Here is a 71,511-nt window from a genome sequence, read left to right on the forward strand (position 1 = left end):
AGGCTCCTTGGAGATCCACAGATGAGAAGAGACTGTCTTAGCCTTTGCTGGATGCGAGCTGTGTACAATCGCATATTACGGAAGACAGACAACTTTGGGAATGGGAAAAGGGTGTAAGAGCACAAAGCAGGCAGAAAGTGTGTTGGTTAGGGTTCTCCAGAGAAATAGAACCACTAGATTTTAAGACATGGGCTCACATGACTGTGGGGCTGGCCAGTCTGAAATCTGCAGGGTAGATTTTGTGAGGAGGGAACACTGTGAACAAAGGATCAGAGGCAGGGTTAGTGCTGAGTATGTTCAAAGAATAATGAGCGGTGCAGTGGAGGAGCGTAAAGCATGATAGTGCTGGGGGTGGTGACATGGTGGACGAGAGGGGTGAGGGAATGGTGGGGGACTGGAGAAAATGGGATCAGACCTTGAATGCAGTCAGCTGGGGGGAGGTGTCAAAGTGTTTTGAACAGGGAAGTGGCACAGTAGGACTGTTTTAAGAAAACCTTGGGCCGGGGTGCCAGGGTGGCTCTGTCGGTTAAGTGTCTGACTTGGGCTCAGGCCATCATCTCGCGAATTGTGAGTTTGAGCCCTGGGTCGGGCTCGCTGCTCTCAACACAGAGCCCCCTTCAGTTCCTCTGTCCTGCTCTCTCTCCCCCTCCCCCACTTGCGTGTGCTCTGTCTTTTTCTTCCCCTCCCCCACTTGCGTGTGCTCTTTTTCTTTCAAACTTAAAAAAAAAAGAAGAAGAAAATCTTGACCTGTATAAAGGGTTGGGCAGAGGGGAAAGAGTGAGGCAGGAAGGGCAGTGAGGAACTTTCTGGGATAATCAAAAGCAAGCTTGAGCAAAGCTTGAACTATCAGGGAGAATTCTTATAAACGTGTATATTGTTCTTAAACTGACACGCGCGCGCGCGAGAAATTGCTCACTACTGATGTAAAAGTAAATAAAAGCCTGAACTAGGCAATGAGACAAGGAGACCAGTTTGAGAGGCATAAGGTGGGAAGGAGGAAGGGTCTGTTTATGGACAGCAGGTAGGCTCAGAAGAGAAATGGAGTCCAAAATATCACTGGGGTTTTAAGTCTGCGTGGGAGAAATGATGATTCTACTATCTGAGATAAACGCCAGAGGCACAAGTTGTTTGGGAGGTAATGGGGAATCCTGTTTAGACCTTGCGGAGTTTGAAGTGTAGGAGGGGCCCTGGCTTCATGGGCGTGGCTTGATCCCCAGCGGTGTCCACCCATCCCCCCTGCCCCCCACCCCGCCTGTGAATGACAGCGTGTCCTTGGGCCCTCCGTCTGTATCCTGGGTTGGGGCACGTACCTCCCTTCTAGGGCTGCTGTGAGGATTCGATGAGCTAACCACACATGTGAAGAATTTAGAACAATGCTTCTAAACAGGCACAGAAAAACAGACCGTTGAAAATGCAGCCCCATCTTCCCAGAAAAAGGAAAAGAGTTCCAAAGCACTTTCCCTGCTGGTCTCCACATTCCAGGAGGGCTCATCTGCCCTGTGTGGGTGGTGACACTCACAGACTGTAATTAAACTGAATTTCCATGATGAATCTTTCCTGCTTTTTGGTTCATAACCTTAGGATGGCCAACATGAAGGAAAACTTCGCAGAAAAGGGTCCGGGGTTCTGCCTAAGCACACAATTCTGCATTAATAGAGTACAGTGGGCTGGACAGTAGGATTCTGACTCCAATTACAATGTGTATTTTTTTTTTTTTTTACACCATCAAAGAATCCCGTGACACAGCTGGGAGCCCTACATTCAGATCCTTTCTGACACTATCTACCTGGAAGACAGCGTCAGACCCCACAGTCCTACAAGATTGCCCCCTTCCCCCAGTTCAGATGCCATAAATCCAGATTATCACCTGTGCTTCTGACTAATCAGCTATAGATTGGAGGTTCCAACAACCCCCACCTTCGGTTTGATTAATTTGCTAGAGCGACTCACAGAACTCAGAGAAATATGTCACTTGATAGGTCACTGGTTTATTATCAAAGGATAACTCGGAACAGCCAGATGGAAGAAACGCGTAGGGCAAGGTAGGGGAGAAAGGGCAGAGAGCTCCATGCCCTTTCCAGGCCCTCCAATCCCCCCACATCTCCATATGCTCACGAACCGGGCTCTCCAAACCAGTCTTCTTGGGTGTTTATGCAGGCTTATGAAGTAGGCACGATTACATCACTGGCCATTGGGGATTGAATTTAACCTCCAGCTCCCCACCCCCTCTCACGTCAGTGGGGTGGGACTGAAGCGTCCGACCCGCCAACCAGCCCCCTTCCTTTGGCACTTTCCAGATGTCACCTCGTTAACATAACAAAAGCCCTTTATCGCTCACTCTCCTCACAGGAAATTCCAAGGGTTTTAGGAGCTCTGTGCCAGGAATGGGGGTTGAAGACCAAATATGTATTTTTTTATTCTAAATCACAATATCGTTGACAGTCATAACCAGAGGTCTTTAAAGAAACAAAAATTCAAAAGTTGAAAAGGTCTAAAAATCTTTAAAAACGATTAAACCTAATAGCAACCAAGGTCTGTAAGATAACGACAGCAATACTCGCTAAGTAGGAAGGTGTAGGGAAAAGAATTAATTCCTGTTACGAAGCACAGAGTGTATAAGTCCAACACAGGACCGCTGTGAGATTATGGCCAAGTTCTGCATCACCCGCCTCGAGAGAGAGAAACTGCTAAAAATGCCGTCACCTAAGATGCAGCATGGAATCTTGAAGGCATGTGGCCCTTTTCGTTGTATTTCCCAGGGTCCCCCCCTTCTCTCTCAAGGCAAGGCAGTCTCACTGCCCTTGTTCCCTCTGGTTCAGAGCCTCTACGCACGACTTCCCTATTTATCCCTTGTATCGCTTAGTCGCTTTACATGAATGAAGGCAGAGGTACACTGGATTTTTCTGTTTCAAAATATTTTTAGCAACGTTAGTGGTAGAGAAGAATCCCTCCGATATAATTTTGTTTTTCATCTTAACGTCTTTGTGGGAGGAAAGCGGATTCCAGGCCAGATTTGCTATCTGGGGATAAATAATTGTCTAAAACATGCCCAGTTTTGAATGTATCGGCTCTCACCCTTAGAGAATAAGGGTGTACAGCAATATCTCAAAGACTAAGACTCCTCTTTTCCCTTTAGAACTTTTATCAGCCTTCACAGTAACATTTTCCTAATCACAGTTGACCCTGACCAGTTGAAAATCCCTGTGTAACTCCGGACTCCCCCAAAACTTAACTACTAATAGCTTACTGTTGACCAGAAGCCTTTCTGATAGCATAAACAGTTGATTAACACATTTTATATGTTATATGTATGACATATTGTATTTTTACAATAAAGTAAGTTAGAGAAAAGAAAATATTATTAAGAAAATCATAAGGAAGGGACGTCTGGCTGGCTCAGTCGGTAGAGCATGCGACTCCTGATCTCGGGGTTGTGAGGTCAAGCCCCATGTTGGGCGTAGAGGTTACTTTAAAAAAAAATCACAAGGAAAAGAAAATACATTTACGGTATTGTAAAAAAAAAAAAAATGAATAAATAGACCGCGCAGTTCAATGGTTAACTGTACTGTAAACTACCTGGCTTTGGAAGCTGATCTGCTTTATTGGGAGCCCGAAACAAAAACTCAAAAAGGCTATTACACTTTAAAACATAAAAGGAGACTCAGTGGGCATTGCTTTTACCTCCACACCTGTAATTATCCTTCTGATTACAAGGGAGTTCCGCCCTCCTTGAACTTTATTCTACACTAAAGGGAGTATGGGTCAGTTAGACCCAGGAGACCTTTCCTCTGGACCTTGCAGGAAAATGACTGGTAATCATGAGGTTCACTAAAGGCTCTGAGGTTTCTATCTCTTAGAATCCCTTTTCCTACTGCTTTTCTTCAAGCTGCCTAATAGTCTGATTATTTTTCTGCAAGGTTTTAAATTACTTGGGCACATTATTTGCATCACGACAATGTGATTTTGGTTTATCTCAGTCTCACAGAATAGTGATGAAATTTACTTAAAACCATTTGCGGAAGCAAAATAATGGTTTTAGACCCCTTAACATGCCCTACCTTACAACTTGCCCAAGGCGGGCATTTGCACTATTTACTCATCATCACTATTGGGCTGTCCTGGGGTGTGACAAGTGCCCTCTCCTCCGTGGGCTCACACACAACCGCAGTACAACACGGTGAATGTAACAGTGGCTTGAGCAGTGGGTGCTTCGGGAGTCCTGTGCCAGAGCAACTCACTCTGCTGGGTGTGTGCTTGGCCGGGGGGGGGGGGGGCGGTGGTTTGAGACAATCGGGAGGAAGACAAGTATATATGTACATGTATCTATCATGTACTAATCTCTTACTCCTTGCAAAGCACTTTCAGGCACTAGCCCTTGAATTCCAACTACCTTTTGAGACAGAAACGATTTTTTTTTAAGTTTAGTTATTTATTTATTTATTTTAGTAATCATGGGCTCAAACCCATGACCCCAAGATCAAGAGTTGCACGCTGTTCCGGCTAAGCCGTCCAGGTGCTGCGAGACAGAAACTATTTTTCTTCTAACTTGATAGAGAAGGAAACTGAGGTACTGAGATGTCAAGTAAGTGCCCCCAGTCACACAGCTTGTAAGCAGTAGAGCAGGAATCTGATCTGCTGGTTCCAGGATCTGCAGTTTCTAGGCTTTTGTCTGCTCACCTGCCTCAAAGGATTGGGGGTGGGTGTGGTGCAAATCGTATATTTGCCTCAATTATGGGCCATCAACTTAACATTGTCTGGGAGTGTAAGGAAGTGAGAATGCAAAAAAAGTTTCCCTGGTTTCAGCTTTTCCTAACCCTTTTTAGGTCACTTCAAATGAAATTTGCAAATGACGGCTGGGTGGAGAAGATATGCAAATGACTGCTTAGTGGAAAAGTCCTTTGGAGTGCTATGAAAGTTGGCTCATTTAGCTACCTCAAGTGCGCACATCATTCTTTTTCAGAGTGAATGTGTTTGGAGACAAAGCTTTGTATGTTTCCCTGCTTCCTTTCCAATTTGATATTCCAGTGATAACATATCGATTAACAAAACACCCTGGTGGTTTGAACTGAGTATGCCTATGAGCAGGGGTTAATTGAAAATAGGAAACTGCTGTATATTTTAATTCTTTTTAAGTATTCCCATGGCAGTACCCTGTATGTTGGCTGTACTGAAAAGTAAAAGAAAGTCCAGGACCAGGGATATCAGTACATCCCATTGTTGCTAGATGCAGTTTGAACTGTCAGAACCATTACCTTTTGAATCCGTTTACCCTGGTCTATATGAAAAGGAAGCTGAAGCCAAACCAAACAGAAACACCTAATTCTCCGTGAGAATTCACGAATTTCAGGGCCGAAAGGGAACTTAATGATCACTAAGCTTAATGGTTCTCAAGGGGGCATTGTGGAAATCTGCATTTTTGGTTGTCACCATGACTAGCATGGCTACTGGCAGTTAGAGTCAGGGACCAGGCATGCTAGTTGTTCTACAATGCTGGTCAGTCTTTGCTGGTCATACTGCAAAGAATCGAAAGTGAAAAACTAGTTCATCATGATTTAAAGCCTGGAACACTATTTTACATATAAACAAAAATATTTTTGCTCAGTTTTCGATACACCCCGAATTCTCTAGTATTGTAAATACCGTAACAATGGAGAAAAGATTGTATTGTTTTGTTTCAAACAGAGTTCATCATTTTGGAAAAGCGGGGCACCAACGGCAACGCTGCTCCTGGTACTTGAGTTGCGAAAACACTTTCAGTTTGCATTTGTGACTATGCTGGGCAGGTGTCTATCACGTTAGTGTCCTTGTGCGGGAGCATTGTTTATCATCGTTTTGTTTCTGTTCTACAGTGAGATAACGTTTTTTGAAATTGTGTGTTGTTAGGTTTAGGTTATATTAGATAGGATTTATTTCGGCACGGTTAAGGGGGGGCTGTAACAAACAGTAGACATAAAAAGGAACTGAGTCTTTTACAGGGTTATGTAGTCCAGCCAACTCCTTATATAGATGAGGAAACGGAGACCCAAAGCAGTTAAGCAACTTGCCTCAGGACACAAGTGTTAATATTATCTCCCGATCTCGTCAGAATTTCAGTTTCAACTTTAAAAATTGGAAAGGGAGAAAAGTTATGTGGTAATTTATGTGACGAGCCCGAGCTATTTGAATTCTGGCAGAAGACCCTTTGAGGGATGGTGAAAAAACCGCGTATTATTTGTCAGTCCGAGGGTTAGAAGAGAGGGGAACAGCGTTTAAAAGAACCACGTATACGCGGCTTCTCACTTAAAGCCAGGGATCTACTAGTCAAGACATTTTCTTCTATTTAAGGGCCTGTGGCACTCAAGCAAGACTAGGGGTGGCTTGCTTCGGAGGGGGCTAAAGAAGGGGTTCCTCCTACGGCAGAAACCCATTTCCTCCCATTCCTCATCCACCGCAGTGGCCTGAGGGTCATCCCCACCCCAAGCTGATAACGCCTTAGCATTTCCTCCCGCAGGCCTTGACTGAGCCCAGCCACAGACAGTGCCCACTCCCTAGGAAAGCCGTTTGCAAGTCTCAGGGTCCCCTAGCTTTGGGGGAAGCAGCGCACCGGAGGCCACTGGCCCTGAGCCGCTGAACGCCCTGCGGGAGGAAGCTAAGGGCTTAATGTAGCCGTTGTTCCCACGGAGGGCCGGGGACTCGGGGTCCCGGGAGGGTACGCTAGCGACGGCTCAAGTTCAGCGCTTGATTGTCTCATTGTTTCCTCACCGCGGGTGGGGAGGGGGGGGTGGAGCGCGAGGAGCGCGCTCGCGTCGGGAGGGTGGATCAGGAGGGGCTACTGCGTTCCTAGGCGGCGCCCCTGCTGCCTAGGCAACCGCGCAGTTAAGTGTCCCGCCACCAGCACAGGTCCCCCAGATCCCGACCACAGCTCCGGTCACCATTCCGCCCGCCTTCCTCCTCCTCCTCCTCCTCCTCCTCCTCCTCCTCCTCCTCCTCCTCCCCCTTTTCCGCTTCTTCCCTCCTCCTTTGCCCCTCTTTCCCCTTAGGTCCTCTCTCCCCCCTCCTCCCCCCGCACTCCGTGCACTCAATTCAGGCCAAGGTTTGCTCCACAAAATGGCCACCGAGAGCGACACCTGCGGCCACGTGACCCGCCGTCCTCCCGGCTTCGGGGTTTTTTTCGCCTAACTCCCGATTTCAAGGAGGCCGCCCATGGAAGAACGAGGGCTGACTACTTCCGAGAAATCTCCCGACATCTCCAAGTCCAAGAACTGAGAGAGAAATGAGCGAGTGCGCAGTTGAAAGGAACAGCCAAAACTAGGGGCATAAGGAGATAAAAGGGAAAGAAGCCTAGGTTAAATCTTAAGACCTCCTAGCAGGCGCAAAAGGGGACACGACGAGTTATCGCGAGATCTCAAGAACTCAAAGACTTAGTCTAGGGTATTAGCGGAGGACAGGAGAATTGAAGCTCAGGCGAACTAGGGCAGCATTTGGCGCTCTGAGCTCCAAGGTAGGACGAAGAGCCAGGGACGGGACTGCTTAGGAAATCACGCGAGGTTTGGACTAAACCAACGCGCAGTAGCTAGGCAGAAGTCACAGCAGCAGGAGGGGTTCGGGTGTGAGAGGGAGGGGCTACGTCTTACGTGCTGACGTAGCGGCCCTTCGAGTGGGTATATTAGATCGGTGGCCGCGCCGTGCGTTCCAGAGCCGCAGTTCTCCCGTGAGAGGGCCATCGCGGTGAACCAAACACACTCGCTTAGCAGCGGAAGACTCCGAGTTCTCGGTACTCTTCAGGGATGAGTCATGTGGCGGTGGAAAATGCGCTCGGGCTGGACCAGCAGGTGAGGTGCAAGGAGCCTACCGGGGTGGTTGCTGGACCTAACTTGGCTTATGGCGCAGCGCTAACTGGCACGCTTAGTTCCCATCTCCTGCATACTTCGGGCTGGCCAGTGTCAGTGATTTGGGGCTATGGAGGAAGGGGGAGGTGGTAGGAATGCTGGTTATGGCTATCGCTCGGGCCGGGGCCCCGGCTTGGCCCGCGGTATTGTCCCCGGGCCGAGCACAATGGCGGCTTTTGTGTGTGCGTGCGCAGGCGGGCGGAGGGGGAGGGGGTGCGCGCGCTCTCGCGGAGACGCGCACGCGCGAACCTAGACTGGTTTGTGACCCATGGGTGGTGGGGGGGAGGTGAGTGGCGCGGCAGTGCGCGAATGGGGACCCTTTTGGCCTCGAGGGCTTTCGATTCTCTTTGCGCTCGCAGCCTGGATTCCTGTCCCAGAGGCCCTGCGGCGTTCGTGTGTGTGTGTGTGTGTGTGTGTGTGTGCGCGCGCGCGTGTGTCCGCGCGCGGCAGCAGCGGTGTGTGTGTGCGCCCGTGTGAGCAGGAGGGACGCAGCCCTGGAATGTGGAAGGGGGCGGCGCGGGGGGTGGCCTTCTCTGGGGGTAATGGCGGCGGCCTTCTTTGTGTGGGGCTGGGTGGCTGGGCGGCGCTGCGGCCCACTAGCGGGAGAGAGCGGGTCCCGGGCCGGCGTGGGCCTGGAAAGAAGGATGGAATGGGCATCTTGTTCCTCCCGGGCTTCCTTCTGCAGGCATTTTTGCTTGAGCCCGGTTTCCGCAGGGGCCATCGCACGCTGGGTGCCGCGGCCGCTGAGGCCGCGTTTCCGGAGTGGAAAGTTTTGTGACGCAGAAGATTCGGGGAGGAGTGGGGGGAAGGGGGGGGAGTGGGTCTCTGCGTGCGCGGTAGCGCTGGGCTCTAGATAGAGGTTGAACGCGGCGGGGAGACATCCGGGAGGTTAGAGACCTGGAGTGGCCCCTTTTCCTTACATGCTCCACATAGTGAGTGGCGCTTTAGCCGAGGGCCGCGGTTGTTTTGGGTGGTACCACGGGTTGTATGACTGTTCCCGTGTTAGTGACGTTTGATCCAGGAATCGGCCGCAGGAAAAATACCCGGAATGTAGCTTGGGGGAAATAAACAGTTTTGTTGTTGACTTGTTGCTGCCTGTGGAGTGAGATTGTGAAATAGGTTAGAGCTCCGGGTCTGTCATCTTAACCGGAATCCCCTCTTCTAAGGGTTTGGGGGTAGATTAACGGAGGATGGGCTTCGGTGGCAGGAAGTCTGGATCCCTCTGCAGTAGAGGCACCATGCTACAGATAAGCTTTTCGGTGGGATGTTTGGAGACCTTTAAGTAAACTTCTGCTTACCCCAAACTCCAGAACAATCCTGAAACGAAGTTTAGTGACACAAATTGATAGATTTTTAACGTAGTCGTGTATAATATATTTTTGCAGATTTAACGATCTGTTTTTTGTTCCTGGTCAATAAATGGAGCGTTTTTTTCTCCCATTAATGAATTGTATTAAATCCTTCAAATTGCTGATACGTCATATGTTGAATGAAGCACATAGAAAACCTGTTGTCAACAGCACAGGCTATCCCCATTTTTAACGTTTTGTATATAGGTGGTGCCAATTTAAAAAGATTATAGGCAGGAATGAGTCTTATTTAAATTTGTGATATAATTCAAAAAGTACGTAGACTGGTTAGAATTAAGCAGCAAGCAAATTGATAACAAAATTGCAACAATGTAATCCTAACAGTTTACAGTATCCTGCTTTATGGTTCATGTTGCCAAGTGTAAAATTAATAACAAAACTTACACTGTAACAAGTGCAAAAAGAGTTTTTGTTCCTCTTGTGCTTTAAAGTATCAGTCTCTTGAATAACAAAGCATGGCTGTGTTTTTGCTAATACAAATTATGGAAGCGAGGTGTCTAAAAGTCTTATACTTTCTTTTTTTTATTAAGATTTAGCATCTCCTTCCAATTTTCAGTGACTCCATTGATGATGCTTACAATTTGACAGTATCAGTTTTGAGCTTTTAACAGAAGATTTATACCACTTTTGCAAACAGGTGGCATCAGTACTGTGTGATGTCTTTTGTGGCTTTCTTAGAAGTTTTTTGACAGCTGTAGTTTTTTCCCCGGATATTGCTTGCAAGTACTTCCTGGCCACTACAGAATGTGATGAACATAGCAGGGCTTTTTGTGGAATGTTGAGGCTTTGACCTTCTAGTGTAAGGGGATGAGTAGAAATCGAGATTAAAGACAGTAAAATGTGTCCTACTGTTTAAAAGCATTCAATGCCAGTTGTGCCATTTATGTCCAAAGTCTTCTGAGCTTAATCTCAATCTTAAAAATGGGAGAATAAATAGGTGGTACCTACTTCACAGAGGGGTTTTTTTTTTTTTTTTAAGTTTGTTTGTTTATTTTGAGAGAGAGTGTGGGAGGGGCAGAGAGGGGGAGAAAGAATCCCAAGCCAACTCGGCACTGTCAGTGCACAGTCCGATGCAGGGCTTGAACCTTGAGATCATGACCATCCAGGTGCCCCCACAGAGTTGTTCATCAGAGTGCTACCCTAATTAAAAATACTTGTGCAATACTTAGAGGGATAAAAGAACTAAGAAATGGTCAATTAAAATTTTGTTCTGTTTTTCAGGTGTGCTCTATAGGTTCAAAGTAATTCCAAGTAGAAAGTTGGTGGTATTAGGAACATTTATCACATATGATGGGAGTAAAAATAAATCGTTTTCCTATTTGACATTTTAAAATAATTTTAATTTCTTGGGGCTTTTACTTTGGAAAATGTTACAGGGTAAATTCACTTTGAATTGAATCACTTAAATTTTGACCCAGTTTCTACTGGATAACACCAGCATGTTAGTGTGCTGCTTTCCATAGTATAAGCAGTTTGTGCTATTTTCTGTTTGCTTAGAATTTTACAGTCTTCAAAACGCATTCTTCGTTAACATTCTTATTAAGAGTTTCACATCAGCTCCATGAAGCAGGCAGGGCAACTAGTGCTAGTCAATGCTACAGAGAAGGACTAGTTTTTTCTTCATAATATTTCAGCACACAGGCGGCTAACCATTTAACTCTGTTCTCCTAGTTTGCTGGCCTAGACCTGAACTCTTCAGATAATCAGAGTGGAGGAAGTACAGCAAGCAGTAAGTAAACCATTTTATGGATTTCTTGAATATTAGAGCTTTAATAACTTAATGTTCCATTGGACTTATTTTAAAGCTTAAGAGTTTCCCTTCCAGTTTTTACTGTGTAGAGTTACTACGTAGTCAGTGTTAAGTAAAATTATGTAGTGTACTTAGTGATCACTCTTAAAGCATTGTGGCCTTTGGGTAATAATAAAAGGGACTCATTTTCTGAATAAAAATAATCATTAAAAAGAACTTGATACAACACAAATTACCTTTGGAAGAATTTGATTATGTCCATTATGAATCTTGAGCCCAGCTTAGAGGTAGTGGGCATGTGTTTATCCCTATTAGAGTGAATCTACCAGAATTAAATTCAATAAAAGAAACATTCTTTTTTTTTTTTAAGTTTATTTTGAGAGAGAAAAGCACAAGTGGGGGAGGGGCAGAGAGAGAGCTAGAATCAATCCCTAGCAGGCTCCTCACTGTCAGCACAGAGCCGGATATGGGGCTCAACTCCCGAGCCGGAGTTGGACGCTTAACTGACTGAGCCCCAATAAAGAGAACATTCTTGTTCATCAGCTATAGCTAACCCTTTCCTGTGAGGAACATGAGACTTACTGATAGAACAAAGCTATACCGAATCTTGAAGTGGTGGTTAGGATTTTAAACGCTGAATTGTATCATTCTCTGGGAAAGAAGTTAGATATAAAAGTTTTATTTCATTTTATTTTTTCAGAGAGTTGTTTTGTTTTGTTTGAAACTTGTTAGAGATTAGTATTAAGGTGTAGGGATTTATTATTTGGCAGTAGACCTGCTTTGGGTCCCTTCAGGATCGATCTCTTCCTATTAACTCCCACCAAAAAAAGAGGGAGGGGGCAAATGGGTACAGGCTGTAGGGTCTGAAAGCGTTTTTTCATTGTGTTGCGTGGTAAAGGATGTGACCTCATTTTTAGGGAAGAAAGGCCTCTTTGGGCACAAAGTTGCCTGGTATTTTTTAGATTTGACTTTATTTGTCATGCTAAAGATCTCTTATGAGTTGATCATCCTAATAGAGATCTTTAATACTTAGTTCAACCCAAAAGTAGAAGAGACAGTTAAGCAGATTTATTAGTAATAAAGCAGGTTGACTTTCTTTTACTTGGTGGATATACATTATTTGCTTTTGCTTCTCATCCATTATCTAGGCTGTATTTCTTGGCTACAGAGTTCTGTAAGCAACAACAGTTGACTGTAGACTCTGGCAAGCCCCAAATTAAAATTCTCAGTTCCTTGAAATCATTTCCCCATCGCAACTTACCAGGTTAGAAACAAAAAAGCCTCTTAGTGGCTAATTGCAGGATTTATTACATAGCAGTTTTAGGTTGTTACAGTTATACTTTCCTTGTAACTATTGCTGACAGATCTCAAATAGTAGCAGGCCTTTAAAAAAATTGTGTTGTATTAACCACTAGTAGCAAGTTATATTTGTGGATTTCAGTGATTAGGTTCCACGTCAAATTTTTATTTACCAAACTTTTTTCCTCCTCCCCTCCCCTTTTAAAGTTCTTAAAAGGCAATAACCCATTTAAAATAAAAGTAGACTCATCCCCCTCCCCCATTTGCAAGTAAGTCAGACTGGTAGGCTAGATATTAAATTTTTTTCTAGGACCTTTTTTTACATTTTTTAAAAAAGCTTTATTTCTTTATTTAGAGAAAGTGTGAGGAGGGGAGGGGCAGAGAGAGACAGACAATCCCAAACAGGCTCTGCACCATGAGTGCAGAGCCCCACACAAGGCTTGAACCCATGAACCATGAGATCATGACCTCAGCGGAAACCAAGAGTTGGATACATAACCAACCGAGCCACTCAGGTGCCCCCAGGACCGTTTTTTTAATAGTGCAAATTTTGGTAAAAAGCTTTAAGTTTTGGCATTTAATTTTATATTCTTTCTTTTAGAAGGACGCTATATTCCTCCTCACTTAAGGAACAGAGAAGCTACTAAAGGTAAGTCTTTTGAGCAACTTGGTAGACCTAATTCTTATTGTTTAGAAGTCAGAGCCTAGGGAAAAATGAGGCACTTTGGGAAGTCTGTGAGCATTGTGCTCTCCTGTGCCTCTGTCAGAATTGGTTCAAATTATTAGGACTTACTCTGAAAAAACTCCTCTAAAGTCACACAGTGGAAAATTCTCTATTTCCTATGTCAGAATTCTCTGGCCAAGGGCATGGTTTTGTACAGTTTACTAGTGTTGTACTTTGTAATCTGTGTTTGTAATCATTGATACCATGATTTCAATTTGAAAAAGGTGAGTGGGTATCCTACTGTGTAAACCAAACTGCACAGTAATAACCCAGTTATTTCTGTTTTGCAGAGCTGTCAAAAGAAAGATGTGTTATTGCAGATTAGGTAACAGATTATAGCATTGGGCATGCTCCCAGTAAGTTGGGAGTGATTCTCTGGTTTCATCTCCTTGCCCTTAAGTGCTTCATTTGAAAAGTTTTGTCTAAAATGTATCACAATGCCTGGTCTTTTCTGGTTGTGTTTGTAATGTGATAACTAGTAGATACCTCATTATGGGACAATTGTTTGGGTGCTGTATATTCTGTAAAATAGGTGATCTGAGATTTGGAGGAAAAGTGAAGGTTTGGAAAACTATTTAAAGGTCAAGAAGAAGGAAGATAAAGAAGGCAGAATTGGAAGGGTGCAGAAGTCCACAGGAGCATGTGATTTGCTATCATTCCTCCATGTGCATATGCAGTCTATATATATTAGCTTCACTGTCCCCGGCAATACATATATATAAAATCTGATTATAATTTCGTAACTATCATATCATTTTTCTTAGTTACCTGCAGAGTTTGTCTTTATTGTCATGGGTTCTCATTCTAGTGTTCTAGCTGAAACTGACCCCCATGTATCTTTAGTGCTTTTCCCTCTTCATTGCAGTGACAGATCAAAGGGAAGGGGCAGTATCACAGACCTTTCAGAACTGAAAGGGCTGTTAGAAATCGAATTCAACTCTATTGCTTGCTGAGGTGTTGATCACCTGGCTGGCGGCTAATGGTAGAGGCTTAAGGCTGAAGGAAAGTAACTTAACTTCTAAACGTTTAATCTGTTTAATTTATTCGTCTTTAAACTCTCTACCTCTTGGGCTAATTTACACCTTTCTCATTCCCTCTTACTGAATGTTTATAGTTGTACCCTAGGAATCTGTCCACACTAACAGTGTAGGGATGAAGATTTTCCTTGTATTCCTGATTCTTGTCTGTATTTCATGAGAATGGAGCATTGTACTACTTTTTACTATTGAAATTGGAAAATAATGTATTAAATCAGGTAATCTGACACCTTTAGGAATGTCTTAAATATCACCTCTGAGAAACACTGAAACAATAACTGTTTCCCAGTAAACTTGTTCATACCTATAAAACGAATGGATTTAATTGTGGTGGTCATATAACTATAGTATAATCATTGTTTATAGACAAAGCTATTGACCTTTTTAGAGGTGGTATTCATTTAGAACATTTTTAGACTGTTAAGTTGCTTGGTTTAGTGCACAGTATTTTCCAGTGGAGAAAATCTAAAAAATTCTGTGTGCCATTGTAAACCAGCTCTAAATCTTGGTTCTCTTCTAGTACCATGATAGGAATATTTCCATTGTCCTTTTAGTTCACAGAGATAAGATAAAATTATTGGAGGGCTTCAAATTCAGAAACCTAGGTATTGTAAATTTCTATTTAATATAATAAAATGGGTTTGCTTTTTTTTATTGAAGGATTCTACGATAAAGACAGTTCAGGGTGGAGTTCTAGTAAAGATAAGGATGCATACAGCAGTTTTGGATCTCGTAGTGATTCAAGAGGGAAGTCTAGTTTCTTTAGTGATCGTGGAAGTGGATCAAGGGGAAGGTATGTGATTTTTATTGATCTTTTCACCTTATGTATATGAAATTTAGGAATTGGTCTTTATTTTGGTAAATACTTGTTCTTGTACTCTTACTATGAAGCATGATGCTTTTTTTCCACCTTAACAGACCCCCTATTTGGATGTGTTAATAAGCATTATATCTGTGTAATCGTATTTTCTTAGCTGTAAGAGGTCTTAGAACTAAGTTGAATTTGTTCCATAGAAATTAGAGGAGAATAAGAACATGCCCCTGGACATAATGAAATCGGTTATTTTTGTAATTAATCTAGCTTTATTTATATTTAAAGCAGTAAGTTTATTTAGTGAATGGCCTAATTTGGTTGAGATTTTTGTGGGTATTCTTTATGACAATTTTAAACACCTTATATTTTTGATTACACAAGTGGTGAACTGACCTCATGCGCCTAATAGCTGTGGTTAGTCCTGTGTGTCCTGATTTTTCGCAAACAGGCCTAAAACTAAAAACATCTTAATTCAGGTAAGGATTATTTTCTACCTTTTATCCACAGTCTGTCACACAGGTGAATTGATTGTCCTTTTAAATGTCATCCTAGTTCTAACTGGGACAATTGATATTTGGTGTGCTATTTTTCCTACCACTGAAATGTATTTGGATGAGAACTTTAAATGAAAGTACAAGTTATGTGCTGATACCAAATATTTAAGACTTGGTTCTTAATTTCAGCATGTATGAGGCCTGTGTAGGCTGTATAATTTTATAGAAATCAAGAAGGATACTTACTTTAGAAGGTAAAGCTATGTAAATGGTACATTTGATGTGATTAATTAGAGGGCCTTATTTGTCAAATAAAAGTGAGCCGTGATGAGTCATTCAGCTTCTCTCCAGGTACGGTTCTAGAGTAGTGACAGTAATCTGATAATGGTTAAATGATTCTGATTAGTTTCTTATGCTGTTCAGGTTTGATGATCGTGGACGGAGTGACTATGACGGCATTGGCAGCCGTGGTGACAGAAGTGGCTTTGGCAAATTTGAACGTGGTGGAAATAGTCGCTGGTGTGACAAATCAGATGAAGATGATTGGTCAAAACCACTCCCACCAAGTGAACGCTTGGAACAGTAAGTTTTTGAAACGTATGTTAATTGTGATAAAGCCTCATTAGCTAATATAACAAATAAACTTAACCAATCTTGATTTCAGGGAACTCTTTTCTGGAGGAAACACTGGGATTAACTTTGAGAAATATGATGACATTCCAGTTGAGGCAACAGGCAACAACTGTCCTCCACACATTGAAAGTGTAAGTATTTTTGCTTGACTTTTTAAGAAGTGTAAATCTTCTCACAGCACATCAAAATAAGGTGGGCTTTCAAAAAGCAAATATAGATCATATCTACTTGAATAATTCTTTAGTTACATTAAAAACCTGCCTGATTTGTGGAACGTTAAGTGTCACCATTACTAATAATTAGAAATAGAAAATGCGTCAAATGTAGGAGGACCCCAGACTTCTTCAGTGTAGATTAAGCCTGGAGGACTGGTTTTCTTCAAAATATAATGTAGTTTTATTTAAAGCAGCTATAAAGTACAAATCAGGTGTTAGGGTTTTTCCTCCCTGTTATTGTATTAGTGTAAAACAAAAATGGCTCCAGGATAGCATTTCTAGCAATTTAACCCCATTGAATTTCTTGACAGTTCAGTGATGTTGAGATGGGAGAAATTATTATGGGAAACATTGAGCTTACTCGTTATACTCGCCCAACTCCAGTACAAAAGCATGCTATTCCTATTATCAAAGAGAAAAGAGACTTGATGGCTTGTGCCCAAACAGGTAAGTCTACTTAATGAAAGTAAAAAGTTATAAAGAATAACTTAATTGGGATTACCCTTGTACAACTAGTACCAAAAAAAAAAAAAAAACACATGGGATATCTGAGTTTCATGGGGAAGCTTGAGTCCTAGACATAGCCTAACTGGTATATTTTGATACAGGTATGGAGTAGTTGGCTGGTATTTCTTGTCTTACAGACCTTTGGATTTTGTTATCTTTGGTGTTCTCATTAGGGCATCTTGGGGAGGCCTATAGAAAGCCCTCAGCCTGTTAACTGCTGCAACAGGGTTAGATTATTGTCATTGCAATGGTGGGAAATTAGCACTATAACATTTTTTTTTTTAAAGTTTATTTATTAATTTAGAGAGGGAGAGGACACGAACAGGGGAGGGTTGGAGAGAGAGGGAGAGAGAGAATCCCAAGCAGTCTCCTCACTGTCAGTGCAGAGCTCGACGCGGGGCTCGAACTCCCAAATCGTGAGATCAGTAAGAATTGTAAGATCAGAATAGTCTGTGATCCATAGGAATGTGGCCAAGGGAAAGAAAGGTGCCTTCATGGTAAAGAAGCACTTCCCACCTTTTGGGAATGGGATGGTTTATAGCCTCTAAATTGAGCACAAGTTTTTCTGTGTCTGTAAGTTTGACCAATTTGAAGGAGGGTGGCAACTGCCCCCCCCATTAAAAATAAATATAATTATCTGATATCTTTGCTTCCTTATGGAAGAGTGAAAATTTCATCCTTTGTACACCAGAATATGTACAGTATGTCTGTATATATGTGTTACAAATTGAAATTGACATCATTTTTGAGGGAAAATTTCTGTTCTCTTTACAAACGCAAATAAGTTGAACACTACATTGTTATTGATCAGAGTTTGGTATACTTTATCTGTAAGGAAGCAAAATAAACATTTTTGGTTTTTATGGGCCACGTAGTCTCTGTTTCCAATCTACTCGTTTCTGTTGTCATAGTGTGAAAGCACCTGTAGATCGCGTGTAAATTATTGGGCGTGGTTGTATTCCAATAAAGCTTTATTTACAAAGATACATAGGACCTTAGTTTGCTGACTTCTGTTACAGATGGGTCAAAGAAGTCATTTCTTGGTATTTTTAACTTAGCTGTTAGTTTTTAGAAAATTTATTGGGGTATAAAGTAAAACCACTAATTAGTAATAGGGCAGTTAAAAAACTGTCCTCTACCAATATTTATTCAAAAATAATAAGCAGTCCTTCTCTGAATATGCTTTCTCTTAAACAGGGTCTGGAAAAACTGCAGCATTTCTTTTGCCCATCTTGAGTCAGATTTATTCAGATGGTCCAGGCGAAGCTTTGAGGGCCATGAAGGTAAATATTTGTTATGTGGGACATTTATACTTTTAAGTTTTATGGCCAACTTGGGGCTTGACCTCACTACCCCGAAATCAAGAGCTGTACACTGTACTAACTGAACCTGCCAGGCTCCCCGAAATGCACCATTATTGTAGAACTTTGTAGATAGCTGTTGAGAACCTTCTAAATGGCACATCTACTTATTCCAAATTATTTAATGAAAAACAGTTTTCAAGTGTAATCTGTAAACTACAGAAGGGAATTATGACGTAATGGACCTTTAAAAGAGGATGTTAAGAGTTGAACTTTTAATTTATTTTTTAGGAAAATGGAAGGTATGGGCGTCGCAAACAGTACCCAATCTCCTTGGTATTAGCACCAACCAGAGAATTGGCAGTACAGATCTATGAGGAAGCTAGAAAAGTAAGTACACATTTCAGGGATTTTTAGCTTTCTCGTTGATTCTATTGAACTGTTTTAGGACTATGAAAAAGTGTTGGCCTTGAAATTGTAAAAATTTCTTTGCTTGTAGTTTTCATACCGATCTAGAGTTCGACCTTGCGTGGTTTATGGTGGTGCTGATATTGGTCAGCAGATTCGAGACTTAGAGCGTGGATGCCACTTGTTAGTAGCTACTCCAGGACGTCTAGTAGATATGATGGAAAGAGGAAAGATTGGATTGGACTTCTGCAAGTATGTTAATTTTTAAATGCATAAAATGTAATATTTTTTAAATTACTGGCCATTCATTTTGTAGTACTTACCAGCATTGTTTAAATTTTAAGATCCAGAAGTGATTCATTTTAGCGCTCTTTTATGAGATGCTGATTGTAGTTTTAATGTTGATAAATTGGTGACCTTTTAGTAGAGGCTGAGAATGATTGGACTGGGACGGAGTCAGAAGTAGTAAGAGCTAGTTTTGCTGTGTGCTTGTGAATGATTTGTTTCGTGGCACAAGTCCTGTGCTTTGTCTCGTGTACGTGTGTTAAATCTGCAGTGTGAGGGATTTAACCATCAATGAATATATTATTGTATATAGAAAACAGCTGTACTAAAACTATCTTTTCTTCTCAAATTCTGACCTGAATATTTTTATGACAGATACTTGGTGTTAGATGAAGCTGATCGGATGTTGGATATGGGTTTTGAACCTCAGATACGTAGAATAGTTGAACAGGATACCATGCCTCCAAAGGGAGTTCGTCACACTATGATGTTTAGTGCTACTTTCCCTAAGGAAATACAGGTATTGTGTGATGCTGCAAGTTTTATTTACTGAGAAATTTGTTGGTCTCAGTAGATGATGATAATTTTTTCTTTTCAGATGCTTGCTCGTGATTTCTTGGATGAGTATATCTTTTTGGCTGTAGGAAGAGTTGGCTCTACCTCTGAGAACATCACACAGAAAGTTGTTTGGGTGGAAGAGTCTGACAAACGGTCCTTTTTGCTTGATCTTCTGAATGCAACAGGTAAAATTACGAATAATTTTAGTGTCACTCTGGCTTAGGTAATGGGAATCCATTTGGATCACCTTTATTGCTTTTCCTCCCCATTTAAAACATCCCATTAAAAGTATATTTATTTGTCTCTGTTTAGATGTTGACTAAATGTTAAGAGAACTAAGTCCCTATTAAAGACAAATATCTGGTAATTTTTCACAATTAGGCAAGGATTCGCTGACATTAGTGTTTGTGGAGACCAAAAAGGGTGCAGATTCTCTGGAGGATTTCTTGTACCATGAAGGGTATGCTTGTACCAGCATCCACGGAGACCGATCTCAGAGAGACCGAGAAGAGGCCCTTCACCAGTTCCGCTCAGGAAAAAGCCCAATTCTAGTGGCTACAGCCGTATGTATAATACAAGTGTATTTTCAAGTTGCCGCTGTTCAACTTTGGCTTCAAGTGCGCCATGTGTAACAAAAGTTATTTTCCAGGTAGCAGCAAGAGGACTGGACATTTCAAATGTGAAACATGTTATCAATTTTGACTTGCCAAGTGATATTGAGGAGTACGTACATCGCATTGGCCGTACAGGACGTGTAGGAAACCTTGGTAAGTGTTCAGTTACTTGATTGATGGTCTGGTGGTTTTTTCAGTGAGATGTAGCAAAGAGCTTTTCAGGATCTTAATTTGAGAACTCTTACTAAGGAATGCTGTTAAAATCTATCTTAGCAATAGAAGTGACTTGTGGTCTTTTCAGTGTTCTACTTACTATTCTATGTAGGAAAGTAAGAATACTGTGCTCTTATGGAAGACTTTAATTTATGTACTTTTTGGGACTGGTTTAGGCCTCGCCACCTCATTCTTTAATGAGAGGAACATAAATATTACCAAGGATTTGTTGGATCTTCTTGTTGAAGCTAAACAAGAAGTGCCATCTTGGTTAGAAAACATGGCTTACGAACACCACTACAAGGGTAGCAGTCGTGGACGGTCTAAGAGGTGAGGCATACGGGTGGCATATAAAGAATGGGGTGGAAAAAAAAAAAAAAATGGGGCGCCTGGGTGGCGCAGTCGGTTAAGCGTCCGACTTCAGCCAGGTCATGATCTTGCGGTCTGTGAGTTCGAGCCCCGCGTCAGGCTCTGGGCTGATGGCTCAGAGCCTGGAACCTGTTTCTGATTCTGTGTCTCCCTCTCTCTCTGCCCCTCCCCCGTTCATGCTCTGTCTCTCTCTGTCCCAAAAATAAATAAACGTTGAAAAAAAATTAAAAAAAAAAAAAAAAAAAAAAAAGAATGGGGTGGGTGCTGTGTCCAAAGTTAACTTTTCAAGTACTTAGTGGAACAGGCTTTATTTTCTTCGGTTGCCTGGATCATTTGGGGAAGGGGTGTTAGAAGGGGTTGTCACAAAGTTAATGCCAGCTGTTTAGGGCTACAGTCTTTAAGATCGCATTAGGGAAAACAGGGCTGGATGGGGAATCATTTGAATCGAAAAATCAGAAATTGACCATCGGGAGGTTTTAACAAGAACTGGCTTGTCTGGTGGGATCTCCTCTTCCTTTGAACCACCAGCACATTCTGTCGTTGCAGTAGTAGATTCAGCGGAGGCTTCGGTGCCCGAGACTATCGACAAAGCAGCGGGGCCAGCAGTTCCAGCTTCAGCAGCAGCCGCGCCAGCAGCAGCCGCAGCGGAGGAGGCGGCCACGGCAGCAGCAGAGGGTTTGGTGGAGGTGATGTTCATTTTTCACCTCCTGTCTTGGGGAGGGGGGGGGCTTCTTCTTGTAGTCCTCTTTTTTCAAAGCATAGTTAAAAACACTGGAGAAGTTTGGCCCAATAGATTGCTTTTCATAATTTGATGTCAAAGTACTTAAGGAGGGGAATGGTTGTATTTAACAGTGGATGACTTAATTAATTTCTCTCTTTTTCACATCTCTCATTAGGTGGCTACGGAGGCTTTTACAACAGTGATGGATACGGAGGAAATTATAACTCCCAGGGGGTTGACTGGTGGGGTAACTGAACCTGCTTTACAGTAGGTCACCCTGCCAAACAAGCTAATATGGAAACCACATGTAACTTAGCCAGACTATACCTTGTGTAGCTTCAAGAACTCGCAGTACATTACCAGCTGTGATTCTCCACTGAAATTTTTTTTTTAAGGGAGCTCAAGGTCACATGAAAAGATGAAAGGAACAATCAGCAGCCCTGTTCAGAAGGTGGTTCGAAGACTTCATTGCTGTAGTTTGGATTAACTCCCCTCCCGCCAACCCCCATCCCAAACTGCATTTATAATTTTGTGACTGAGGATCATTTGTTTGTTAATGTACTGTGCCTTTAACTTTAGACAACTTTTTATTTTGATGTCCTGTTGGCTCAGTAATGCTCAAGATATCAATTGTTTTGACAAAATAAATTTACTGAACTTGGGCTAAAATCAAACCTTGGCACACAGGTGTGATACAACTTAACAGGAATCATCGATTCATCCATAAATATTATAAGGAAAAAACTTATGCGGTAGCCTGCATTAGGGCTTTCTGATACTTGCAGATTGGGGGAAAATAAACAACAAACGTCTTGAAGCATATTAACGGAATTAGTTTCTAATGTGGCAAACTGTATTAAGTTAAAGTTCTGATTTGCTCACTCTATCCTGGATAGGTATTTAGAACCTGATAGTCTTTAAACAAGCCATTCCAGTCATGATGAGGTGATGTATGAATACATGCATACATTCAAAGCACTGTTTTCAAAGTTAATGCAAGTAAATACAGCAATTCCTCTTTCAATGTTTAGGCAGATCATTAATTATGAGCTAGCCAAATGTGGGCATATTATTACAGGGAAAGTTTAAAGGTCTGATAACTTGAAATAGGTTTTTAGGAGAATTCATCTACTTAGACTTTTTAAATGCCTGCCATAAATGAAATTGAAATGGTAGAATGGCTGACCACAGCAATGACCAGCCCTCATTGGGGCCCTGGGTGATTTTTGGTCTAATAACGCATGCTAGTGTTGATGTTTTTTGGTCAAGAGGGTATGAACAGGAAGAATTAATGCAGCAGGCTTTATTTTAAATGCCGATTCACATTACTCTGTTCAAGCTGCGTTGAGATGTTAAACTGGCTTACTATAGACTTTGTAAAAATGGCTCCAGAAGAGTAACAAACTGAAATCTTTGAGATCACACAGGTTGGAAATATGTACATAACTGCACAAGGTGTCAATTCTGCTATACAGTGCAGTTGTAGTCAGTTTTAGTTGCATAGGTTTCCATTGTATTTATAGTCTGTTTATGCTAAATCTGGCCAAAGATGAGCATTGTCCACCACTAAAATGCCTCTGCCACTCTGAATTCTGTGCTAATTTTGTGGCCAGAATGCGGTGATCAAAACGCTCAATCTTTTTACAGTGGCATAGGAAGACGGCAAAAATTTCCTAAAGTGCAATAGATTTTCAAGTGTATTGTGCCTTGTTCTAAAACTTTTATTAAGTAGGTGCACTTGACAGTATTGAGGTCATTTGTTATGGTGCTATTTCAATTAGTCTAGGTTTAGGCCCTTGTACATTTTGCCCATAACTTTTTACAAAGTACTTCTTTTATTGCACATTCAGAGAATTTTATATATATGTCTTGTGTGCGTGTCCTTAAACTTCCAATCTTATTTTGTCTCTTGGAGATTGTTGAACGCAGCTTGTCTAGGAAGGGGATGGGACTAGATTCTAAAATTTATTTGGGACCACGGGAATAATAGTTGGGAAGAAAACTATTTGCACACGACAGATTTCTAGATACTTTTTGCTGCTAGTTTTATGTAATATTTATTGAACATTTTGACAAATATTTATTTTTGTAAGCCTAAAAGTGATTCTTTGAAAGTTTAAAGAAACTTGACCAAAAGACAGTACAAAAACACTGGCACTTGAATGTTGAATGTCACCGTATGCGTGAAATTATATATTTCGGGGTAGTGTGAGCTTTTAATGTTAAGTCATATTAAACTCTTAAGTCAAATTAAGCAGACCCGGCATTGGCAGTGTAGCCATAACTTTCTGATGTTAGTAAAAACAAAATTGGCGACTTGAAATTAAATCATGCCAAGGTTTTGATACACTTGTCTTAAGATATTAATGAAACACTTCAAAACACTGATAAGAAGTGTCCAGATTCTCAGATGTTTGTTGCGTGAGTTTTGTTTAGTTGTGTGTATTTTTTTTTTTTTCAGTGAATGTCTGGCACATTGCTATCCTCAAACATGTGGTTATCTTTGTTGTATTGGCATATTCAGTGACTTGTACATTCAGCGATAGCATTTGAGCAAGTTTTATCAGCAAGCAATGTTTTCAGTTAATAAGGTTTCAAAAATCACATAAGAATGGATTTAAACTTGCTGAATGTAAAGATTGAACCTCAAGTCACTGTAGCTTTAGTAATTGCTTATTGTATTAGTTTAGATGCTAGCACTGCATGTGCTGTGCATATTCTGATTTTATTAAAATAAAAAGTTGAACTGCACAGTCTCCTTTGTTGTTGTCAATTGTGGTTTATTATTATAGGTGAAAATAAAGTTGTGCTCTTGCCTGAAGAATTGTAAGGTGTAATTTTTTTGGTTTTGCTGTCGAGTGCTAATTTTGAGATGCCTCTTGGGAGACAGAATGACTGATGCCATAAGGATTTGTAATAAAAGGTGAAGGTGAAAAAAAAAGATTGCTGTAATGGAAATCTAGGACGTCCTTACGTGGACGTATTGCATTGTATTGCAAATCAGTTTGTACTTCAAGCAACTCAATATGGGTGGGAATCTTTCGTTCTTGGAAGCACTGGATTTGAAGGACATTTAGACGGTGGAAGAATGCTGGGTAAAAGTCAAATGGACTAGTAATCTAAGTGATGGTGAGTGCTAAGGGATCCAGAATATTTGGTGGTGGTGGTGGGGAGGGGGTGCCTGGCTGGCTCAGTCGGTAGAGCATGCGACTCAGGCTCAGGGTTGGGAGTTCAGGCCTCACGTAGGGAATGGAGCCTACTTTTTAAAAGTAATTGGGGTTATGATAGGGATGTCTGGCATGGCTACCCCCTTACCCCCTTCAGTTTCTTTGCTGGCATCCATTAGTGCTGCGGGCAGCTGCTACCAATTAACAGACGGTATGTGAACCAGAACTGAATAGGCACTTTGTAAGCAATTAGGTTGAACCATATGAAAGGACTCCTGTTTTTGGGGTCAAACATGGTCAAATGTTGGTAGTTGGCTATGATTAAACCTAAGGAAAGTACTTGATAACAGCTTTCTCAAGTCCTTTGCGGTATGATGAACAATTTTTTTCTTTTTGGTATTGTAAAGAAATACTTGATTCTGGATCGGTATCATTGTTCACAGTTATCTCAAAGTAGCAAGCCTAAATTTATAGGGCAGAATTTTGAAGCCTAATATGCCATATTAGTTTTGGAGAATGGAAAGAGGGAAGGGAAGTAGTTTAGACAAAAGTGTGGAAAGAGGGGCACCTGGGTGGCTCAGTTGGTTGACTGTCTTAGGCTCAGATCATGATCTCTCATTTCATGAGTTCAAGCCCCACATCAGGCTTGCTGCTCTAAGTGTGGGGCCCGCTTCAGATCCTGTTTCTGCCGCTCCCCCACTTGCACTCTCAAAAGTGTGGAAAGAGGTTATGTTAGGACAGCTAGATGGAAAAGCTAATGGAGTGAAATTGGATTCTAAGGATGGTTCAAAGTCCCTGATAAAAGAGGGGCGCGGGCACCTGTGTGGCTCAGTTAAGCAGTCCAGCTTTGGCTCAGGTCATGATCTCACGGTCCGTGAGTTCGAGCCCTGCGTCGGGCTCTGTGCTGACAGTTCAGAGCCTGGGGCCTGCTTCAGATTCTGTGTCTCCCTATCTGCCTTCTCCCACTCGCACTCTGTCTCTTTCAAAAATAAACACTAAAAAAAAAAAAGTGAACACAAGCTATCTGGAGGAACTAATTCTTAATTGAGATTATTTCTAGTCTAGCAGTATTAAGATTATAGTAGTCAGGTTTATTTGCATATTATGTTAATTTTTGTAGTTTTTTTTTTTTTTAATTTTTGTAGTTTAAGCGATTTGTTTAAATATATACTTAAGTGCTATTGTCACTGTTCGCCTCCCCCACTCATTAATGTTTGGTTTCGGTAATGGTTTGCTGTAACCATCTCTTGGCTGAATTTCAACACCACATAATTTTTTTCAAAAATGACTTCTAGGAACCATGTTTGAAAATTGTTCAGTGTCTGCTTGAACCTATATAATTGTTTTTTTTCTATGACGGGTGGCTTGTTTCCCTTGCCCCTATGCTCCTAAGTGACCTAGTTAGACCGATCACAGGCTTACTCTTTGAAGTAACTAAGATATCTGGGTGTTGACACTGGTCTTACCTGCCTTCCCACTGAAAAGCAGAAATTCCATTCACTGCATTTTAGGAATATCTCAGGCTTTTTTCTCTTCTCAACAGGATTCCGGATATGTTGAAACCTGCTTTGCTTCGTATCTTGCCCTCATTTCAGTTGATCTATTTTTCAGCATGTTTAGTCTGTTTCTAATGTGGTTTCCTGTATAGTGACTATTCTCCATTTCTTTCCTCATTTTCGTTGTTGATTCCCACCCCCCCCTTGGGAAAAACTTGACCGGGTTTTCTTCAGGATAATTTTGAAATAGGATTATTTTGACACCGGACACTATGTTTAATTATAGTGTGGAAGAGTAGATCATGACCTGGAAACATGTTTATTATGGGAGAAAACACCATAAAACAGATAAGCACATTAAGAGGAGGAGATGTCTGAAAACAGGTGTTAAACATAGAATCACCACATGACTCAGCAATTTCACTCCTAGGAGAATTCTACCCAGGAAAAACGAAAACAAGCTGACAACGTACTATTTGCATGCGAATATTCATAGCATTCACAATAACCCAAGAGTGGAAACCACCCAAATGCCAATCAGCTGGTGGAGGGACAAACAAAATGTGTATACATGGAATGGAATGCTGTTTGGCAATAAAAAGAAGGAAGTACTGATGCTATCTCTATCCTCTGGGGACATGACCATATCCCTAATTTCCTTTCTCCTCTTCAAAGGATCATTAGGTGGGCCTGTTAGTGCTGTGATACATGTCTGTATTCTGACTTAAGGTTTTCTGTGGATGTGTGTCTAGTTTCAGTCCTGATTTTATTGTGTTAGCAGGTATAGTCATGGTTTATAATTTGAGGGTTCCTGTTTTCCTTGTTGCACCAAAGATGACATTTTGCCTTTTTTTTTTTAATAGGCTCCATTCCCAACATGAGACTTGAACTCATGACCCTGAGATCAAGAATTGTGTGCTCTACTGACTGGGCTGGCCAGGCACCTGGACATTTAACTTTTTTTTTTTTATGTTTATTTATTCTTGAGACAGAGAGTGAACAGGGGAGGGGCAGAGAGAGAGGGAGACACAGAATCTGAAACAGGCTCCAGGCTCTGAGCTGTCAGTACAGAGCCTGACGCGGGGCTCGAGCCCACGAACCATGAGATCATGACCTGAGCCAAAGTCGGACCCAGGCGCTCCCTTTTTCACTCTTAATTCTACTCCATACTCACTTACATTTTCAACAGACCATCTCATTTACCTGACATCAGTGGATTAGTTGAATGCAGAATGGTCTCTGAACCTCCATTCCGGACCCAGTCACCTGATAGGATCTAGTGGGTTATCTGGTAGACATTTGGAGTGCCAAGGTTGATTTAGGGCTCATTGAAAAACTGTTTGGGGTCTGCTGAGTGTTGGGGAATGTAGCTATGAATTCAAACGTACTCCTTGCCCTCTTGGAACCTAGTTTTTCTTTTGTGGCTCCCCAACTTGATGTTGCAACAGAAGAATCTGGGAAATGATTCTATGGCGACTCTCCTAATAGAATCCATCCCTGGGGTTCACTCAGAAATCTGTTTTGCATTTGCTTTTGTTCCTAATTTCCCCAGGCAATTTTGATGCAGCAAGCTTAGGTACGGACTCTGCTGTTCTCTACTTTCTATCATCTGTTCCAAAACTTCCAGTTACCATGATGGTGTTTCAGGTACTTCATAGCAGAAGCATCTCTATATTCCAAATTACAATAGTTACTGCAATCAAGCTATTGTTTGGTCTATTAAGTTGGTCCTTTGGTGTGGTACTAGTCTACCTTTGCAGCTTTTAACTTATTTCCCATACCTTATACTGTAGCTGAATATGATGCTATTGTGCAGAAACATCCTGCAGTCTGCCTTTGCCTTGGTTTTTGTGCACCCTGTTCCTTCTAACTAGAATTGGGGCTGAAAGTTTAATTTTATAGATAGTACTCAGAATACTGAGCTGCCATTTACAATTATTAGCAATGTAGAGAAAATAATTGCTCTAATGGGTTGAGGAAGGAGTAGGTTTCAACTGGCATGGGCAGAATGAGCTCAACTATTTGGAAAATACGTAGAAAACTAGAAGGAAATCTGCAAAAATAGTGACAGTTCTTGTTTCTGGTTGAAATGAAATGATTTTCTGCTGCTTCATAATTTCCTGTACTGAGCAAATTTTGTACAATTATATTTTCTAACAGAACATAAGTTTTTAATTGTTTTAGTCTGAGATGATTATAAATTCACAGGAAGTTGTGAAATAGTACAGAGAGATCATGTGTACCTTTCACGCAGTTTCCCCTGTTAGTAACATCTGGCATAACTAGTACATCAAAACCAGGAAATTGACATTGGTACAATCCACAGACCTCATCCAGACTTCACCAGTTTTGTGTGTGCCATGTGTGTGTGTGTGTGTGTGTGTGCGTGTGCGTGTGGTTCTATGCAGTTTTACTACATGTTGATTTCTATAGCAACTTGCAAAGAACTGTTCTATCCCCACAGTCTCCCTCGTGCTACCTCTTTATAGTCACACCTGCCCCCCACCCCTTCCTGCTTCTCCACCCTGTCACTAACCCCTGGCAACCGCTCATCTGTTTTCCATTTCTAAAATGTCATTTCAGAATTGTTAACATAAATGGAACTGTGCAGTATGTGACCTTTTGAGATTGGCTTGTTGTCACTCAGCAGAATGTCCTTGAGAGCTGTCCAAGTTGTTGCAAATAGTTTGTTTCTTTACCGCTGAGTGGTATGGATGTTCCATAGTTTTGTTTATTCAGTCGTTGAAGGATAGCTGGCTTATTTCCAGTTTTTGACCATTACAAATCAAGGTTGCTATGAACATTCATGTACAGATTTTTGTGTGGACATAAGTTTTCATTTTTCTGGCATAAATGCAATTGTTGGATCACATGGTTAAGTATATGTTTACTTTAAGAACCTGCTAACCCATTTTCCTGAGTGGCTATACCATTTTACATTCCCACCAGCGATGCACGAGAGGTCCAGTTTCTGTGCATCCTCACCAGCGTTTGGTATTGTCATATTTTTATTTTGGCTGTTCTAATTGGTGCACGGTGGCATCTCATTGTGGTCTTAATCTGCATTTCCCTATGGGCTAGTGATGTTGAACTTCTTCTCATGTACTTATATGCCATCCTTATATTCTCTTTGGTAAAATAAATGTTTGTGTCTGTGACCCCTTGTAAAATAATTGATTATTTTTTACTGCTGAGGTTTCTTTTAAGTTATTGAAGTAAAGTTGACATACAATGTTACATTAGTTTCGGGGATTTGACAATTCTGGACATTCACAGTGCTCACCACAGTAAGTGTAGTTACCCTTTGTCACCATACAAAGTTATTACAACATTACAACAGTGTTCCCTAATGCTGTTACTTTTCATCCCTATGATTTATTTATTTTATAACTCTAAGTTTGTACCTCTTAATCCCCTTCACCTATTTCCTTCATTCCCCCCAACTCCCTCCCCTCTGGCAACCAGTAGATCTCTGTATTTAGGAGTCTGTTTCTGTTCGTTTGTTTGCTTTGTACTGCTGAGTTTTGAGAGTTTTCTATATATTCTAGGTACAAGTCCTTTATCAGATGTATGATTTGCAAATATCTTTTCCCGGTCTGTAGCTTGTCTATTTATCTTCTTTTTATTATTATTTTATTTTAATTCCAATGTAATTAGCATGCAGCGTTATTTTAATGTCAGGTGTACAATATAACGATTCAACACTTGCAGCGCTCATCAAGGTAAGTGTACTCTTGGGATGTCTGGCTGGCTCAGTCAGAAAAACATGTGACTCTTGATCTCAGGGTCATGAGTTCGAGCCCCATGTTGGGTGCAGAAATTACTTAAAAAAAAGAAAAAAAGGTAAGTGTACTCTTAATCCCCATCACCTATTTCACCCATCCCTCTTCCCACCTCCTCCCTGTTAATCCTCATTTGGTTTGTCTTTCTTTTTTCCCCCTTTGTTTGGTTTGCTTCTTATATTCCACATAGGAGTGAAATCATATGGTATTTGTCTTTATCTGACTGGCTTATTTGACTTAGCATAATACACTCTGGTTCCATCCATGTTGTTGCAAATGGCAAGATTTCATTCTTTTTTTATGGCTGAATAATATTCCTTTGTATATACCACTTCTTTATCCACTCATCTATTAATGGACACTCAGCTTATTTTTGTTCTTAACTGGGTCTTTTGCAGAGCAAACATTTAAATTTTTTAAAAGTTTTTATTTATTTTGATAGAGAGCATAAGGGGGGAGGAGCAGAGAGAAGGAGAGAGAATCCCAAGCAGGCTCTGTGCTGAGCCCAACGAGGGGCTTCAACTCATGAACCGTGAAATCATGACCTGAGCTGAGATCAAGAGTCAGATTCTTGGGGCACCTAGGTGGCTCAGTCAGTTGGGCATCTGACTTTGGCTCAGGTCATGATCTCACGGTTCGAGAGTTCGAACCCTGCATCGGGCTCTGTGCTGATAGCTCAGAGCCTGGAGCCTGCTTCAGATTCTGTGTCTCCTTTTCTCTCTGCCCCTCCCCCATTCGCACTCTATTGTTGTCTCTCTCAAAAATAAACATTAAAAAAAACATTAAAAAAAAGAGTCAGACTCAACTTACTGAGTCACCCAGGCACACCCATTTTTAATTTTTTAAAAACATTTTAAATTTTGGGGTGCCTGAGTGGCTCAGTTGGTTAAGCGTCCAACTTTGGTTCAGGTCATGACTCACAGCTTTTGAGTTTGAGCACCGTGTCAGGCTTTCTGCTGTCAGCACAGAGCCTGCTTTATATCCTCTGTCCCTCACTCTCTCTGCTCCTCCCCCACTTACACTCTGTCTCTCAAAACAAAACAAAAAATTAATTAATTAAAAAAAATTTTAAGTTTGATGCAATCCAATCACCAATATTTCCTTTTGTGGATTGTGATTTTGGTGTCATGTCTAAGGATACTTCGCTTAGCCTTGGTCCTAAAGATTTTCTATTTTTCCTAATAATTTTATAATTTTACATTTAAATCTATGATCCACTTTGCGTCCGTTTTTAAGGTGTGAGGTTTAGGTTAAGGTTCCCTTTTTAATCGATGGATGTCCAGTTGCTCTAGCACCATTTGTTGAAAAGACTCTCCTTCCCTTGTTGAAATGCCTTTGCAACTTTGTCAAAACTCAGTTGACCATCCTTGTGTGTACATCCTTGTATTTTGGGTTCTCTTCTATTTCATTGATCTATGTGTCTATCCCTCCACCAATACCATACTGTTTCCATTACTTCTAGCTATATAGTAAGTCTTAAAATTTGGTAGAGTGATTCCTCCCACTTTATTCTTTTTCAAATTGGTTTTAGTTATTCTAGTTCCTTTGTCATTTCACATAAATTTTAGAATAAGCTTTTTTAAAAATTATTTGATGTTTTATTTATATTTCAGAGAGAAACAGTGCATGAGGAAAGGAGGGGTAGAGAGACAGAGACAGAATCTGAAGCAGTCTCCAGGCTCTAATCTGTCAGCACAGAGCCCAATGTGGGACCTGAACTCACGAACTGTGAGGTCATGACCTGAGCCAAAGTCAGACGCTTAACTGACTGAGCCACCCAGGTGCCCTCTTTTCTTTCCTTTTTTTTTTTTTTTTTTTTTTGAGTAATCTCTATGCCCAACGTGGGGCTTGAACTCACAACCCCGAGATCAAGAGTCACATGCTCTACTGACTGAGCCAGCCAGGCACCCCTAGAATAAGATTTTCTTTACAAAAAATCTGGCTGGGGTTTTGATGGTAATTGTGCTGAACCTCTAGATCAATTTGAGAGAGAATCGACGTCTTTACTATTTTGAGTCTAAAACATATGTATATATTTATAAATCTTTAAGTTTATTTTTGTTTTGAGAGAGACAGAGAGAGAATGTGAATGGGGGAGGGGCAGAGAGCAAGAGAGAATTCCAAGCAGGCTCCATGCTGTCAGCACAGAGCCCGATGTAGGGCTCGAACTCACAAACTGTGAGATCATGACCTGAGCTGAGATTGAATCGGACACTTAACCAACAGAGCCACCCAGGCACCCCGAGTCTAAAACATATTTTTAAGTTGTGAACTCAGAATATCCAGCCAACAGGAAAAATCATCTGCCACTTCCTACATGGAGCACTCCTATTTATTCATCCTAGGATTAAGCTCCTTGTGTGGAGCATGTCCATGGAGCAGGTGCCTCCGTGAAGGAAGACTTTTTGTGAAGGAAGTTCATGTAGGAATATATGAAGGAGCCCATCTGCTACTCATGATAGCCTAGGTATTTCAGAGCAACCCTTCTGCTGAAGACAACCCTAAAAATGCATGTAAATTTAATGCAGGCATTCCCCTTCTGATCCAGTAAGCACCTTCTGGAAAGTTTCCTGTTAGGAACGGAGACAGAGGCTTCCCAAAAGTCAAGTCAGTAACGATGCAGAAAATACAATATTCAGGTAATCTCAAACTTGAAGAAACCTTACACCTTTTTAGTTTCATCTTCTTAAAACTCATCATTTTGAGAGTACTTGGGAGTCTTACTTGAATATTAATTCTCGGCATGCGTTGAACTTAATTACCATAATGTCCCAGAATTTTAATAACAAAATTTTAATGTCAGTTTTCATCAGGGGAACGATGTCCTTGGATTGTACTGTGGTGACTTCCTGTGGAACTTCTTTAATTGGCATACACTCAGGCAAAGCCTTCTTTTTCACAGGAGGCACAGAAGCTACCGTGTGCAATTTGCAAGTCTGTTTATTCTGCGGATTTCTTTTTCTTTTTTTTAATGTTTATTCATTTTTGAGAGAGAGCGTGTGTGCGCGAGTGGGGGAAAGGCAGAGAGAGAGTATCTGAGGCAGGCTCCGCACTGTCAGCATGGAGCTGGACGTGGGGCTCGACCCCATGAACTTCGAGATATAACCTGAGCGGAAATTAAGAGTCAGAGGCTTAACCGACTGGGCCACCCAGGCATCCCTGTTCGGTGGATTTCTAAGAGATCTACAATGTTAACAGTATTTCTTGTAATAGGACCTGGAGAATAAATTTATTTTGGGTATCAGTGTCATAAGTAGGCTTTGTTTCTAAGAAACATGTTTTTCTCTTGTGAGCAACAAAAATTATACAAGTTTTCACTTCGGCCTACTCCTAGAAATGAAGTCTGTGGCATTTATTAACCATACCCCGGTTGAATCTTAGCCTACTCATTTGTCTCTTCCAACTTTTTTCATTTTCTTCCACGGGCATCTGAAACTTGCCTCCAAATTTTGGAGTGAAATAAGGTATAAATATATAAAGTGAAACTTAGTGCTATTTTTTGTCTGTTTCAGTTTCTTATCATAGGAAGGAATATCTTGATATGGGAATTGAGACTTAACAATGATAATAAAAAATAAAGTATGTGTCGATTCAATTTTGGCAGGGTAGCAATCTAGGTAATCCTATTTTTTCCTGCTTTGGAGTCCGGTGGGGTACAGCTCTTGGGTTTCATCTAATTATCTAGGGAAGTTGGGTTTATATTCCTATCTGTGGCTTTCCAAAAATTAGCTTATCAAGACTGGATGACCCCTATGATTGTGTTCTCTACTGGGAGAGAGCTGACAGCTAATGAGTTTTGTTGTGTGGACGCAGCTATATAGGCTTATATGTTTTAGTGATCAAGCAGTCAAAGCAAAGGTGTTTTTTAAAGACATTTAGTAACAGAAGGTAAGGATGTATTTGGTAACAGCTCTGTTGAAAACCCTAAGCAAAGAGAGGAACTGGTGTCACCCATGGTCAAATTAGTCTTTTGTCTTTCTTTTTTAAAAAATTTTTAACATTTGGGATGCCTGGGTGGCTCAGTCAGTTGAGCCTCCGACTTTGGCTCAGGTCATGATCTCACGGTCCGTGAGTTTGAGCCCCGCATCGGGCTCCGTGCTGACGGCTCAGAGCCTGGAGCCTGTTTCGGATTCTGTGTCTCCCTCTCTCTCTGCCCCTCCCCCAGTCATGCTCTGTCTCTCTCTGTCTCAGAAATAAACATTAAAAAAAATAAAAAAAATTTGTTTTAATGTTTATTTATTTTTGACAGAGGGTGAGAGAGAGAGAGAGAGAACATGAATGGGGGAGGGGAAGAGAACAAGGTAAAGAGAGAGAGTCCCAAGCAGGCTTCTCACTGTCAGCACAGAGCCCAACACAGGGCTTGAACTCATGAGCCCTGGAATCACGACCTGAGCCAAAATCGGATGCTTAACCAATTGAGCCACCCAGGCACCCTGGTACTTTGTCTTCTCTTAGATTCTTTCCATTCTCTCCCAGTAGAGGAAGTATGGAGTGTTCCTGTTTAGGGCCTGACCTCCTAGCTATGCCTTTCTCAACCACTTAGGGCAGTGGTGGCCTCTCACCTATGAATGCATTATCTATATTTCCCTTTCTCCTGGATCATTCCCTTCACATCATCCACCTCAAAGCCTCATCTTTTTTTTCCTTTTTTAAAAAACATTTATTTATTTATTTTTGAGAGACAGAGAGAAACAGAGCACAAGATGGGGAGGGGCAGAGAGAGGGGGAGGCACAGAATCCGAAGCAGGCTCCAGGCTCTGAGCTGTCAGCACAGAGCTGGACGTGGGGCTCGAACCCACGAGATCATGACCTGAGCTGAAGTCGGACACTTAACCAACTGAGCCACCCAGACACCAGTTAGACTGATCACAGGCTTACTCTTTGAAGTAACTAAGATATCTGAAGGACTGACTACATATTAAAGATACTAAAACATATTACAAAGCCTCAATTATTAAAACTCTCAAAAATAATAAAATAAACATGTCTCTCTCTAGCTTGCGACTCCATTTTCCTCTAGCCGTCCCCCTGCAAAACCTCATTGTTGGCCACATTGGAGACTGTTAGCTATCCTCTCAATGTGCCCAGCTACATGACACTACCCAGCCTCCCTTGCAGTTAGAGGTGGTCATGTGACCCAGATTTTGCCAAAAATGGCATGAATGAGTGATGTGTGCCCCTTTTGCACTGACACATGAAAACAGCTGGCTCAGTCAGTAGAGCATGTGACTTTTTTTTTTAAGTATATCTATTTTGAGAGAGAAAGAGAGCACAAGCAGGGGAGGGGCAGAGAGAGAGAGGGAGACAGAGAATCCCAAGAAGGCTCCATGCTGTCAGTGCAGAGCCTGATGTGGGGCTTGAGCCCACAAACTGTGAGATCATGACCTGAGCTGAAACCAAGAGATGGACCCTTAACCCACTGAGCCATCCAGCTGCCCCTAGCATGTGACTCTTGTTCTCAGGGTTGTGAGTTCGAGCCCCACATTGGACACAGAGCTTACTTAGAAAAAAATAGATAGCACACCATATTGTTCCATACCTCTTTTCTACTAAACAATATATAATGGGAAATTTTGCATGTCAATACGCAGAATCCATTCTTTTTTACAGTTGTGTAACCAGAATATTCTATTGTGTGGCTATACCATAATTATGCAACTATCCTATTGATGAACATATAGGTTGTTTTCCATCATTTGCTATTTCAAACAATACTGCATTGAACGATGAATTTTGTACACAGAAGTATATTCATTAAGAAAAAAAAAGTATATCCATTGAAATTTGGGTACATATGGTCAAGTTTCCTACAGGAGTTGTATCAATTTGCACTGCCACCAGCAACATACAAGAATGCTTCTTTTTCCATAGTTTTGTGTATGAGCACATTGGCAAACTTATATTTTGGCTAATGTAATTGATACTGTTTTTTTAGCTGGATAGTTTTAATTTATAGTTCTCTTCTGAGTGAGCTCAAACACCCTCCCATATGTTAAAGGGCTATTTGTATTTCTTTTTCTGTTAACTATTCACAATGATTTTGGCCGTTTTTTCTTTTGTGTTATTGGTCTATTTCTTTTTTTTTTTAATGTTTATTTTTTAGAGAGAGAGAGAGACAGAGCACAAGCAGGGGGAGGGGCACAAAGAGAGAGAGAGAGAGAATTCCCAAGCAGGCTCTGTGCTGTCAGAGCAGAGCCTGACTCGGGGCTCAGTGTCACGAAATGTGATACAATGTCCTGAGCTGAAATCGAGTCAGTCACTCAACCGACTGAGTTACCCAGACGACCCCCCCATTTGTTTTTAATTAAGTAATCTCTACGCCCAACCTGGGGTTCAAAGTCACGACCCCGAGATCAAGAGTCACATGCTTTACTGACTGAGCCAGCCAGGTGGATCTGAGAGTTGTTTTTTTTTATTTTTTTTTTTAATTTTTTTTTTAATGTTTATTTATTTTTGAGACAGAGAGAGAGCATGAGTGGGGGAGGGTCAGAGAGAGAGGGAGACACAGAATCTGAAATAAGCTCCAGGCTCTGAGCTGTCAGCACAGAGCCTGACGCGGGGCTCGAACCCACGAACCGTGAGATCATGACCTGAGCCGAAGTCGGAAGCTCAACCGACTGAGCCACCCAGGCGCCCCTTGTTTTTGTTTTTTTAAATGTGTACTTTATTTCATCTTTTCTTTTAGGGCTTCCGAATATTAAGCCATATTTCTTTTCTTACTCCAACATGTCATAAAAGAATTCTCCTGTGTTTTCTTCTTATAATTATATTTCTACCTTTATGGTTTTATTTTCACATTTTTTTATTAATTTGAATTTTATCTTGATATATGATAATGGTGTGTGGATCCAACATTTTTTTTCTATATGACCCAACACCATCTATTGAAACATCTATCTTTTCTACACTGCATTTGTTAGCATAAGCCTGAAGTGTTGTAATGAGGAGGCTCTGAAATACAACAGCTTAAGATAGAAATGACTTCTCTTACCTACCAGTTCAGAATTCATATTCTCAGGTCAGTGGGTGACTTTTGCTCTCAGTCATTCAGGATTGAGGTTCCTTCCAGTTTACTTCTCAATGTCAGGGCAGTAGTTCTCAAAATGTGGTCTCTAGACCAGCAGCATCAGCACCGCCTGGGAATTTGTTAGAAATAGAAATTCTTAAGTATCACCCCAGACCTGTTGTATCCAAAACTCTGCAGATGGAGTTCAGCCATGTGTGTGTGTGTGTGTGTGTGTGTGTTTAATGTTTTATTTATTTTTGAGAGAGAGACAGAGTACAAGCAGGGGAGGGGCAGAGAGAGAGGGAGACACAGAATCCGAGGCAGGCTCCAGGCTCTGAGCTGTCAGCACGGAGCCCGATGGGGGACCTGAACTCAGGAACGGAGAGATCATGATCTGAGCTGAAGTCGGATGCTTAACCGACTGAGTCACCCAGGTGTCCCTAGCCATTTGTGTTTTAACAAGCTCTCTGGGGATTCTGATGTCTGCTAACATTTGGGAACTGCTGATTTAGGACATTGTCCTCATCTGTGTGGTTCAAATAAACCTGATTTGCAGACAGAAAAAAAAAAAAAAGAGGTTCAGGAGGCACTCCAGCTGTTTTCATGTGTCAGTACAGAAGGGGCACACATCACTCATGCCATTTTTGGCGAAATCTGGGTCACATGACTACCTCTAACTGCAAAAGAGGCTGGGTAGTGTCATGTAGCTGGGCACATTGAGAGGATAGCTAAGAGTCTCCAATGCGGCCAACAGTGATCAGATGCAAAACTCCCATTATACAAATATGGTTACTTCTGGAATTTCTACTGTGTTAACACTGGCTTTTTTTTTTTTAATGTTTATTTTATTATTTTTGAGAGAGAGCATGCACGCTCATGAGCAGGGAAGGGCAGAGAGAGGGAGACATAGGATCTGAAGCAGGCTCTGTGCCCATTGCAGAGAGCCTGATGCAGGGCTCAAACTCATGACCTGTGGGATTGTGACCTGAGCCAAAGTTGGACACTTAACTGAGACACCCAGGTGCCCCAACGCTGGCTTTTTTGAGTCATATGCTAGGACCACATAGTTTTAATAATTGAGGCTTTGTAATATGTTTTAGTATCTTTAATATGTAGTCAGTCCTCCAGTGCTCTTTTTTTTAGAGTTTTGTTTTGCTCTTCTTGCTTTTTTTTTTCTTTTTTTGAAGATCTTATGAAAAAAAAAGATTTTATTTTTAAGTAATCTCTACATTCACCATGGGGCTCAAAGCCTCAAGCCTGAGATCAAGTTGCGTACTCCACTGACTGAGCCAGCCAGGCACCCTTTGCTTGCTTATTTTTTAGAAACAACAATAAATTTCATAAAAAAAAAAAATAAAAAAATAAATGGAAAAAAAAAAAAGAAAAAAAAAAGAAACAACATTCACAGGGGCGCCTGGGTGGCTCAGTTGGTTATGCTTCCGATTTTGGCTCAGGTCATGATCTCATGGTTCATGGGTTTGAGCTTCACATCCGGCTCTGCACTGACAATGTGGAGCCTGCTTGGGATTCTCTTTCTCCCTCTCTCTCTGCCCCCCCACCCCAATAAATAAATAAACAAAAAAAATCCCCCACCATTCATAGTCATTTTTTCTAGTTCTAGAAATTTTTCAGGTTGTTTTGGAATGGTGTTAATTTATAAACTAATTTAGGGATCATTGACATTTAAGATGACTCTGTCCAAGTTGTCGTTTTGTAACCCGTAGTGTTTTTAATGTTTTCTTTATATACATCTTGCACATTTCATATGAAGTTTATCTCTGTGTATTTTGTATTATTTGTTGCTATTATAAGTGAGGTATCTTCTTCCATTATATTTTCTAGCTGGTAATTGTATATAGGAAAGCTGTTGGTTTCTGTAAATTTTACCTTTTGCTACCTTATTGAATTATATCATTTGTAGTAGTTTCTTGGTTGATTCTCTTGCTTTTCCAGGTATATGATTATGTCATGGACAAATAATAATAGTTTTACTTCCTCCTCTCCAGTTATTAGACCTGTAATTGGGGGAGGGCAACACTAGCTAGGTTATGTTTTATTTATTTATTTATTTATTTATTTAAATTGCAGAAATGGTACAATTTATTAAAGATATACTAGGTACTGAAATCATTCAAATAATATATAAAGTAATTCTAATTCTTCCTTAAAACTATCCTATCAGACCTCCGATTTGTTTCTCTTGTCCAATCACCTCAGTTGGTATCTCCATTCTAATGCTAAAATAATAACTGTGAATTCTTCCGGTGTTTGCCGTTAAGCGTGATGATGGAATAATGTTAAGGGTATTAGTCCATTCGTATTTTGAATTTTTTGAAATGTTTTATTTATCTTTTGAGGCCGAGAGACCACAAGAGGAGGAAGGGCAGAGAGAGAGGGAGACAAAGAATCTGAATCAGGCTCCAGATTCCGAGCTGTCAGCATAGAGCCCGCCGTGGGTCTGGAACCCACAAACTGTGAGATCATAACCTGAGCTGAAGTCTGATGCTCAACCCGCTGAACCACCCAGGTGCCCCCGTATTTTGAATTTTGAGTTTTGATCAGCCTCTGCAGAAATGATTATATGTATTTTCCCCCTAGGTTTATTAATATACATACATATTTTCATAGATTTTATAGTATTCAAAGGATGGGATACTCTTCATCATCTGAGCTAAAGAACTGAATAGTAGCGGATACCAATAGATACTTGTATCTTCTCCCCCCTTTTCCCTGACCTCTCCAGGGCCCTTCCCCCATTTCCTTAAGTGGCTTGATTTTTCACCTACTCATTCAGGCCAAAGGCTTAGAAGTCATTCCTTTTTTCTCTTTCTCTCGTGCCTTCATCAGCACCTCTCATAAATTCGACTTCCAAACCTGACCACTTCACCATCACCACTGCTAAAACCCCAGTCCAAGTTAACCTCCTTTCTTTCCCGAACGGCGATAACTGGCTTGTTCGCTGGTCTCCCGGCCTCCATTATGGCTTAGAAGACTCTACCTGATTGGGTTCCTCCCCTCATCCACTGCATGTTCCTCTCATACCAACTTCCTTTCACGTCCTTAGCCACGGCACGTTCATCCTTCCTTCTAGAACTTCCCTTCTTCTCATGGCTGACTCCTGCTCATTCAGGTCTCAGCCCAAATGTCGCCTCTTCAGAGGTCCTGACATTCTTAGCTAGCTACTCTAATTAAAGTACCAAGGAAGGAAAAAGCTGTGTAACCTCTGACAGGGCCCTGAGCCAGTGTCTTGTCTACAAAAGGCGGGGCAGGAGCTGCGGAGGCTGATGACTCTTCTTTTTTTATATATAATTTATTTTTTAAGTTTATTTATTTTTTGAGCAACAGAGGGAGAGCACACGCAGGGAGGGGCCAAGAGAGAATTTCAAGCAGGCTCCGCGATGTCATGCAGAGCCCAATTCTGAGCTCAAACCCATGAGCTGTGAGATCACGACCTGAGCTAAGTCAAGAGTAGGGCGCTTAACCGACCAAGCCACCCAGGCGCTCCTGAAATCAGTTTCTTGTTTTAAAATTCTAACTGCCTATTTTACTGTTAAAAAAAAGATCTCTCTCTCTCTCTCTCTCTCTCTCTCTCTCTCTCACACACACACACACACTCCTCTCAGGAATATGGAGAGCATCTGGCTGTGGTGACACTGTGTTATCTTCGTGCTACTATGATGGAGGTGAGCCCATTACACAGAAAGATCAAGAACCAGTGGCTCAACAATAAGCACCACCACTCTTGATTTTAAGTTTTCTCTGCGAGCCTGACATTGCTCTCCCTAGTTCTTGTAAGCGCCCTGATGTTAAGGAATTATGGTAGTTTTCTTTAAGTGTGATAATGGTGGTGCAGTTACTTTTTTTGAGGGGGATTCTTGTGTGTGTGTGTGTATGTGTGTGTGTGTGTGTGTGTGTGTGTGTGTTTATAGTTTATTTATTTATTTTGAGAGAGGGAGAGAGGAAGTGTGCTCATGTGTGCATGAGTGTAAGCAGGGGAGGGGCAGGGAGAGAGGGAGAGAGAGAGAGAGAGCACTCTTAGCACAGAGCCCGATGTGGGGCTTGATCTTATGAGCTCTGAGATCATGACCTGAGCTGAAATGAAGAGTTGGATGCTTAACCAACTGAGCCACCCAGTCGCCCCTTGAGGGGGATTCTTACCTTTGAGAGACACATATTTACCAACAAAATGAAGTGATGTCTGGAATTTGCTTCAAAATAATCGAGGGGCAGAAGTGGGTCAGAGTATAGATGAAACAAGGTTGTCCATGAGTTGACATTTGTTGAAGCTGGATGGTGGGTAAGTCTTTTTAAAAAGATTCCCTCAGGATTGGGGCGCCTGGGTGGCTCAGTCGGTCGAGATCTGACTCTTGTTTCATTTAGACTCAGGTCGTGATCTCATGGTTTGTGGGTTCAAGCCCTCCATCGGGCTCTACTGATGGTGTGGAGCCTGCTTGGGGATTTTCTCTCTCTCTCTCTATCTCTCTCTGCCCTCCCCTGCTCGAGTGTGCATGCGCGCTCTCTCTCTCTCTCAAAAATAAACTTAAAAAAAAATTCCTTTAGGAGAAATTCCCAGGACTGGGGTTATGGGTCAAAGAATGGGATCATTTATGAGTTTTACATTGGATTATGGCATCGATTCCTCTCCACACTGCTAGTGGTGGGTGATCGCCGTGTGTGTCCAAACTCCAGTGTGTGGATCCTGAAGCACATTTCCCTTCTCCTGATGTAAACTATTTGAAAAACAGGCAAAGGACACGCTTGTTTCAGCCCGCTGTGTGGGCTAAAGGAGGAGCACTGCAGAAGGCTGATATTAGCAGAATGTGGACTTTGCGGCTCAAAACGATGCTTGGGACCAGCCCCAGTCCCTTCGGCAACACCCCAAAACACTACCTCCAGTTGACCCTAATCCCAGGTGTTCCTTGGAACCACTCACTTCTCCTTAAAACCCCATTGCTGTTGCCCTGGTTGGGGTTCTCCACGCATCTATGCCTCTCCCTTGAATTGCTGCAACAGTTTCAGAGCTGGTCCACCCGGTCTTATTCTCACCCCCAAATCCACTCACCACCCAGAGGTCAGCATAATCTTTCTAAAGGGCCAGTTGGGGGGCGTATGGGTGGCTCAGTCAGTTGGGCGTCCGACTATTGATTTCAGCTCAGGTCACGATCCCAGGGTCGTGGGATCAAGCCCCTTGTCGGGCTCCATGCTGAGTCAGGAGCCTGCTTGGGATTCTGTCTCTCCCTCTGCCCCCCCACCACTCGTGTGCACACTCTCTAAAATAATAAATAAATAAATAAACAAATAAGTGGCAAATCGATCGTGTTATTCTCCCGCTTAGACAAACTCTGCAGTGCTGGTTTTTTGTTTTTTGTTTTTTGTTTTTTTTTTAAATAATTTTTTTGCAGTGCTGGTTTAAAAAACTACATAGGGGCACCTGGGTGGCTCAGTTGGTTAAGTGACTGACTTTGCTCAGGTCATGATCTCACAGTTCGTGGGTTCAAACCCCGTGTCAGGCTCTGTGCTGACAGCTCGGAGCCTGGAGCCTGCTTCCGATTCTGTGTCTCCCTCTCTCTCTGCCCCTCCCCCGCTCATGCTCTGTCAGTCTCCCTCAAAAATAAACATTTAACAAAAAATACAAAAAATACATACAAGTGCCTATCCTATGCTCGTATAATTTCATAAATAGTTATAACATAAATACACATCTAACCATCTCCAGATCAAGAACAGAGCTTTGCCGGCCTCCCAGAGGCCCATCACATCTTCCTTTCTAATCTCAGCCCCTCTTCTTAGAGGTAACCACTATGCCTTCCTTGCTGTATAGCTTTATCACATAGACACGCCATCTTAAATACTAGTTTTGCCTGTTTTGAGCTTTCTTTGCTGTATAATATTCCATTTCATGAAGAGCACGATGTAGTTAATCCATTCATTCTCTCACCGCTGGACATTTGGATCATTTTCTACTATTTTGCTATTGAGAACAATTGAAGAGCAAGCTTTGGGATTAGAGAATTTTGGGGAAAAAAACCGCAAAAGTAGAGAAGGTGTGGTATAACGAATCCCCATGGAGCTACATGCAGCTTCAATTATTGTCAACACTGCAATGCAAGTGTTTTTAATGCAACATCAGAATCTCTGGGGGTGCCTTTGCTAAATGAACGGGTTTCAGCTCAATCTCTGCAGATCCCACGCTGCATTTAGTTATGTCACTATTCCCTAAAATGTGGACCTAATCTCAATGTCACCAGTGCTTTCACAAATGTTCTCTTTCTGTTTCAGGATCCAACCCAGGATTCCACATTGCATGTAGCTATTACGTCTCCTAGTGTCTTCCAGTCTCTGATAGCTCTTCAGTCTTTTCTTGACACTCGTGAAGTGTCTTAGTCATGTGCTTTGTGGAGTAACTTTTGACTTGAGTTTGTCTGATGTTTTCTCATGATTAGATTGAGGTTATGTGGGGCACCTGGCTGGCTCAGTTGGTGGAGCGTGCAACTCTTGATCTCAGGGTTGTGGGTTCGAGTCCCACATTGGGTGTAGAGATTACTTAAAAATAAGATCTTAGAAAAATTGAGGTTATGCATTTTGGGTAAGAATACCACAGAAATGATGTGCTCCTCTTGTCTCATCATGGGGTTACAGGATGTCAAGGTGTCTTAATACTGGCAATGTTAATCCTGATCATTGGTTAAGGTGGTTTCTGCTGTGTTTCTTCACTGTAAAATTACTATGGCCCCCGTTATTTATTTTTTTTTAAGGTTTTATTTTTAAGTAAGCTCTACACCCAATGTGGGGCTTGAACTCACAACCCTGAGATCAAGTATCACACGTTCTACCAACTGAACCAACCAGGTGCACCCCACCCCATTGTTATTAACAAGTATTTTGGAGGGGCGCCTGGGTGGCTCAGTCCGTTAAGCGTCTGACTTCGGCTCAGGTCATGATCTCACGGTTCATGAGTTCAAGCCCTACGTTGAGCTCTGTGCTGACAGCTCAGAGCCTGGAGCCTGCTTCGGATTCTGTGTCTTCCTTTCTCTCTGCCCCTCCCCTGCTCATGCTCTGCCTCTCTCTCTCAAAAATAAATAAATATTAAAAAAATATTTTGGAGAAGATACTTTGAGACTATGTGTCTATCCTGTTTTTCTTCAAATTTTGCTCACTGATTTTAGCATCTGTCAGTAGATCTTGCCTTGGACAATTATTACTGTGTTGTTTATATTTCGTTCCTTCTATATTTATTAATCGGAATTCTTCTGTAAGAAAGTGCTGTCCCTTCTCCCTTTTTAATTAATTTATTTAGTTATCAATATCAGTATGGACTTCTGGATATTTATTTTATTCTATGGGTTATAATGCAATACTGTCATTATTTATTTTGTTTGAGTTATTCTAGCTTTGGCTATTGGGAGTGCCCTCAGGTTGGCTGCTCTGTCCTTTCAACATGTTTTTATCCTTTTGTGAGCAATTCCTTACTTTCTTTATGTAGAATTTTGGGGGAGACTTTTTATTGAAGGTACTATTGACAAAGGTGTTGGCAGGATTGGGGGAATTCACAAGGAATGTTGAGGCACCCAGGAACTAGCAACAGCAGGAAGCCATTAACACCCATAGGTCCAAAGGGGTAGGTGGAGGAAATTATGTCACTGGAGGCTGGCGAGCACTGGTGCCATGAAAAGGGGCCGCTTGACAGGAGCTGTGGCCATGGAAGGTTCCAGCCACTGCCAGAACCACCGTGGAGCAGCAAGCAAGAGAAATAGACTCAAACTTGTTTTTCTTCCCAACTCTCAGTCTGCTGCCTGTCTTTCTGATTGGCTGAACTCACCTGAAGGCCAAAGAGGCAAAGCGGTCTGGTTGAAGTCTGTTAAAGGTCACTTTCAGGGGCATAGAGAAACAAAGAATGGATTTGGGGGCAAATGGAGAATAACCTTCATAAGCTAACACTTCCTCCAAGAATCCTTTCCCGACCCCAAGTCTGGCTAGGTGCCCACAGACTCCTCCCAGAGCAGTGTCATGCCATATGGCTCTTCTGTTGTGGGTCTCTCTCCTAGAGAGTCAGCCTCATGAGAAGAGGGGCTACATCTCATTCACCCCATTACTCCTGCTCAGGGATGGCCCACCCACAGGAAGTGCTCAATGTGTCGTGAGAAGAGATGAGATCAAGGCAATGAAGGCCGGAGCTGGAATAGTCACAGGGACTGTCTATTCCCGAATCTGGCCACCCTTCGGCCCTTCAGGGGCTGAATACACCACACAGTCTTCACACCCCTGTGCCTTTTAGATGCTGTTCCCTCTCCTTGGAATACCAACCGTGACAAGTGGTAAGTGAAATTAGATGGGCAAAATGTTGACAATGGTTGAAGCTGGGCAATGAGAATAGAGGGGCTCGTTATGCTGGTCTCTCTATAGCTTTTGTATGCTTGAGAGTTCCCATAAAATAGGTTTTAAAACACTATTTATGGAGCACACACTGCATGCCAGACCCTTTGCTAGCAGACACTGGGGATGCAGTGGTGAAGCAGCTAGACAGATGATAGACATAGGAAGAAACAGCCTCTCCTCTCACTGGAAAGCTCCCCACTGCCCCTTGCCCTATGCATGTTAACCCCCCCAGGGTGATGGTATATGGAGAATGGGGTCTTTGAAGTGTAATTAGGTTTAGATGAGGTCATGCCAGTGTGGCCCTCATGACGGGATTAGTGTCCGTATAAGAGGAGACACCAGAGGGGCACTTGGTTGGCTCAGATGGTAGAGCATGCGACTTTTGATCTCAGGGTCGTGAGTTCAAGCCCCACATTGGGCATACTTACATACAGCTTACTTAGAAAAAAAAAATACAGGGGTGCCCGGGTGGCTCAGTCGGTTAAGCGTCTGACTTTGGCTCAGGTCATGATCTCACGGTTCATGAGTTCCAGCCCCATGTTGGGCTCTGTGCTGACAGCTGAGAGCCTGGAGCCTGCTTCGGATTCTCTGCCTCCTTCTCTCTCCGCCCCTCCCCTGCTCACACTCTTTCTCTCTCTCTCTCAAAAATAAGTAAACATTAAAAAAATACAGGGACACCTGTGTGGTTCAGTTGGTTGAGCATCCCACTTTTGATTTCGACTCAGGTCATGATCTCACTCTTTGTGAGTTTGAGCCCTGTGTCAGGTTTTGTGCCGACAGCGAGGATCCTGCTTGGGATTCTCTCTCTTCCTGTCTCTCTGCCCATCCCTGGCTCCTGCATGCTCTTTCTCTCAAAATAAATTAAAAATAAATAAATAAACAAATAAATAAATTAATTAAAAAATACAAAATAAAAACTCGACTATGCACGACAGTTTAAAAAAAAAGAAAACAGGGGCGCCTGGGTGGCGCAGTCGGTTAAGCGTCCGACTTCAGCCAGGTCACGATCTCGCGGTCCGGGAGTTCGAGCCCCGCGTCGGGCTCTGGGCTGATGGCTCAGAGCCTGGAACCTGCTTCCGATTCTGTGTCTCCCTCTCTCTCTGCCCCTCCCTCGTTCATGCTCTGTCTCTCTCTGTCCCAAAAAATAAATAAATGTTCAAAAAAAAATTAAAAAAAAAAAGAAAACAGAAGAGACACCAGAAAGCTCCCTCTCTCTTGCCGTCATGTAAGGACACTGGGAGAAGGCTGCAAGCCAGGACGAGAGCCGTCACCAGAACCTGACCATGATGGCACCCTGATCTCCAATTTGCAGCCTCCAAGAACTGTGAGAACATTTCTGTTGTTAAAGCCAGCCCGTCCATGGTATTTTGTAATGGCAACCCTAGCTGACTGTTACTTCCTTTGGGGTAACAACTGCCCCTGCCACCTAAGTGCGAGGGGTATAGTTCATCACCGTTGGCTTCAGAGCTGCTGAAGGCGTGAGATCCATGGGAAAGGCTCCAGATTTAGGGGTCTGGGGGTGAAGATGTATGAGCTCCTTTAGAGCTTTGTATGTATCTACCAACATTGAACAGATGCGTTCTCTGATCCAGCACTTCCGTTCCTGGGTATATGCCCAACCGAGATGCAAATATACATTTACCCAAAGGCATAAATGGTCACGGCAGCGTTCTTTGTACTAACCCGAAGCTGGAAACTGCCCAAGTGCCTGCCACTGACAGGGAACAGAGAAATAGATGGTGTATTCAGACAGTGGAATAGTGTACAACAACGATAATGAATGAACAAGCTATTGATACAACAGGGCTGAACCTCATAATGTTGAGCGGGGGGGAAAAAATCAAAAAACCACGAGGCCATACTGTATGATTCCACTTATAAGAAGTTCAAAAACCGGCAAAATGAATCCATGGTATTAGAAGTCAGGATAGTGGTTGTGCTTCGCTAAAAGTTTTTAAATCCACAGTAACAAATGGTTTCTAGGGTATGAAGATGGCAGAGGGATGGTTGAGAGACCTTCGGCAGCCTTCTCAGGACCCCCTGTCTTGAGCTTGCATCATTAGTCAATGAGTTGACTTCCTGGAAAATGAGGCTCTTGTCCCCCTTTCCACACAGCCAGGCAGGGGGCCTGGGGTGGCCAAGTGGGAAGCACCGCTTAGCTCCGGTTATTTTCCAGAGTCATCTCCCAACCATCAACATTCTGCACAGAGCTCTGGAGTCTGAGGTGCACGGATGCTAGTGCCAGGCTAGAAACTGCCCCTGGGGAGGGAGGGGCTCCTAACCCGTCAAACTGGGTGGGCAGGATGCCTCGTGAGGAACAGCTACCTCTAATCCACCTGTGCTTCAAAGGAGCGGGGCCTGGAGCGGGGCCTGGAACGGGGCTGAAGACGAAGTTTCTGGAAGGTCAGTGTGGAAGCTCTTGAGTCCAATTCTCACTGTCCCTCAATCCCAGCCTGGGGCTGGGTGAAGTGTGAGGGCTGACCCTAAGCACGCTAGAGCCAACAGAAGGTGCACCATGATCTTTCCTGTGGATTTCTTTCTCCAGTTCAAAGCCCTTTCTCAAATAGGCTGTATCCCCAGGACACGGCCGTGGGGACACAGGCCAGACAGCTGTGTGGCTTCTGTTCTTCAAGGGTAGCCCAGTAGGCTCAACTGGGGGGCGAGGACACCCTTGCTCATGGCTTCTCAGAGTTCTGGGAAGTTTCTCAGTCTCCTTATGAAAATACTCTTGGCTCTTCCAGTCAGGAACAGAGCTCCCCCTGCCCCCACTGCTGGGACTGGAGCTCCACTGTCTGAAAGCAGAAGACTGCAAGCGGGCACGGGGCAGAGGCCTGCCTGGTTTTCCCTCAGGGCAGAGCCCCCTCTAGCCACATTCTCACTGGCTTTCTGGGAAGGAGATGATCAAAGATTCCGCTGGGCTTCTTCATTTATGACTGAGATCTGGATGACGAGGTGACACGAGAAGCATACAAAGCTTTGATAAAATTTTGTGGCTGCTGAGGAATCCATTCATTTTTTTTTTTCTTTCTAAAAAATTTTTTTTATTGTTTATATTTGAGAGAGAGAGACAGAGCTTGAGCAGGGGAAGGGCAGAGAGACAGAGACAGAATTCCAAGCAGGCTCCAGGCTCCGAGCTGGTCAGCACAGAGCCCGACGCGGGGCTCGAACCCCCAAACTGTGCGATCATGACCTGAGCTAAAGTCGGACACTTAACTGACTGAGCCACTCAGGCGCCCTGTTCATTTTTCTATTAACGTGCGCACACACACACACACCCCTTAATATTCCAAAGTCACAAATGAACTTACACTATCTGCTTATCCCCCAGCCAAGGAATACAATTCCAGGAAGCGGGAGAAGGGAGGCCTGCCGTAGGATGGGAACAGCTATTTATCCTCTGGGACTATTTCCACATGGACCCATTTCAGGGATTTGCTGTTCTTTACGTGCAGAAAGGAAACAACCCCCCAGTTCGGCCCTGGGACAAAGACAAGCCGGGTCTCTCTTCTGACCTACCGTACAGGGAGCCTGTGTGCGGCAAGGCAAGAAAACCAACAGCCTCATGTTGCTCAAGGAACTAAGGTTTCACTCTGTTCAAAACACACACACACGCACACACACACACACACACACACTAAACCCCATCTTCCTTCTCCTGGGGACCCAGCTTCTGAGTAACAGCTCTCAGCCTCTGCTCACACAAATAGCTTCATCTGGATTTGCAACAAGATTCTGGACGTTGGGCTTTGATGTGAATTCTAACCCTTTTATTTCTCCGCATGTCCTCTTGATGTCGTAAAAGTGTGTGTGTGGGGGGGTGGGGAGTACTAGAATCACTGCTGGACAGGAAGTTATGTAGGCAAAAAAAAAAAAAAAAAAAGGATGAAGCTTTGCTGTGAGTACAGATGTAGCCACGCCTAAGTCTGAAAGGTCCTTCCAGAGAGAAAAGGAAATGGACAGCAGAAGTCACATGTCACATGCCACACAAGCCTCAGTGAGGTTTGGATGAAGTGGAAACTTCCTGTTTATTTTAGTCCATTAAAGCCACGGGGGCAGGGATTTAAACCATGGCGGTTGCACTCGGAAAGAATCAGAACTGCTGTATCAGTCCAGAAAACTGTGGCGTTGCCTCTCTGGCCACCGAAGCCCTCCTGTTCCCACCCGAGGACAAGACAGAGATAATACCATAACAATGCATAGGAGTTACCCAGAACTTGCACCAGATGCTTTCAATGAGCTAATTTTAACCTCCTGGCATCCTTCTGGGGGTGGGGATGAGAAGCAGACACAATCCTCAGTTTTTCAACACATGACAGCCATCCTGGGGAGGTTAAATGGCCCTATCACAGTCAAACAGCAGCTCAAAGGCTGAGTCAGGGCCTGGCTTGGTCTCAGCCCTCCCTCCACCTCAGATACTTCCTCCTAAATGTCTCTCTCTAAGCACTCAGTTTCTTGGGCCCAGAGTTTCAGCACCGGGGCTGCCATGATTGTTTCCTTGGCAATGTTCACACTGGCAGGCATGCCATTCCCCCCATCCCCACCCTGGGGCTCTCTGTGAAAGGTGATCCAACCCCGGGCCACCCGACACCTCAGAGGAATCTTGGGGAGTTCTCAGGATGGTAAACAAGGAGGGCTTCCAGAGCTTAGCACAGCGTGTTCAAACCCCGTCATACCTGTGCCACAATGGCAAAAATCCACGGGCCAAGGATGTGGAGAAACTGGCACCCTCATTCACCGCTGGTGGCACTGTTAAATGGTGCGGCTGTGGTAGAAAACAGCTTAGCAGAGTCTCAAAAGATTAAGCACAGAGGTACCCTAGAACCAGCAATTCCACTTCCGGGTACCTACCCAAGGGAAGTGAGAACATACGGTCACACAAAAACTTGTACACAAGTGTTCGCAGAGGCATTTGTGTAATAGCCTCAGAGTGGAACCGACCCAAATGTCCACTAACTGATGAATGGATAAGCCAAATGTGGTCTATCTGGGGGCGCCTGGGTGCCTCAGTCGGTTAAATGTCTGACTTTTTTTTTTAATGTTTATTTATTTTTGAGAGAGAAAGACAGGGCATGAGTGGGGAAGGGGCAGAGAGAGAGAGAGAGGGAGGCACAGAATCTAAATGAGCTCCAGGCTCTGAGCTGTCAGCAGAGAGCCCGATGCAGGGCTCGAACTCGGAAACGGCGAGATCATGACCTGAGCTGAAGTTGGTCGCTCAACCGACTGAACCACCCAGGTGCTCCTAAACGTCTGACTCTTGATGTCGGTTCAGGTCATGATCTCACAGTTCGTGGGTTCAAACCCCATGTTGGACTTCCCGCTGACAGTGTGGAGCCTGCTTGGGATTCTCTCTCCCTAGCTCTCTGCCTCTCCCCCACTCGCGCTCTGTCTCTCTCAAAATAAAGAAATAAACTTAAAAAATGTAGTCTATCTGTACAATGAAATATTATTCAGCAATTAAAAGGAAAGAGGGATTGGCACCTGCTACAACATGGATGAACCTTGAAAACATGATGCTGAGTGAAGAAGCCAGACACAAAGGACCACATATTGTTTTTTGTTTTTAATTTTGTCAATGTTTATTTATTTTGAGAGAGAAAGAGACAGAGTGTGAGCAGGGAAGGGCAGAGAGAGGGAGACACAGAATCCGAAGCAGGCTCCAGGCTCTGAGCACAGAGCCCGACGTGGGGCTTGAACCCAAGAACTGTGAGATCACGACCCGAGCTAAAGTCAGACGCTTAACCAACTGAGCCACCCAGGCGCCCCAAAGGACCACATATTGTATGATTCCATTTATATGCAATGTCCAGAATAAGCAAATCCACAGAGACAGAAAGTAAATTAGTGGTTGCCAGAGGCTGGAGGAAGCGGGGGGATGGGGAGGGACTGCTAATGGGTTTGGAATTTCCTTTTGGGGTAATGAAAATGTTCTAAAATTAGATAGTGGGTTGCAAAACTTTGTGAACATTCTACAAACCACTGACTTATATGCCGTAAAAGGGTGAATTTTATCCTACATAAATTGTACCTCAGTTAAGCTATTACCAAAAAAAAAAAAAAAATTGGCTGGGCCCACCCTCAGAGATTCCGGTTTAGCAAGTGTGAGATGGAACCTGGGCACCTGCTTTTTCAATTTCTTTTCTTTTCTTTCTTTTAAGTTTATTTATTTTGAGAGAGAAAAAGACAGCACAAGTGGGGGAGGAACAGAAAGAGAGAGAGAGAGAGAGAGAGAATCCCAAGCAGGCTCTGCAGACGCAGGGCTCGAACTCATGATTCGTGAGATCATGACTTGAGCAGAAATCAAGAGTTAGACGCTTAACTGACTGAGCCACCCAGGCGCCCCAGCACCTGCCTTTTCTTTTCTTTTTTTATATGTAATTTATTGTCAAATTGGTTTCCATACAACACCCAGTGCTCATCCCAACAGGTGCCCTCCTCAATGCCCATCACCCACTTTCCCCTCCCTCCCATCCCCCATCAACCCTCAGTTTATTCTCAGTATTTAAGAGTCTCTTATGGTTTGCCTCCTTCCCTCTCTGTAACTTTTTTTTCCCCCTTCCCCTCCCCCCTGGTCTTCTGTTAAGTTTTTCAGGATGCACATAAGAGTGAAAACATATGTCATCTGTCTTTCTCTGTATGACTTATTTCACTTAGCATAATACTCTCCAGGTCCATCCACGTTGCTACTACAAAAGGCCATAGTTCATTCTTTCTCATTGCCAAGTAGTATTCCATTGTGTATATAAATCACAATTTCTTTATTCCTCAGTTGATGGACGTTTAGGCTCTTTCCATAATTTGGCTATTGTTGAGAGTGCTGCTATAAACATTGGGGTACAAGTGCCCCTATGCATCAGCACTCCTGTATCCCATGGGTAAATTCCTAGCAGTGCTATTGCTGGGTCATAGGGTAGATCCATTTTTAATTTTTTTTTTAAATTTTTTTTTTCAACGTTTATTTATTTTGGGGACAGAGAGAGACAGAGCATGAACGGGGGAGGGGCAGAGAGAGAGGGAGACACAGAATCGGAAACTGGCTCCAGGCTCTGAGCCATCAGCCCAGAGCCCGACGCGGGGCTCGAACTCCCGGACCGCGAGATCGTGACCTGGCTGAAGTCGGACGCTTAACCGACTGCGCCACCCAGGCGCCCCTTTTTTTTTTTTTAAATTTTTTTTTTTTTCAACGTTTATTTATTTTGGGGACAGAGAGAGACAGAGCATGAACGGGGGAGGGGCAGAGAGAGAGGGAGACACAGAATCGGAATAATTTTTTGAGGAACCTCCACACTGTTTTGCAGAGCGGCTGCACCAGTTTGCATTCCCACCAACAGTACAAGAGGGTTTCCGTTTCTCCACATCCTTTCCAGCATGTATAGTCTCCTGATTTGTTCATTTTAGCCATTCTGACCGGCGTGAGGTTGTATCTGAGTGTGGTTTTGATTTGTATTTCCCTGATGAGGAGTGACGTTGAGCATCTTTTCATGTGCCTGTTGGCCATCATCTGGATGTCTTCTTTATTTATTTATTTTTTTTTAACGTTTATTTTTTTTTTATTTATTTTTTTTATTTTTGGGACAGAGAGAGACAAAGCATGAACGGGGGAGGGGCAGAGAGAGAGGGAGACACAGAATTGGAAACAGGCTCCAGGCTCCGAGCCATCAGCCCAGAGCCTGACGCGGGGCTCGAACTCACGGACCGCGAGATCGTGACCTGGCTGAAGTCAGACGCTTAACCGACTGCGCCACCCAGGCGCCCCTGGATGTCTTCTTTAGAGAAGTGTCTATTCATGCCTTCTGCCCATTTCTTCACTGGATTATTTGTTTTTTGAGTGTGGAGTTTGGTGAGTTCTTTATAGGTTTTGGATATTAGCCCTTTATCCGATATGTCATTTGCAAATATCTTTTCCCATTCCATCGGTTGCCTTTTAGTTTTGTTGATTGTTTCCTTTGCAGTGCAGAAGCTTTTTATCTTGATGAGGTCCCAATAGTTCATTTTGCCTTTAATTCCTTTGCCTTTGGAGATGTGTCGAGTAAGAAATTGCTGCGGCTGAGGTCAGAGAGGTTTTTTCTTGCTTTTTCCTCTAGGGTTTTGATGGTTTCCTGTCTCACATTCAGGTCCTTCATCCATTTTGAATTTATTTTTGTGAGTGGTGTAAGAAAGTGATCTAATTTCATTCTTCTGCATGATGCTGTCGAGTTCTCCCAGCACCATTTGTTAAAGGGACTGTCTTTTTTCCATTGGACATTCTTTCCTGTTTTGTCAAAGATTAGTTCTGCCTTTTTCTAAAATACCCCAAATGTCAGGGAGGGAGTGGCTTGCAAAGAATTGTATGAAATCACTCATGTTCCCAAAGAGCAAGCTCACAGTCACACTGGGGCAACACAGGAGTCTCTTAGGGGACAATTCAGTGTCAAACTATGTGATCCTAGAGGGGAGGACATAAGAAGGTCAGGAGAGAGAGGATGGTTTGGGTCAAGGTGACCTGGGAGGGGTGGGCAAGATTTACAAAGGACAGAGGGCCAAATTCCAGGCAGGACTGGCAAAGGTCCGGAGGTGGTGGCAATGAGCTTGGCATGGTTTGGGGTCTGTTAGAACTGACCTGGAAGGTGAAATTGTGGGTGTGGGGAAGCACAGGCTGGGAGGAGTGGGCTGGGGTCCTCCCTGAGTGCCAGCCAGGAAGCACTGAGGTGGGAGATGTGGAGCCAAAGATGATTATAACGACACAAAGAAAGCAGAGTTTTAGAAGGAATAATCTGGCATTTATGTAAAAATGCATTGAAGGCAAGGACTGGCAGTAAAAGGCTGATTGAAAAGCTGGGGCAGGGGGCGCCTGGGTGGTTTATTGATCTCCGCTCCTACTCTTCATTTCTGCTCAGGTCATGATGTCACAGTTTGTGGGTTCGAGGCCCATGTCAGGCTTTGCCCTGACAGTGCAAAGCCTGCTTGGGGTTCTCTCTCTCTGCCTCTCCCTTGGTCGCACACACTCTCTCTCTCAAAATAAATAAACTAAAATGAGAGAGAGAGAGAGAGGGAGAGGGAGAGAGAGAGATTCCTGGGGCAGGAATTGAGAAATAAAATAGTGAGGGTCTGTGCCAGGGGCTTGACAGTGTCTTGGAGAGGACTTTAAAAAGGAAATTGGCATGAGATTGGCTAATGGAGAATGGGGGAAAGAGTAGAATCAGAGAGAAGCCTACATTATTGTGCACACAGAAGGAGGAAACATGGCTGCTTCCCGAGTCAGACCACGACCTGGTTTCAATCCCAGCTCTCCCACTATTGGCTCTTTGACATGGGGCAAGTCACAGGACCTCTCTGTGCTTTACTCTTCTAAGGGTAAAATTCAAATAACAGTAGTAATGACCCCATAGGTTGTCCTGATGAGTAACTGAGAAAATCCATATGAAACAGAGGGGACACTTTGAAGAATTCAAGTGGACTTTTCCCTCTTGAGTTTCTATTTTGGCCACCTTCTCCTTGGAAAGTCTGAGGAGCCATTTGCTTGGCAGAGGAAAAGGTTTTTCCAAATTTCTTGACTGAATTAAAAATTAATCCTGAGTGAAAACAGACAAGTAGGGCTACATTAAACTAAGAAGTTTCTGCACAACAAAGGAAACTCTCAGCAAAATGAAAAGGCACCCTACTGAATGGGAGAAAATATTTGCAAGTCATATATCTGAATAAGGGCTAGGATCCAAAATAAACAAAGAATTCATACACCTCAATAGCAAAAAAAAAAAAAAAAAAAAAAAAAAATCCCCAAACAATCCAACCAAGAATGGGCAGAGGATCTGAATAGACATTTTTCCAGGGGCGACTGGGTGGCTCAGTCAGTTAAGTGTCTGACTTTGGCTCAGGTCATGATGTCATGGTTTGTGGGTTCAAGCTCATTTCGGGCTCCAAACTGACAGTGTGGGGCCTGCTTGGAATTCTCTCTTTCCTTCTCTCTCTGCTCTTCCCTGACTCACACTTTCTCTTTCTCTCTCAAAAATAAATGAACTTAAAAAAAAAAAAAGAAATTTTTCCAAAGAAGGCATATAGATGGCCAACAGGTACATGAAAAGGTGCTCAGTGTCACTCATCGTCAGGGAAATACAAATCAAAATCACAATGGGATATCCTCACTCCTGTTGGAATGACTATTATCAAAAAGACAAGAAATAAGTGTTGGCGAGGATGTGGAGAAAAAGGAACCCTTGTGCACTGTTGGGAATGTAAATTCGTGCAGCCACTGTGGAAAACAGTGTGGAGGTTCCTCGGAAAATTAAAAACAGAACTACCTTATAACCCAGCAATCCCCTGTCTGGGTATTTACCTGAAAAAAACAAAAACACCAATTTGAAAAGATACATGCACCTCTGTGTTTATTGCAGCATTATTTATAATAGCCAAGACGTGGAAACAGCCCAAGTGTCCACCAACGGATAAAGGGACAAAGAAAATGTGGCATACGTATATGTAAGGGGATATCACTGAGCCATAAAAAAGAATGAAATCTTGCCATGTGGGACAACAACGTGGAAGGATTGAGGGCATTAGGCTAGCTGAGAGAAGTCAGAGAAAGACAAGTACCATACGATCTCACTTACATGTGGAATCTAAAAAAACAAAACACAAAAAAACCGAGCTCATAGATACAGAGAACAGAGTGATGTTTGCCAGAGGTGGGGGTTGGGAGGTGGGTGAAACGGTACAAACTTTCAGTTATAAAATAAATAAATCATGGGGATGTAATGTACAGCATGGTGACTATAGTTAATTATACGGTCTTCCATATTTTTTAAGATTTTTATTTTATTTTTTTAAAGTTTATTTATTTTGAGAGAGAGAGAGAGCGAGAGAGAGAGAGCGAGTGAACATGAGCAGGGAAGGGGCAGAGGGAGAGGGAGAGAGAGAGAATCCCAAGCAGGCTCCTTGCTGTCGGCGCAGAGCCCGGTGTGGGGCTCGAACTCATGAACTGTGACATCACGACCTGAGCCAAAATCAAGAGTCAGACACTTAACTGACTGAGCCACCTGTGCACCCCAGATTTTATTTTATTTTTACAATAATCTCTACACCCAATATGGGGCTCGAACTCACAACCTTGAGATCAAAAGTTACATGCTCCTCTGACTGAGCCAGCCAGGTGCCCTTGTATTATTGCATATTTGAAGGTTGCCAAGAGAGTAGATCTTAAAAGTTCTTATTGCAAGAAAACAAATTTGTAGCTATGTATAGGATGGATGTTACCTGGACTTATTGTGGTGATCATTTTACAACACATACAACTATCAAATCACCTGAAACTAATGTAATGTTGTATGTCAGTTATACCTCAATAATAATAAAAAAATGATTCTGGTGAGTTCAGATCCCAGTAGTTCTTCCATGATGGAGAGATGTTACCCCTTCCATCAATATTGGTCAGGCTGTTGCTTTCGAGTAGGAAGATGTGACTTAGAGGAAGTGAAAGTCCAACATTTGTCCCATCTGGTCCACAGGAATTGTGGGAAGAAACATGGAAGCAGGGCCAAGAGAGGAGTGGCAGTGGGTCTCAAGGTTACTTTTCTGGGCTTATGGCCAGAGAAAGGGTGAGAAGTTGGAGAAGTTGAACGGGAAGCCAGAAGCAGGAGGCCTTTGGTCAGATTCACATTTGGGACCCTGAGAGGAGACTGTGTCCTGCATTGTCCCCTGCCATCAAACACACAGAGGGCCACATGGGAATGTCTAGGCACTGCAGCATGGTGAGATAGAGCCAGGAGGAGTGTAGCTGTCTGGGATTTCCCTCCTGTGCTGCATAGCTTGTAGAGAAATTTCTGTTCTGGCTGGATTTAGGCCAAGAACAGGGAGTCAGGCTATAGGTAGAAATGTAGGAATCAACATATACTGAACCTCTAGAAAGTTCTACCCTGGGAAATACAGAAAGAGTGGTATAAAGGTGAACTACATTTTGAGCTCTCAAAAAATGATCCTTGAGGGGCACCTGGCTGGCTCAGTCCATTGGGCGTCCGACCCTTGATTATGGCTCAGGTCATGATCTCACAGTTCCTGAGTTCAAGCCCGGCATCTGTCTCTGTGCCGACAGCATGGAGCCTGCTTGCGATTCTCTGTCTCCCTCTCTCTCTGCCCCTCCCCTGCTCCTGCTCTCTCAAAAATAAATAAATAAACCTTAAAAAAATGATTGTTGAATCCAAGCTTGGTGAACTCACTGACAAACAGGGTGAGGAGACCCATCCATTAGGGAAGACTAGGTCAGAAGCCTGAGAGCAGCCCCAGCCAAGGGGAGGACAAAAGACAGTCATGGAAGAGACTGGAAGTGTAGCAGGAAAACTAGGAAAGTGCTGTGTCAAAGAATCTTGAGGAAGCCACATCTTCAACGACAGATGCTCAGTTCTGTACGTGGTCGGTGCATACCTGCTGTGCTGGGTGGTCAAGTTAGGCTAATCCATGTGGTAAGAGCTGTGTTCCTCGTATGCCTCTGGGCATTGTGCTTGCCTTACATTTGACGATGGGCAAGCTGAATTCTCTAGGCCTTGAATGTACTCTTCTCTTTTTTAAAAAAAATTGTTTTTGGGGCGCCTGGGTGGCGCAGTCGGTTAAGCGTCCGACTTCAGCCAGGTCACGATCTTGCGGTCCGTGAGTTCGAGCCCCGCATCAGGCTCTGGGCTGATGGCTCAGAGCCTGGAGCCTGTTTCCGATTCTGTGTCTCCCTCTCTCTCTGCCCCTCCCCCGTTCATGCTCTGTCTCTCTCTGTCCCAAAAATAAATAAACGTTGAAAAAAAAAAAAGAAATTAAAAAAAAATTGTTTTTTGATGTTTATTTATTTTTGAGAGAGAGAGAGCGGATGAGTAGGGGAGGGGCAGAGAGAGAGGGAGACACACAATACAAAGTAGGTTCCAGGCTTTGAGCTGTTAGAATAGAGCCAGACGCGGGGCTTCAACGCATGAGCCGTGAGATCATGACCTGAGCTGAAGTCGGATGCCCAACCGACTGAGCCACCCAGGCGCCCTGAATGTGCTCTTTTCTGAGGAGACTGTACTCCTCTTGGATCCCAGGCCACCCAGGCCCTTACTGGTAGAGTCCCTTCTGAAGCCACACCTATTGTAGGGGGAGAGGTGAGTCAGGGCCTTCAACAGCGCAGGGGAGCACTCCCCGTCATCAGGGAGCCTGGGTCCTGGCTGCCGGCCAGAGGACAAGGGAGCAACTAATTTTCCTTCCACTTCCGTGGTTGCGACCTGGGCAGGGTGGCCAATTCTGAGTGCCAGAGTGGCGGAGGCCGTGGGAGCGCCCAAAGGCAGGTGGGCAGGTCACTTGCGTGGGCAGGCCTGCCGGGTCCAGATCCCTGAACTGGGCCGGGAGGGCGTGTCAGGCAATTAACTGAGGACGACAGTGGCTAGGCACACAGCCCTGATTTCCACACGACTTGCTGCTTCTTGTTCGTCCTGTCTGGGGTCATTTTAGTTTTTTGCCTTGGTTGTTGCTTTCAATAGCCCTTGGACTGAAGAAGGAAATGAAAAAGAAATAGCCCCTCTATTTGGACTCACAGAGAAGTTTGGGGATGGATTGTCAAGGCCCTGGTTGAGAAGGGAATAACGGGGACATCACTTCCTGAGACCACGAGAAATTACAGAAATCGACAAATAATGGCGTATTCATCCTTGTGACACAGGGTGGATATGGACAGTCTCATTTACCAAGTTGTTTTGAGACTTTTCATGACTTGTCTTGTTTTTTAAATTTATTTATTTTGAGAGAGAGAGAGAGAGAGAGACAGCGTGAGTGGGGGAAGGGCAGAGAGCTGGAGGGAGAGACAGAATCCCAAGCAGGCTCCGCACTGACAGTGCGGGGCATGAACTCACAAACTGTGAGGTCATGACCTGAGCGGAAATCTAGAGTCGGACGCTTAACCAACTGAACCATCCAGGCGCTCCTCTGCCAATTTTTGTCTGTGAAAGTTGTTCCCTCAAATTATTAAAGTAGACAACATTCTGGCATTCAAAGCCACTGTAATTTTTTTTGTGTGTTTATTTATTTTTGAGAGAGACAGTGAGTAGGGGAGGGGCAGAGAGAGGGAGGCAGAGTATCCGAAGCGGGCTCTGCACTGACAGCAGAGAGCTCAATGCAGGGCTTGAACTCATGAACCATGACCTGAGCCAAAGTCGGTTGCTTAACCCACTGAGCCACCCAGGCACCCCAAAGCCGCTGTAATTTGATCCTAGCAGGACGAAAATCATTCTTCTCCCACAGTGCTCATTGACATCAACTTCAAGCTTGTTCACTCCCTCCTTCCTTCCTTCCGTCCTTCCTTCAATAGTTTTTGAGCACGAAATGTGTAACAATGTGCTGCTTGACGCTGGGGATGCAGAGATGAAAACTACAGTCTGTAGGGACCAGGAAGGAGAAAATAACCAATTTACCGTTCCGTGTGCCAGCGTTAGGCTCGGTGCTGCAGGATGCTGGCAATGGCCTGTCCCGTCTCTCCTGAGCCCCGCTGCGGTTCTGGTAGTCAGGTGACCACTCTACCTGGAAGCCGGACTCTCAGCTTGCCAGCCTTAGCACCTGGAGGCACAACCAGAAGTGTGGGGGGGGGGGAGGGGGAGCAAAAGGGCATGGAAGTTGATAGAGAAATGTCCCAGCCTCCTGGTCCTCCAGTGTGACGGTTTTGAGGTGTGTTCCCGGTCTCTCAGAGGATCCCTAGCAGGCCTCAGCCCCAGCTGCCCAGGGTGCTAATCAAACCATAAACTCATCCTTTTGGGCTTCCCTCTGTGTCTCACTTTCCCTACTCAAAGGGAATAAAAGTACAGTTCTTTTTAAAAAAATTTTTAAAGTTTATTCATTTATTTTGAGAGAGAGAGAGAGAGAGAGAGAGAGAGCAAGCAGGGGAGGAGCAGAGAGAGAAGGAGAGAGAATCCCAAGCAGGCTCCAGGCTCTGAGTGTCAGCACAGGGCCGCGTGTGAGGCTGGAGTGAGATCCTGAACTGAGCCAAAACCAAGAGTTGGACGCTTAACCAACTGAGCCACCCAGGTGCCCCAAAAGTACAGTTCTTTAAAGGAAGGAAATCACTTGTGATTCCTGGGGTCACCTAAGCTATTTGCTTCCAAATCCTTGTCTCGGGGTTTGCTTTGGGGGGGAGGGGAAACAAAGACAAGAGGGATGTGAATGCGGGTGCTATGGGGGCCCAGAGGAGGGACCCCTAAGCCAGAAATCGTATGAGTTTCACCAAACAAAAAGCCTTGAACCGAGTCGGATGAGAAGCCCGAATTGGTCAGGCGAAGAAGACAGAGAAGGGCTCGGGTTCCAGGCGGAGGGTCCAACAGGTGGAAAGGGTTGTAGATGTGAGAAACGGCGGAGAGTTGCAGATAGAACCACCAGCCTGCAGGGGGCGCGAGTGCGAGCTGTCGGGGTGGGCGGGACACGGATCTCCAGCGTAGCGGGGCCTACGGTGGGCTTTCCTCATCTCGTATCTCTCGACCTCGGGCTCTGTTCTCCCCAAAATCCGTTCTCAATTTCAAAATTGGTGGGTCGTGAGCAAACCCTCTACCCAGCCTTCTAACCGTGCTGGCGCCCGCTGGAAAAAAAGACAGCAGCCAATACCGAAACTCCAACTTTTTAGCGAATGTCGACAAATCTTCCAAGGGGACGCCTGGCTGCCTCAGTCAGTAGAGCTTTTGATCCTGGGGTTGCGAGTTGGAGCCCTTCCTTGGTTGTAGAGAGTACCTAAAAATAAAGCCTTTAACTAAAAAAAAAAAAAAAAGAAATCTTCGATTAACATCGGAACAAAACCACATTGGCATCCTGCCTTTATGAGGGAGGGAAGGTGGATAAAACAGCAATAAGCTCTAGCTTATTCTGGCGGGTAAGTATTTATAGGGCACCTGCTGGGAGCCAGATGGGTGCACACTCAGCACAAGGAACTGGCAGGGCATCCTTCTCACAGAGGACGTCTCTGTAGGCACTTGCAAGCAGACCTTTGTCTGAAAATGAGCCAAAGCGTTGATGTCAAGGAGAAATATTTAGTTGAACAGAGGGCGAGGGGCAGTTAAGTCTTGCCTTAGTCTTTTCTAGTTTTCTCCCTCCCTGCTTTCCTTCTCCTTACCTCCCTTATTTATTTTTTGTTAAATATTTATTTATTTGAGAGAGAGAAAGCACATGTGAGCAGGGGAGGGGCAAAGAGAGAGAGAGAGAGAGAGAGAGAGAGAGAGACAGAGAGAGCGAGAATTCCAAGCAGGCTCCTTGCTTTCAGTGCAGATCCCAGTGGGGTTCATCCCACAACCGAGAACATCTCCTGGGCTGAATTAAGAGTCAGACGCTCAACCGACTGAACTACCGAGGTGCCCCTGCTTACTTCCTTTAAAGAAATGTAGTTTTATCCTCTTCAAGTACCCACAAGGGCAGAGCTAATCTTGTTCTTTTGTTTGTATTTCTTTTTCTGAACTAATACACACAGCGTCTTTGTTCTGGAAAGAGAGAACAAGGTAACATGGAAACAGTTGTCCTTCTGTCCACTAGTCAATGGATCATCTCCTGTAAAGGTAACCTTGTGTTTCTTGTGTATCTTCCAGAAATATCCTATGTATCTATGAACATGTATGGTTATATTTTTCTCTTTTAATTTTTTTGGCTACAGACAAATAGTAGCATTCTATACACCATCTAAACCTTACATTTTCACCTAAAAATAATTCCTGGGGCTCAATGTCTGGGTGTCTCGCATGGCGTCATCTTGGGAGCCACTCCATTGTGTATTTGGCTAGCCTACCATTGATAGATACATAGGTTGCAGACAGTCTTTTGCTGTTACCAACAATGCTACAAATGGATATCTTTGTTTATAGATCACCTGGCACATGTGTGAGTATATCTGTAGGATGAATTCTTAAAGAAGGAGTTGCTGAGTCAAAGGGATGAGCAACTTTAATTTTCATAGATATTGTCAACTTGCCCTCCATAGATGTTATATGTATTTACATGACAACCAGCAACAAATGAATGCAGCCATTTCACCACACCCTTTTAACACAGCACATTAGCTTTCTATGGCTGCATGACAAATTGCCTCAAACTCAGTGGCTTAAAACAACACCCATTTATTAGCTCACAGTTCTGTAGGTGGCACAGCATGGCTGGGTTCTCGGCTCAGGGTATTATAAGGTTAAAACCAAAGTGTCAGCCAGACTGAATTCTTGTCTGGAGCCTCTAGGGAGAGGTCTACTTCCAAGCTTGTTTTTGGTGAAATTCAGTTCCTTATGGTTGTAGGACTGAGGTCTGCCTCTCTTGCAGGCTGGTCAGCTTTGGGCTGCACTCAGCTATAGAAATTGCTGGCATTCTTTGCCACGTGGCTCCCTCCATCTTCAAGTGAACAACAGTGAATCAAATCCTTCGTATGCTTTGGATCTCTGACTTCCCTGTCTCTGACCTCCAGGCCTAGATTTATTTATCTATTCATTCATTTTTTTAAGTGTATTTATTTATTTGGGAGAGACAGAGACTGCACGAATGGGGGACGGGCAGAGAGAGGGAGAGAGAGAGAATCTCAAGCTCTGTGCTGCCAGCATAGAGCCCGACTTGGGGCTCGAACTCATGAAACCTTGAGATCATGACCTGAGCTGAAACCAGGCGCTTAACCGACTGAGCCACCCAGGTGTCCCTCATTTTTTTTTTTTTTTTAAGTAAACTCTATGCCAAATATGGGGCTTGAACTCATGACCCTAAGATCAAGAGGTGAAGGCTCTACTGACTGAGCCAACCAGGTGCCCCTAGACCTAGATTTAGAGGGTTTATATGATTAGCTTAGGCCCACCCAGATCATCTTAAGGTCACCTGATTTGGAAACGTAATTACATCGACAAAATCCAATTCACAGCAACACCTAGATTAGTGTGAGAGTGAATTACTGGGAGCTGTGTGTACACCAGGGGGTGGGAATTTGGGGGACCATAGTAGACTTCTGCCTGCTACACATAGTGTTAGGAAACTTTTTGATCTTCACCAATATGAGAGATGACAATGGAATTTATTGGCTATTTCTCTTACTATGCTTTCAAATATTTTATTTTTTATTTTATTTAAAAAAAAAATTTTTTTTTCAACGTTTATTTACTTTTGGGACAGAGAGAGACAGAGCATGAACGGGGGAGGGGCAGAGAGAGAGGGAGACACAGAATCGGAAACAGGCTCCAGGCCCTGAGCCATCAGCCCAGAGCCTGACGCGGGGCTCGAACTCACGGACCACGAGATCGTGACCTGGCTGAAGTCGGACGCTTAACTGACTGCGCCACCCAGGCGCCCCTTTTATTTTTTTTAATGTTTGTTTATTTTGAGAGAAAGAGTGTGTAAGAAGGGGAGGGGCAGAGAGAGAGAGAATCCCAAGCACGCTCCTTGCTGTTAGTGCAGAGTCCGATGTGGGGCTCGAACCTACAAAATGTGAGATCATGACTTGAGCCGAAACCAAGAATCAGATGCTTAACTGATTGAGCCACCCAGGTGCCCCCATTTCCTATTTCTTTTCTTTCTTTCTTTCTTTCTTTTTTTTTTTTTTTGAGAATGCTATCTGCTAATATTTTTGCCCTTTTTTCCACTGGATTCTTGGTCTTTTTCTTTTTTTCTTGGATGAACTCTTTATAGGTTAAGGATATTTCCTACCTTAATGACTTTGTCCTATTTATTTTACCTAGAACACCACCCTCCTTCTCCAGCCTCCAGAAACACCATTCATTCTTTACAGCCCAGAATTCAAACCCACGTTACCCAGAGGGCTGTGCCTAACTATACTGATGGACGCTCAATTCCTTTTGACTGTTTTCTTATGCCATTCTGTGCTTTATGTTTGTTGGTTAATCTTGCTTCCCCAGCTGGGATGTTGGGCTTCTGTACTGCAGGGATCCACAGAGATTCCAGTATAAGACTGAACATGTGGTATGCAAAAACTAGTCTCTGTAAACTGAAAAATTGATGCCTTAAACTGGAAGTTAAAAATTTCAGGCTTTGTCTCCACATATCCTATGTTCATTATACATATATGTCACCACGAACCTCAAATATCTGTCTTTGTAACTTCCATCCATTTGTATAGTTGTTTTTTTAAGTTTTTGTTTGGTTGGTTGTTTGTTTTTTAGTAATTTCTACGCCCAATGTGGGGGCTCAAACTCACAAACCCAAGATCAAGAGTTGCATGCTTTTCTGACTGAGCCCGCCAGGTGCCCCCATTTTTATAATTATTAAATGGTATTAGAGCATGTTAATGAGTAATCTGTCACGGAATCACTCATTTTCTTTTGTTAGCTTGTTTCTCTTTGACATGGCTTAGTTTGTGAAATTTGTCTCCAAATCCATAATATTTTAATTTGATTTGATTTGACATTAACTTTTTATCAGAGAATACGTGTTCATTTTTTTAAAAGAGTTAAGTGGAACTGAGAGTTTCATGATGAATTATGCCAATCACCCTGTCCCAGCCTTCCCTACCTCCTTGACTTCTTTTCCAAAGGAGATATTTTCAGCCCTTTCTCTTTCTCCTCATATATATCTTCATACTTCTAATTAATACACTTTTTAAAAGAAGATTTTACTTATTTCTTAAAGTTTATTTATTTATTGTGTGAGAGAGAGAGAGAAAGAGCAAGTGAGAGCATGGGGGAGAGGTAGAGAGAGAGAGAGGGAAAGAGAGAATCCCAGTCAGGCTCCACGCTGACCACAAAGAGCCCAACACAGAGCTCGATGCCATGAACTGTGACATCATGACCTGAGCTGAGATCAAGAGTCAGACGGGGGCGCCTGGGTGGCGCAGTCGGTTAAGCGTCCGACTTCACCCAGGTCACGATCTCGCGGTCCGTGAGTTCGAGCCCCACGTCGGGCTCTGGGCTGAGGGCTCAGAGCCTGGAGCCTGTTCCCGATTCTGTGTCTCCCTCTCTCTCTGCCCCTCCCCCGTTCATGCTCTGTCTCTCTCTGTCCCAAAAATAAATAAACGTTGAAAAAAAAAATTAAAAAAAAAAAAAAAGAGTCAGACGCTTAACCAACTGAGCCAGCCAGGTGCTCCAATAATTAATACACTTAAAACCACTGTGTTTAATTTTTTAAATTTAGACATCATTTGTGACTTCCTGTCATGCTGATGAAGACTGGGCCTTTTCACATACTCTGATCCCATTTTCCCCTGCTTTTACTCCCCCAACAGGGCTATTTTTACAATTTCTGGTTAAAACAGTTCACCATTTATATTATTATGACCATGCAAATGCTTAGTGCTGAGCTAGATCATGCTCCACAGCCACATTTCCTTTCTTAACCGGCAGTTTTATAAATGTGGGTTTATCAGTAAGGATGATGTAAGCAACAGAAAGTCCATCTCACCAACAGAGGCTTAAACCATAAGGCCCTTCCTCCCTCCCCTGCTCCCTCCCTCCCTCCCTCCCTTCCTTGCTCCCTTCCTTCCTTCTTCCCTTCCTCCACACCCAACATGGGGCTTGAACTCACCACCCTGAGATCAACAATTGCATGCTCTATTGACTAAGCCAGCCAAGGCAACTCTCTTTCTTGCTTTCTTAATGAGTGTGAAGTAGGTGGGCCAAGGGTTGGTTCAGAGGCTTGACAATGTCATCAGAACCCATTTCCTTCCCTCCTTCCCCTTTGCCAGTCTATGTCCTGGTCTTCGTATGAAGTTTTGCTCTTTTTTTTTTTTTAATTTTTTTTTTCAACGTTTATTTATTTTTGGGACAGAGAGAGACAGAGCATGAACGGGGGAGGGGCAGAGAGAGAGGGAGACACAGAATCGGAAACAGGCTCCAGGCTCTGAGCCATCAGCCCAGAGCCCGACGCGGGGCTCGAACTCCCGGACTGCGAGATCGTGACCTGGCTGAAGTCGGACGCTTAACCGACTGCGCCACCCAGGCGCCCCTGAAGTTTTGCTCTTAACAGTCACAAGATGGTTGACATGGCTCAAACAGTCAGATTTTCATACTACATCATTCAGGAAGAAAAAGAAACTTCTCTTTCCATGCCTCTTTTTAAAATTTTGATTGGGGTGATGAGGGGAGTGGTGGTAATTCTTTTCTCAAAGTTCCAAGTGGACTTACCTTTATGTCTCATGGGCCAGAACTAGGTCATGTGAGCTCCCGGCTGCTAGGGAAGCTGGGAAAACAAGTATCTGGCCTTTTCACCCTCTGTAATGGAAGAGGAGTTTGGGAATGGGTAGCCAACCAACAGCATATGCCTATTAGGGTGTTTTGTTCTGCAAGTGACACAAGACTTGATTTAAAATGGCTTAAACAATACTGGGGATTGTCATCTCATATAAGAAGTCCAGAGCTAGGGAATTCCAGGGTTGGTTAATTCAGTGACTCAGTGATATTGGCAAAGGTCCAAGCCTTTTCCATCTTTCTGCTATGTTATCCTTAAGGTTGGCTTTGGTCCTCTGGCTTCTTTCCTCATGGTCACAAGAGGGCTGCAGCAGCAAAGATCACAGAACATCAGTTGAATTAAAGAGAAAACATTCTGGGGGCATCTGGCTGGCTCAGTTGCTAGAACATACGGCTCTTGATTTTGGGGTTTTAAGACTGAGGCCCACATTGGGTGTAGTGATTACCTAGAAAAAATAAAATAAAATGACTTCTTTATTTTTATTTACTTTTTACTTTTTATTATTTATTTTTAATTTTTTTTAAGGGAATGGGGGACTCCTTTTGTTTATTTTTTAAATTTATTTTGAGAGAGTGAGAGATAGCACGAACAGGGGAAGGGCAGAGAGAGAAGGAGAGAGAGAATCCCAAGCAGGCTCCACACTGTCAGCACAGACCCCAAGGTGGGGCTCGAACCCACAAACTGCGAGATCATGACCTGAGTGGAAACCAAGAGTCAGATGCTCAACCAACTGGGCCACCCAGGCACTCCTTTCCTTTTTTATTTTTTGAGAGAGAGAGTGTGTGCAAGTGGAGGAGAGAGGCAGAGGGAGAGAGAAAGAATCTCAAGCTTGATCCTATGATCCTGGGTTCCATGGGGCTCAATCCCACGACCTTGGGATCACGACCTGAGCCAAAATCAAGTCAGAGACTCAACCGACTGAACCACCCAAGCACCCCATAAAATAAAATGATTCAAAAGAAAGAGAGAAAGGGGCGCCTGGGTGGCTCAGTCGGTGAAGCATCCGCCTTCAGCTCAGGTCATGATCTCACACTCCGTGAGTTCGAGCCCCGCATCAGGCTCTGTGTGGACAGTTCAGAGCCTGGAGCCTGCTTTCGATTCTGTGTCTCCCTCTCTCTCTTCCCCTCCCCTGCTATGCTCTGTCTCTCTCTGTCTCAAAAATAAATTTAAAAAACATTAAAAACATTTTTAAAGAAAGAGAATATCCTGTCTTCCTATCCTTTTCTTTCTTTTTTATTCAAATATAGTTAACATACAGTGTTATGTTAGTTTCAGGTGTACAATATAGAAATTCAACAATTCCAAACATTACTCAGGGCTCATCACACTAAGTGTACTCTTAATCTCCTTCACCTATTTCACCCATTCCCTCCACCTCCCCTCTGATAACCACAATTTGTTCTCTATAGTTAAGAGTCTGTTTTTTGGTTTGTCTCTTTTTTCTTTGTTCATTTGTTTGTTTCTTAAATTCTGTATTATACCCTCTAGATCCATCCATGTTGTTGCAAATGGCAGGATTTCATTCTTTTTTTTATGGCTGAGTGGTATTCCATTATTGATAGATAGATAGATAGATAGATAGATAGATACCATATCTTCCTAATCCACTCATATAGTGATGGATGCATGGGTTGCTTTAATACCTTGGCTATTTTAAATAATGTTGTAATAAACATAGGAGTGCATATATCCTTTTGAATTAGTGTTTTTGTTTTCTTTCGGTAAATACCCAGTAGTGGAATTACTGGATTGTACAGTAATTCTATTTTTAATAAAAAAACCGTTTATTTTTGAGAGAGAGTGGAGAGAGTGAACAGGGTAGGGGTAGGGAGAGAGGGGGAGAGAGAATCCCAAGTAGGTTCTGTGCTGCCAGAGCAGAGTCCAATGTGGGGCTCGATCTTACGAACCATGAGATCATGACCTGAGCCAAAATCAAGAGTCGGATGCTTAACTGACTGAACCACTCAGGCGCCCTCTATTTTTAATTTTTTGAGGAAACTCCATACTGTTTTCCATGGTGGCTGTACCAGCTGCCATTCCCACTAACAGTACATAAGGGTTCTTTTCTCTCTACATCTTGTCAACACCTGTTGTTTCTTGTGTTTTTGATTTTAGCCATTCTGACAGGTATGGAGTGATATCTCATTGTGGTATTGATTTGCATTTTCCTGATGATGAGTAATGTTGAGCATCTTCTCATGTGTCTGTTGACCATCTATATAGCCTTCTTTGGAAAAATGTCTATTCATGTTCTCTGCCCATTTTAAAGTTGGATTCTTTGATATTTTGGTGTTGAGTTGTGTAAGTTCTTTATATATTTAGGACATTAACCCTTTATCAGATATATCATTTACAAATATTTTCTCCTATTGAGTGGGTTGTCTTTTTGTTTTGTTGATGGTTTCCTTGACTGCGCAAAAGCTTTTTGTTTTGATGTAGTACTAATAGTTTAATTTTGCTTTTGTTTCCCTTCCAGAGGAGACATATCTAGAAAAATGTTTCTATGCCTAATGTCAAAGAGATTACTGCCTATGTGTTCTTGTAAGAGTTTTATGGTTTCAGGTCTCACATTTAGGTCTTTAGTCCACTTTGAGTTTATTTTGTGCATGGTGTAAGAAAGTGGTCCAGTTTCATTCTTTTGCATGTAGCTGTCTAGTTCCCCAACACCATTTTGTTGAAGAGACTGTCTTTTTCCCATTGTATATTTTTGCCTCCTTTATTGTAGATTAATTGACCATATAATCACAGGTTAATTTCTAGGCTCTCTGTTCTGTTTCATTGATCTATGTATCTATTTTTTGTGCCATTAGCATACTTTGTTTCGATTACTACAGCTTTGCAATATATCTTGAAACCTGGGATTGTGATACCTCCAAATTTGTTCTTTTCAAGAGTTCTTTGGCTACTTTGGAGTCTTTTGTGGTTCCATACAAATTTTTAGGATTCCTTTTCCTAGTCCTGTGAAAAATGCTGTTGGTATTTTGATAAGGATTGCATTGGGGCGCCTGGGTGGCGCAGTCGGTTAAGCGTCCGACTTCAGCCAGGTCACGATCTCGCGGTCTGTGAGTTCGAGCCCCGTGTCGGGCTCTGGGCTGATGGCTCAGAGCCTGGAGCCTGTTTCCGATTCTGTGTCTCCCTCTCTCTCTGCTCCTCCCCTGTTCATGCTCTGTCTCTCTCTGTCCCAAAAATAAATAAACATTGAAAAAAAAAATTAAAAAAAAAAAAAGATTGCATTAAAGCTGTAGATTGCTTTGGGTAGTGTGGACATTTTAACAATATTGGTTCTCCCAATCCCTGAGCATGAAATATCCTTCCATTTGTTTGTGTCCTCTTCAGTTTATTTTATCTGTGTTTCATAGTTTTCAGAATACAGTTCTTTTACCTCCTTGGTTAAGTTTATTCCCACGTATTTTATTTATTTATTTTGGTACAATTGTAAATGGAATTGTTTTCTGTATTGGTTTTTCTTTCTTTCTTTCTTTTTAAAGTTTATTTATTTTGAGAGAGAGAGAGCGTGAGCAGGGCAGAAGCAGAGAAGAAGAGAGAGAATCCCGAGCAGGTTCCGCACTGTCAGAGCAGAGCCCAGTGTGGGGCTTGATCTCATGAACCATGAGATCATAACCTGAACTGAAATCAGGAGTTGGACGCTTAATCAACTGAGCCACCCACATGGTCCTCTTCATTTCTCTTTCTGTTACTTCATTATGAGTGTATAGAAATGCAACAAATTTCTGTATATTGATTTTGTATCCATTCCTGTCCTTTTCTGAAAAGTAAGAACTCTCTTAGAAACTTCACAGCAGGGACACTTGAGCGGCTCAATCAGTTAAGTGTCCTACTTTGGCTCAGGTCATGATCTCCTGGTTTGTGGGTTTGAGCCCCATGTCGGGCTCTGTGCTCTAACAGCACGGGGCCTGCTTCAGATCCTCTGTCTCCCTCTCTTTCTTCTTCTCCCCTGCCTGCTCTCTCTCTCTCTCTCTCAAAAATACATAAACATTAAAAAAAAAAACTTCACAGCAGACTTCTTCTCAGGTCTCAATGACTAGTATTGTGTCACTTGTTTATTAGTAAACCAGTCACTATCAAAGCTAATAAATAATTAACCACGACTGAATTTGACTAATCAGGATTCTCCCTCTGGGGAAGAAAGAGTTCCAACAGTCTTATAGTAGATGAAACTTACATTTACTTAAACGAAATCAGAGGTCCATTAGCAAAGAAGAAGGAGGGATGGCTGCTGGGGAGATAGCAAATAATGTCTGCCACACCTTCATTTTTCCCAGGAGATCGCCTTGATTTTTGTATTCACTTATTTTTAAAATTTATGACTATTTGAGGCCCTACTAAATTCTAGGCACTATTCTAGGTATTGGGTATTCTTCTTAAACAATAAAAACTTAGTCTTTTGCTTTGTGGACTTTACAACAAGATCATATGGGTTGGGAACATTGATTGATGGATAGTTCCCTAAACTGCCATTGGCAGTGGTCTCCTGCAATTTTAGCTACATGTACTTGTTTGAAGAACTTAGCTTACTCAACAATTATTTGTTCTTCTTTAAAACTTGAAACATTGGGGTCCCTGGGTGGCTCAGTTGATTAAGTGTCTGACTCTTGATCTCAGCTTGGGTCTTGATCTCAAGGTTGTGAGTTCAAGCCCCCTGCTGGGCTCCATGCTGGGCATGGAGACTACTTAAAAAAAAATTGGGGAGGTGCCTGGGTTGCTTACTTGGTTAAGCATCCAACTCTTGATTTCAGCTCAAGTCATGATCTCACGGTTGGTGAGTCCGAGCCCCACATCCAGCTCGCTGCTGACAGTACAGAGCCTGCTTGGGATTCTCTCTCTTTCCCTCCCTCTCTGCCCTTACCCCCACTCTCAAAAATAAATAAAAATAAAATTTAAACAAATTTTTGAAACATTTTTTTTTTGGCCTGCCTCTGAGTAACTCATTTGAATTTTTAAGAGAGGCTTTACATCTTCAATTGTCAATTGATTTTCAGATTCCTCAAACTGGATAATCAACAAAATAATCTTACTTCCCTAGAAGTTAAAGGATTAATATTCTCATTTTCTCATGATGAGCACCTTTAGGGAGAGGGGCAGAGGGAGAGAGACAGAATCTTAAGCGGTCTCCATGCTCAGCGTGGAGGCCAATGTGGGGCTTGATCCCATGACCCTGGGATCATGACCTGAGCCCAAATAAAGAGTCACTCAACTGACTAAGCCACTCAGGTACCCTGAAAATGTTCCTTTTGACTACTGTTTTCATTGAGAAATAATGGAAAATGAGGCCACACTATGATATAGAAGAGGAACAATTTATCAAAGATTCCGTACTTTTTTCAGATTATCCCATTCAGGACTCTTATTTTTCCCTTTTGAAATTATAATAA

General features: G+C 43.0%; 1 protein-coding gene across 4 annotated transcripts; it reads left to right on the top strand.

Annotated features, from left to right (window-relative positions):
- The first annotated feature begins 7,149 nt into the window (after positions 1–7,149).
- DDX3X (DEAD-box helicase 3 X-linked) lies at positions 7,150–23,931 on the top strand. 4 transcript variants are annotated; one of them, XM_043570687.1, is made up of 17 exons: positions 7,150–7,811; positions 10,910–10,967; positions 12,889–12,936; positions 14,709–14,841; positions 15,780–15,938; positions 16,021–16,120; positions 16,516–16,651; positions 17,909–17,994; positions 18,304–18,402; positions 18,512–18,672; positions 19,081–19,225; positions 19,304–19,448; positions 19,645–19,826; positions 19,913–20,030; positions 20,267–20,420; positions 21,009–21,145; positions 21,356–23,931. In XM_043570687.1, exons 1-17 carry the CDS (start codon positions 7,767–7,769, stop codon positions 21,433–21,435), a joined length of 1,986 nt encoding a protein of 661 aa, XP_043426622.1. In that variant the 5' UTR covers positions 7,150–7,766; the 3' UTR covers positions 21,436–23,931. The 4 variants fall into 4 exon arrangements, with proteins under 4 accessions (XP_043426622.1, XP_043426621.1, XP_043426619.1 ...); XM_043570686.1 differs by having other exon boundaries at positions 7,158–7,811; positions 21,006–21,145; XM_043570684.1 differs by having other exon boundaries at positions 7,659–7,811; positions 20,988–21,145.
- The last annotated feature ends 47,580 nt before the right edge of the window (positions 23,932–71,511 follow it).

This window comes from Prionailurus bengalensis, chromosome X (genome assembly GCF_016509475.1).
Source record: "Prionailurus bengalensis isolate Pbe53 chromosome X, Fcat_Pben_1.1_paternal_pri, whole genome shotgun sequence".
NCBI classification, from domain to species: domain Eukaryota; kingdom Metazoa; phylum Chordata; class Mammalia; order Carnivora; family Felidae; genus Prionailurus; species Prionailurus bengalensis.

What these genes read in the sequence shown, in the direction of transcription:
- DDX3X (XM_043570684.1), top strand. Translation starts at nt 7,767, where the DNA reads ATGAGTCATGTGGCGGTGGAAAATGCGCTCGGGCTGGACCAGCAG. An exon ending in GGAAGTGGATCAAGGGGAAG is followed by an intron (nt 14,842 to 15,779) that starts GTATGTGATTTT and finishes TATGCTGTTCAG; the next exon opens with GTTTGATGATCGTGGACGGA. An exon ending in CTTTCCCTAAGGAAATACAG is followed by an intron (nt 19,226 to 19,303) that starts GTATTGTGTGAT and finishes TTTTCTTTTCAG; the next exon opens with ATGCTTGCTCGTGATTTCTT.